We start from the raw sequence: 72089 nt of genomic DNA on the forward strand, positions 1-72089 counted from the left end.
AGTGCAGGAGACCTGGGTTTGATCAGAGGAATCAGAATCCCCAACTTCAAACTATACTACAAGGGTACAGTAATCAAAATAGTATTACACTGGCAAAAAATCCAGAAATATAGATCAGTGGAACAGAATAGAAAGAAAGAAAGTCATGTGCCTATGGACAACTAAACTATGACAAAGGAGACAAGAATATACAATACAGAAAAGACAGTTTTAGTTTCTTCAGTATGTGTTTCTGGGGAAAATGGACATCTGCATGTAAAAAAATGAAACTAGAACACTCTTTAACATCATACACAAAAATAAACTCAAAATGGATCAAAGACTTAAATGTAATGTTGGACATATAAAACTCTTAGAGAAAAACAGAGGAACAACACACTATGACGTTAATCACAGCAGTATCGTTTTGATCCACCTCCTAGAATAATGAAAATGAAAACAAAAATAAACAAATGGGACCTAATTAAAGTTAAAAGCTTCTTCACAGAAAAGGAAGTCATGAACAAAATGAAAAGACAACCCACAGAATGGGAGAATCTATTTTCAAACAAAGCAACCAATAAGGGATTAATCTTCAAAATATAGAAACAGCTCATGCAGCTCTATGTCAAAAAAAAAAAAAAATGGGCAGAAGGTATAAATAGACATCTCTCCAGAGAAGATACACAGATGGCCAAAAAGCACATGAAAAGATACCAAACATCACTAATTATTGGAGAAATGCAAATCAGAACTACAATGAGGTATCACTTCATACCAGTCAGAATGGCCATTTTCAAAGTCTACAAACAATAAATAAATGCTACACTGTGAGAATGTAAATTGGTGTAATCACTGTGGAGAACAGTATGGAGGTTCCTTTAAAAATTAAAAATAAAACTTCCATATTATCCAGCAATCCCACTCCTGGGCATGTATCTGGAGAAACCATAATCTGAAAGGATCAGATCAGATCAGTCGCTCAGTCATGTCCGACTCTGCGACCCCATGAATTGCAGCACGCCAGGCCTCCCTGTCCATCACCAACTCCCGGAGTTCACTCAGACTCACGTCCATCAAGTCGGTGATGCCATCCAGCCATCTCATCCTCTGTCGTCCCCTTCTCCTCTTGCCCTCAATCCCTCCCAGCATCAGAGTCTTTTCCAATGAGTCAACTCTTTGCATGAGGTGGCCAAAGTACTGGAGTTTCAGCTTTAGCATCATTCCTTCCAAAGAAATCCCAGGGCTGATCTCCTTCAGAATGGACTGGTTGGATCTCCTTGCAGTCCAAGGGACTCTCAAGACTCTTATCCAACACCACAGTTCAAAAGCATCAATTCTTTGGCGCTCAGCCTTCTTCACAGTCCAACTCTCACATCCATACATGACCACTGGAAAAACCATAGCCTTGACTAGACGAAACTTTGTTGGCAAAGTAATGTCTCTGCTTTTGAATATGCTATCTAGGTTGGTCATAACTTTCCTTCCAAGCAGTAAGGGTCTTTTAATTTCATGGCTGCAGTCACCATCTGCAGTGATTTTGGAGCCCAGAAAAATAAAGTCTGACACTGTTTCCACTGTTTCCCCATCTATTTCCCATGAAGTGGTGGGACCGGATACCATGATCTTCGTTTTCTGAATGTTGAGCTTTAAGCCAACTTTTTCACTCTCCACTTTCACTTTCATCAAGAGGCTTTTGAGTTCCTCTTCAATTTCTGCCATAAGGGTGGTGTCATCTGCATATCTGAGGTGATTGATATTTCTCCCAGCAATCTTGATTCCAGCTTGTGTTTCTTCCAGTCCAGCGTTTCTCATGATGTACTCTGCATAGAAGTTAAATAAACAGGGTGACAATATACAGCCTTGACGTACTCCTTTTCCTATTTGGAACCATCTGTTGTTCCATGTCCAGTTCTAACTGTTGCTTCCTGACCTGCATACAAATTTCTCAAGAGGCAGATCTGAAAGGATGCATGCCCCCTAGTGCTCGTTGCAGCAGTGTTTCAGCACTGTTTACCGCAGCTGAGACAGGGAAGCAACCTAAATGTCCATCTGCTGAAGAATAGATATAGAAGATGTGGTACAGAGATATACAATGGAATACTACTTAGCCATAAAAATGAAATAATGCTATTTGCAGCAACATGGATAGACCTACTAGAGATTATCATAGTAAGTCAGTCAGTCAAAGAGTAATACCATATGATATTGCTTATATGTGAAATATAAAAATGTGGTATAAATGAACTCATTTAAAAAACAGAAATAGAGTCACAGATGTAAAATATAAACTTATGGTTTGTTGTTGTTGTTCAGTCACTGAGTTGTATCCGTCTCTGCCACCCGAGGGACTGCAGCACGCCAGACTTCCCTGTCCCTCATTATCTCCCAAAGTTTGCTCAACTCATGTCCATTGAGGCAGTGATATCATCCAACCATCTCATCCTCTGTTGTCCCCTTCTCCTGCTCTCAATTTTCCCCAGCATCAGGGTCTTTTCCATTGAATTGGCTCTTCACATCAGGTGGCCCTTTGGAGCTTCAGCTTCAGGATCAGTCCTTCCAGTGAATATTCAGGGTTAATTTCCTTTAGGATTGACTGGTTTGACCTCCATGCTGTCCAAGGGACTCTCAAGAGTCTTCTCCAGCACCGCAGTTTGAAAGCATCAATTTTTTGGCACTCAGGCTTCTTTATGGTCCAACTCTCACATCTGTACATGACTACCAGAAAAACCATAGCTTTGACTATATGAGCCTTTATCAGCAAAGTGATGTCTGTGTTTTATAATGCACTGTCTAAGCTGGTGTGCAGCAGTCCTTGGGATTGCAAAGAGTCAGACACAACTGGGCAACTGAACAACAACAACAGCAGCAACAACAACAACTAGGTTTGTGATAACTTTTTTCCCAAGGAGCAAGTGTCTTTTAATATCATGGCTGCAGTCATCGTCCCCAGTAATTTTGGAGCCCAAGAAAATAGAATCTGTCACCGTGTCCACTTTTTCTCCATCTGTTTGCCATGAAGTGATGGGACTGGATGCCATGATCTTGGTTTTTTGAATGTTGAGTTTTAAGCCAGCTTTTTCACTGTCCTATTTCACCCTCATCAAGAGACTCTTTAGTTCCTCTTCACTTTCTGCCATTAAAGTGGTATCATTTGTATATTTGAGGTTGTTGATATTTCTCCTGGCAGTCTTGATTCCAGCTTGTGCATCATCCTGCCCGGCATTTTGTGTGATGTACTCTGCATATAAATTAAATAAGCAGAGTGACAATATACAGCCTTGATGGACTCCTTTCCCGATTTGAGCAAGTGTGTTGTTCCATGTCCAGTTCTAACTGGTGCTTCTTATCCTGCATACAGGCTTCTCAGGAGACTGGTAAGGTGAAGTTAAGAACATGCAAAGAGAGAACGAGGAAGGGGTTCTCAAAATCAGCACTTCTCACTGTTCGTCATATACTGATTCTCTGAGCCACCTCCAGAGATACTCACATAACTGGGGTGGCAGGGAGCACCAGCAGCGGGCATTTTAGAAGCTCTCCAGGTGCTTCTGATGTGCAGCCCGGCTGTGACCCATGCTGGCTTACAGGACGTGTGCTATTAAAATACATTTTACACCATCTCTTTAGTTGACATATTGAGTTCCAGAGACATAGAAAAGTTGGTGCCTAAGTGTCACTCTCGGAGAAGGCAATGGCACCCTACTCCAGTACTCTTGCCTGGAAAATCCCATGGACAGAGGAGCCTGGTAGGCTGCAGTCCATGGGGTCGCTAGGAGTCAGACCCGACTGAGCGACTTCACTTTCACTTTTCACTTTCCTGCATTGGAGAAGGAAATGGCAACCCACTCCAGTGTTCTTGCCTGGAGAAGCCCAGGGACGGGGAGCCTGGTGGGCTGCCGTCTCTGGGGTCGCACAGAGTCGGACACGACTGAAGCGACTCAGCAGCGGCAGCAAGTGTCACTCGGATACCTTCTTAGGTTTCTAGGACCATTTTCAGACCTTTATATCCCAGAGGCATTCATGCTCTTGACGTTCCCACCCAGCCTCATATTACATTAAAATATAGTCACACCCCACATTCACTGTAATCGATACAGAATTACATGAGTCCTACTGTAGTTTGAATTGTTACTTTAAAAGATGTTAGAGTCATTTGGGGGCCAGGTCTCAGACATTACCTTAGACCCTTGCAGTTTCTTGGCTTTGAGGGGTTACAGACCAGAGCCCTTAGTGTATTTCCTCCCTAAGAGTCCAGATGAAGAACACTGAATCTCGCCTACCTGCACTGCCTCCATGCTGCACAGTGACTCTGCATCCTGAGTCTGAGTCTTTGCGCATGTCCCCAGCCCAGTCTCAGGTGTTGCATGCATTCAAAGCCCCAGGCTATCTGGCTTAGCTGCTGGCAGCATGGATGAAGATAATAACTTCGCCAGCTCACTTGAGTCCTTTGCCGCAAAGCTGGTCCAGCAGCTACTCACAGAGCATGCCTGAGCGGGGACAGTAACTGTTTTTCATCAACTGCCAGTCAGTGATGACACCAGTCAGAGCTTCTACCATGACTGCTGTGAAGCACATCTCCCAGCAGCTGGCCCTGGTCGGTCAGCAAGGGCACACCACGGGCCAAGAAAGCCCCATGGGAGGGTACCGCCTGTCCAAGCCTGTACCTGAACATCAGTTAAATCTACTTTGAACCATGCAAATGTGCTAGAGAGCAATTTCCTAAAGAAGAACCTGAAAAGGTTAACAAGTATATGAAAAGATACTCAAAATCATGAGTAAGCAGAGAAAAAGGTAAATGAAAATAATACAAGAGCCCTTTATACCAGAGATTCCCAATCCTGACTACTTTAGAATCACCTGGAAAGATTTAAAACAAAAACAGAGACACCACCCAGGCCCTACCCTAAGAGATTTGGATCCACATGTTCTGGGTGGGGCTTGGACATTTTTGTTTTCTTTTTGTATTATTTCAAAGTTTCTCGAGGTGTTTCTTTGGAATTAAAGGCTTATTGCACTGGCAGTAAGTACAAAGCTGGGGAAGTGCTGGCAGGGGTGGCAGAGATTCTAGAGAGAACTGGGCACTATTTGTTTGCGTTAAGGGCTTGCACATCTCTGCCTCAGCAGTTCTGCTCCTAAGTGTATGTGTACCAAGAAAATTTTCCTCAGCTCTGTCAAGGGACTTGTACAAGGTATTGATTGTGGCATTATTTGTAATGGCCAGAAGCCGGAGAGAACCTGAGTACCCACCTGGGAGAGTGGATGTTTCAGTGGGGAGGCTGCACAAGCAGCAGTTAACTTGATGTACCGAGTACACTATCCCTGGGTCTTAAAAGCATAGCGAAAGCAGGGAGAGTCTAAAACAACCATACTCATTTTGCCCAACCATTACTGTATAAGATGGAGGAGAATGAGATGGAGATACAGAGATAAAGGTGAATAAAATGAGAGCCGTGAGAGGACCAGTGATGACGTGATATGAACTGATGAGTAAGACTGACCTGATCCTCCGCAGCTGCGTTAGAAGAGAAGGAAAAGACGCACGTGGGGACAGCACGGAGGAGTAAGGAGAGCAAAGGGACTGAGAAGGAGCACACAGGAGACAGGCCCTCCGGACAGTCTGTCTCAGGACGTGTAGATGTATGGAGACAAGAGGTGGAGTGAGCATCCAAGTCAGAGCTCGTTTGTGCATAATTGAAAACTGACCCAGTTCTGAGGAGTAATCTGGCTGCAAGGAAACTCAAAGAGCTGTGGCTTCTGGGGAAGTTCCCATGGGGTGGGCTCTACGCACTGAGACGGGCTTGACTTGGCTAAAAGGTCATGAGGAACAGATGAGAGATGGGACCACTGGGCTTTGAAAGCCAGACAGGAGGAGTCAGAACTATTATCTATATAAAATAGATAACTAAAAATAACGTGCTGTATAGCACAGGAAACTCTACTCAATACTCTGAATCGGGAAAAGAATCTAAAAAGAGAGTGAATATATGTATTGGGTCAGCCAAAAGTTTGTTCAGGTTTTTTGTAAGATGTTATGGAAAAACCCACATGAACTTTTCGGACAATCCAATATATGTGTAACTTTGCTGCACACCTGCATGTAACACAACATTGTAAATTAGCTGTATTCCAATACAATTTCAGAAAAGAACATAAACAAATATTATTTTAAAATATAAGGTAGCATACTGTGGTGATTAAAAGAATCAACTCTAAAACCAGATTGCTTAGGTATATGTTTTGGCTTCACTGATTCCTAGTTGTGTGATCTCGACCACCTGTTGTAACCTCTGTATGCCTCAAAAATGGTGCCTTGTCTGTAAAATCAGGAAAATGTCTGCTAGAATTATTCTGAGAATGAAATGAGCTAATGTTCATAAAGTGCATAGAATATTTGTGTGGGATTCCTTAAGTATTATTTAGGTGTTGGTTAAATAAATACAAATAAACGACTCTCTTTTCCTAGGTTTGGGAGACAGATGCCTTTTCTTTCTACTTAAGGAATGGTACCAAAGGGCTTCCTTGATGGAAAGATGTTAGTCTGTAATCATCTTGTGACAGGGATGGTTTTGTGGTCTGCATTTTGGATCCAGGGCCCGGAAGGCACTGACAACTGAATATCCAAACCTGTGGGGCTTCTTATGTCCTGGATTTTCATCTCTCCACAGCTGCTCCCTTAATCCCTGGAACAAGCCTTTTTGTGTGGCTTACCTGAATCTTATGGCAAGTGCACTTACCTGGAGAAAGTGTGAAGACAGAAGGCATCTCTTGCCAGTGGGGCCTGGACTGGGAGGCGCTGGATGGCCTGGCCCTTGGGTGATGTGGACTTGGAGCCAGGCAGTACCTGCACAGGGGCTGACACCCAGCAAAGGGAAGGCCTAACCTGGGGTCATTCAGCATGAGCCTGGTGAGGAACACTTGCTGTCTAATTTTAACTATTAGTTTTCATATGCCATTTAAATTGTTATTATCAAGAAGGAAAGAGGAAAAAATCCTCCATTATACTTTCTGGCCTTGTGGAGGTCAAGTGTTTCTACATTCATCTTTAACTTCCTAGTTTCTTGGCTAAGAGATAATGGTGGGAAAAAAACATTTCTGCATCAATCTTTTCTTTGAGGAGCTCAAATGTTAGAAAGAGAAATAGGAAGACAGTTACAAATCTCTTATTTGAGAGATTTGCTCACTATAGCTCAGATATGGAAGCAAATTAAGAGCTCATCAATAAAGAAAATGGGGTGTGTGTGTGTGTGTGTGTGTGTGTGTATGAAAAGTGGGAAAGTGAAAGTGTTAGTTGCTCAGTTGTGTCCCACTTTTGCTACTCCATGGACTGTAGCCCTCCAGGCTCCTGTCTGTGGAATTCTCCAGGCAAGAATACTGGAGTGGGTTGCCATTCCCTTTCCAGAGGATCTTCCTGACCTAGGTATTGAACCCGGGTCTCCTGCATTGCAGGCAGATTCTTTACCAACTGAGCCACCAGGGAAATATATATATATGTATATATATATACATATATATATATACACTTAATAATATATAAGCAAGAGAGTTCCAGAAAAACATCTATTTCTGCTTTATTGACTATGCCAAACCCTTTGACTGTGTGGATCACAATAAATTGTGGAAAATTCTGAAAGAGATGGGAATACCAGACCACCTGATCTGCCTCTTGAGAAATTTGTATTCAGGTCAGGAAGCAATAGTTAGAACTGGACATGGAACAACAGACTGGTTCCAAATAGGAAAAGGAGTTCGTCAAGGCTGTATATTGTCACCCTGCTTATTTAACTTATATGCAGAGTACATCATGAGAAATGCTGGACTGGAAGAAACACAAACTGGAATCAAGATTGCTGGGAGAAATATCAATCACCTCAGATATGCAGATGACACCACCCTTATGGCAGAAAGTGAAGAGGAACTCAAAAGCCTCTTGATGAAAGTGAAAGTGGAGAGTGAAAAAGTTGGCTTAAAGCTCAACATTCAGAAAATGAAGATCATGGCATCTGGTCCCATCACTTCATGGGAAATAGATGGGGAAACAGTGGAAACAGTGTCAGACTTTCTTTTTCTGGGCTCCAAAATCACTGCAGATGGTGACTGCAGCCATGAAATTAAAAGACGCTTACTCCTTGGAAGGAAAGTTATGACCAACCTAGATAGCATATTCAAAAGCAGAGACATTACTTTGCCAACAAAGGTTCTTCTAGTCAAGGCTATGGTTTTTCCAGTGGTCATGTATGGATGTGAGAGTTGGACTGTGAAGAAGGCTGAGCACCGAAGAATTGATGCTTTTGAACTGTGGTGTTGGATAAGAGTCTTGAGAGTCCCTTGGACTGCAAGGAGATCCAACCAGTCCATTCTGAAGGAGATCAGCCCTGGTATTTCTTTGGAAGGAATGATGCTAAAGCTGAAACTCCAGTACTTTGGCCACCTCATCGAAGGGTTGACTCATTGGAAAAGACTCTGATGCTGGGAGGGATTGGGAGCAGGAGGAGAAGGGGACGACAGAGGATGAGATGGCTGGATGGCATCACTGACTTGACGGACATGAGTCTGAGTGAACTCTGGGAGTTGGTGATGGACAGGGAAGCCTGGTGTGCTCCGATCCATGGGGTCGCAAAGACTCGGACACGACTGAGCGACTGGTCTGATCTGATGATGAAATATTATTTAGCTATAAAAAGAAGGAAATCCTGCTGTTTGTAACAGCATGGGCAGACCTTGAGGACATTACGCTAAGTAAAATAAGTCAGAGACAAATACTGTCTGATTTCATTTATATGTGGAATCTAAAAATTTCAGGCTCATAGAAACAGAAAATAGAATGATGGTTGTCAGGGCCTAAGGATGGAAAAATGGGGAGAAGTTGCTCAAAGGGAAAAAACTTTAAGTTATAAAGTGAATACACTTTTGGGATCTAATGTACAGTGTGGCGACTATAGTTAATATTGTATGCTTGAAAAGTGGGATGAGAATAGACCTTTAAAATTCTCACCATAACAGCAGCAACAATGAAATGGTAATTATATGAGGTGAAGAGCGTGTTAACTAACCTTTTGTGGTAAACATTTCACAATGTGTGTGTGTGTGTGTGTATATGTGTGTGTGTGTGTGTGTGTGTGTATGTATTCATCACATTGTATACCTTAAACTTATGTAATATTATATGCCGATTATATCTCAATAAAGCTGAGGAGAAGGGGGCACATATAAAGAAATGAGATCATTTTTTCACTGAGCATTTATTAAATTTTCATCCTGGTCACTGTGCCAGATGCTGGGTTGAGAACTAAACTCACTCTCCGTGAATTGTTCTGAAGACTAAAATGTGTCATTTGTAAAAGTAATAGTAATATTCTGATATATTTATCAGTCTAACATTGTTTTATTTTATGAATAAATATTGAGGGTTTTTTGCCTTAATTTTGGTGCAAGTTTAGATGCCATAGACAGTGTGTCTGAGTCAATTCTGGGAGGTGTTGAGTGTGAGGTGCAGAACTCCTAGTTGCTTTAAAGGCGTGAGCTGTTGAGGAAAGAGTTACGCACTGAGAGAAAGTATGTCAGTAAGAGTTACCCCCAGAGGTTCTGCTGAGAGATGGACCATGAATGACCCAGCTGCAGACGTATATAAGGGAGACCTGAGATTCAAGATCAGCTTGCTGGTGTTCAAGTTCCAAATCTGCAGCTTAGTTATTGGATACCTTAAGTAGATTGTTCAACCTCTCTGAACTTCAATTTTCTTTTCTATCTCCTTTTCTTTAACCTATGAAATGCATTGCAGGCACGTGAAATTCTACTCTGTGTGTAGTCAATAAATCCTTATTAATGGCTCACAGCAGGCAAAGCACTGTGTTGATGCTGAGGATACAATGAAGATAAAAACCGCAGTCTCCATCCTTGTGGAAATTGGAGTCCAAAAGCGCTGATAAATATTAAAAACAAATAACCAGTATCTATTAACTATGATAAGTACTAAGAAAGAGCACAGTTCTGGGAAGATTATAAAAATTATGAAAGTAGAAGAATAAGATTTAATAAGAATAAAATTTAAACTGAAACCTGAAGGATGCTGTGTTTGTTTTCTATGACTGCTGTAAGAAATACCAAAAACTTCATGGTTTAAAAAAAGCACAAATTTATTATTGTACATTTCTGAAGGTCAGTAGTTCAACATGGGTCACCCTGGGTTAAAATCAAGGCACTGGCAGGGCTGAGTTCCTTCCATAGGCTCCAGGGGAGAATTTACTTTCTTTCTTTATCCAGCTTCTGGAGTCCACCTACATTCCTTGGCTTGTGGCCGCTCCCCCTCCTCCTCAAAGCCACCAAAATTTACTTTCTCTGACCATTATTTCCATTGTCACATCCCTTTATTTGACTGACTTCTGTATTTTTCTTCTGCGTTTAGAGACCCTGTGATTACACTGGACCCACTTGGATAATCTCTCTATTTTAAGTTTAGCCGACTAGCTGTCTCAGTTGCATCGGTGACCTTATTTCCCCTTTGCTCCGTGTAACCTAACCTATCCATGGAGATGAGGGTGTGGACCTCTGTGGTGGGTCATTATTTCATCTGCCACAAATGGGTAGAAATGAGCCTGGGGAAGGGGGATGCCTTTCCAAGGAGAAGAACACAGGTGGACAGAGACTTTGAGACAGGCTTCTATTAAATTAGTGGAAAAGAAGAACATGTTTGAAGGGTGGAGAAAGTAGGAAATAGTGGTGAAGGTGATGTTCTGGAGTATATGGAGCTAGACTTTGCAGGGCCATTTTTACTTTGGTCAAGATTTGTCATTTTTTTTTCCTGCATGCAATGGAAATTCTTAAAAGTACTGGGTGGGGTATGTTTGATGTGATTGGCATTTAAGGATCATTCTGTGCTTGGAGGAGAGTAGACTGGGGAGGCTAGTGATGAGGCTACTGTATTTACCAGAAGAAGAGATTTATGAGAGTCTTTAAAACCAAGCCTACCAATCAGTAAGGAGTCTCACGTCCCAGGCTGCTCTCTGGCATCTTCCTGACAGCACATATTCCTTTCCCCTACTCTACTTCTCTCTCAGAGGGTCTCTTTACTCATGGTGCCCACATTCACTTCTTTTGGCCAACCTCCAGTATCCTTTAAGATCTGGCTCAAGATTCTCTAAGAAGCCTTCAGTGACTGCTTTGTTCTGTACTACTCACCACGTTTGCTTTATATTGCATTTTGAACAACATTACTCTCTGTGTATTTACTGTTAAGTTTCACCACATTGCTTTTTGTTGCATCTGCTCCAGCATCTATTTTTTTTTTAATTTAAATTTATTTATTTTAATTGGAGGCTAATTACTTTACAATATTGTGTTGGTTCCGCCACACATCAATATGAATCCACCACGGGCGTACACATGTTCCCCATCCTGAACCCCCCTCCCACCTCCCTCCCCGTACCATCCCTCCGGGTCATCCCAGTGCACCAGCCCCAAGGATCCTGTATCAAACCGGACTGGTGATTCGTTTCTTATATGATATTATACATGTTTCCTCCAGCATCTCACAGTAGCTTTTGTCCTGCCCAAATTGCAGTGCAACTAAGACTGAGACAGACCAGATTGTTAAAGCCCAATTTTAAACATTCAGTTCAGTTACTCAGTTGTGTCTGACTTTGTGATCCCATGAACTGCAGCACGCCAGGCCTCCCTGTCCATCACCAACTCTTAGGAGTCCACCCAAACCCATGTCCGTTGAGTCAGTGATGCCATCCAGCCATCTCATCCTCTGTCGTCCCTGTCTCCTCCTGCCTTCAATCTTTCCCAGCATCAAGGTCTTTTCAAATGAGTCAGCTCTTCGCATCAGGTGGCCAAAGTATTGGAGTTTCAGCTTCAACATCAGTCCTTCCAGTGAACACCCAGGACTGGTCTCCTTTAAGATGGACTGGTTGGATCTCCTTGCAGTCCAAGGGACTCTCAAGAGTCTTCTCCAACACCACAGTTCAAAACCATCAAGTCTTCAGTGCTCAGCTTTCTTCATAGTCCAACTCTCACATCCATACATGACCACTGGAAAAATCATAGCCTTGACTAGACAGACCTTTGTTGGCAAAGTAATGTCTCTGCTTTCTAATATGCTGTCTAGGTTGGTCATAACTTTCCTTCCAAGGAGTAAGCATCTTTTAATTTCATAGCTGCAATCACCATCCTTAGTGATTTTGGAGCACAAAAAAATAAAGTCAGCCACTGTTTCCCCATCTCATTAGGGTTCAAATCATCTGCTGTGCCCCAGAGACAGAGGATGAGATGGTTGGATGGCATCACTGACTCAATGGACATGAGTTTGAGCAAGCTCTGGGAGATAGCAAAAGACAGGGAAGCCTGGTGTGTTGCAGTCCATGGGGTCGCCAAGAGTTGGATATGACTTAGCGATTGAATAACAACAACAATGCCCTGATATCTAATGTTTAGTTTAGAGATGAGGTATAACAGCCCATTGCTGACCACTTGGAGCCATGTTGTAGTCAGGATAGATTAGGTTTTGCTGCAGTAACAAACAGCACATATATTGTAATGGCTTCTGACAACAAAGGTTTATTTATTGGTCACACTACTTACCTATTACTGGTCATCTATGGGCTTTGCTCCAATATCACTTTCTGAAACTCAAACTAATGGAACCTGGCCCTTTGTGGAACATTGCCATTGACCATAACTTTTGACTTGTCTCAACATTAAATGCTCTAGCCTCAGAGTAATACACCTCTCTACTACTGACAACTCTGGCCAGAATAAGCCTGACCTCAAGGAGTCTGAGGAGAAATCGAGGAGGGTAAAAAGTACATTTCTATCGTATATTGGAAGGACTTGAATGACTAGTACAACTTCCATTGTGATTGGGGATCAGTGCTCATTCCAATATTTAGATCAGATCAGATCAGTCACTCAGTTGTGTCTGACTCTTTGCGACCCCATGAATTGCAGCACGCCAGGCCTCCCTGTCCATCACCAACTCTCGGAGTCCACCCAAACCCATGTCCATTGAGTCAGTGATGCCATCCAGCCATCTCATCCTCTGTCATCCCCTTCTCCTCTTGCCCCCAATCCCTCCCAGCATCAGAGTGTTTTCCAATGAGTCAACTCTTCGCATGAGGTGGCCAAAGTACTGGAGTTTCAGCTTTAGCATCATTCCTTCCAAAGAAATCCCAGGGCTGATCTCCTTCAGAATGGACTGGTTGGATCTCCTTGCAGTCCAAGGGACTCTCAAGAGTCTTCTCCAACACCACAGTTCAAAAGCATCAATTCTTTGGTGCTCAGCCTTCTTCACAGTCCAACTCTCACATCCATACATGACCACAGGAAAAACCATAGCCTTGAAGACGAAGCTTTGTTGGCAAAGGTCTCTGCTTTTGAATATGCTATCTAAGTTGGTCATAACTTTCCTTCCAAGGAGTAAGCATCTTTTAATTTCATGGCTGCAGTCACCATCTGCAGTGCTTTTGGAGCCCAGAAAAAGAAAGTCTGACACTGTTTCCACTGTTTCCCCATCTATTTCCCATGACGTGATGGGACTGGATGCCATGATCTTCGTTTTCTGAATGTTGAGCTTTAAGCCAACTTTTTCACTCTCCACTTTCATCAAGAGGCTTTTGAGTTCCTCTTCACTTTCTGCCATAAGGGTGGTGTCATCTGCATATCTGAGGTGATTGATATTTCTCCCAGCAATCTTGATTCTAGCTTGTGTTTCTTCCAGTAGAGCATTTCTCATGATGTACTCTGCATATAAGTTAAATAAACAGGGTGACAATATACAGCTTTGACGTACTCCTTTTCCTATTTGGAACCAGTCTGTTGTTCCATGCCCAGTTCTTTTTTTTTCCATGCCCAGTTCTAACTGTTGCTTCCTGACCTGCATACAAATTTCTCAAGAGGCAGATCAGGTGGTCTGGCATTCCCATCTCTTAAAGAATTTTCCACAGTTTATTGTCATCCACACAGTCGAAGGCTTTGGCATAGTCAATAAAGCAGAAATAGATGTTTTTCTGGAACTCTCTTGCTTTTTCCATGATCCAGCAGATGTTGGCAATTTGATCTCTGGTTCCTCTGCCTTTTCTAAAACCAGCTTGAACATCAGGAAGTTCACAGTTCATGTATTGCTGAAGCCTGGCTTGGAGAATTTTGAGCATTACTTTACTAGCGTGTGAGATGAGTGCAATTGTGTGGTAGTTTGAGCATTCTTTGGCATTGCCTTTCTTTGGGATTGGAATGAAAACTGACCTTTTCCAGTCCTGTGGCCACTGCTGAGTTTTCCAAATTTGCTGGCATATTGAGTGCAGCACTTTCACAGCATCATCTTTCAGGATTTGGAATAGCTCAACTGGAATTCCATCACCTCCACTAGCTTTGTTCATAGTGATGCTTTCTAAGGCCCACTTGACTTCATATTCCAGGATGTCTGGCTCTAGGTCAGTGATCACACCATTGTGATTATCTGGGTCGTGAAGATCTTTTTTGTACAGTTCTTCTGTGTATTCTTGCCACCTCTTCTCAATATCTTCTGCTTCTGTTAGGTCCATACCATTTCTGTCCTTTATCGAGCCCATCTTTGCATGAAATGTTCCTTTGATATCTCTGATTTTCTTGAAGAGATCCCTAGTCTTTCCCATTCTGTTGTTTTCCTCTATTTCTTTGCACTGATCACTGAAGAAGGCTTTCTTATCTCTTCTTGCTATTCTTTGGAACTCTGCATTCAGATGTTTATATCTTTCCTTTTCTGCTTTGCTTTTCACTTCTCTTCTTTTCACAGCTATTTGTAAGGCCTCCCCAGATAGCCATTTTGCTTTTTTGCATTTCTTTTCCATGGGGATGGTCTTGACCCTGTCTCCTTTATAATGTCATGAACCTCATTCCATAGTTCATCAGGCACTCTATCTATCAGATCTAGGCCCTTAAATCTATTTCTCACTTCCACTGTATAATTATAAGGGATTTGATTTAGGTCATACCTGAATGGTCTAGTGGTTTTCCCTACTTTCTTCAATTTAAATCTGAATTTGGCAATAAGGAGTTCATGGTCTGAGCCATAGTCAGCTCCTGGTCTTGTTTTTGCTGACTGTATAGAGCTTCTCCATCTTTGGCTGCAAAGAATATAATTAATGTGATTTCAATGTTGACCATCTGGTGATGTCCATGTGTAGAGTCTTCTCTTGTGTTGTTGGAAGAGGGTGTTTGTTATGACCTATATTTGCAAAGAATATAATCAATCTGATTTCGGTGTTGACCATCTGGTGATGTCCATGTATAGAGTCTTCTCTTGTGTTGTTGTAAGAGGGTGTTTGTTATGACCAGTGCATTTTCTTGGCAAAACTCTATTAGTCTTTACCCTGCTTCATTCCGTATTCCAAGGCCAAATTTGCCTGTTACTCCAGGTGTATCTTGACTTCTGACTTTTGCATTCCAGTCCCCTATAATGAAAAGGACATCTTTTTTGGGTGTTAGTTCTAAAAGGTCTTGTAGGTCTTCATAGAACCGTTCAACTTCAGCTTCTTCAGCGTTACTGGTTGGGGCATAGACTTGGATTACTGTGATATTGAATGGTTTGCCTTGGAAACGAACAGAGATCATTCTGTCGTTTTTGAGATTGCATCCAAGTACTGCATTTCGGACTCTTTTGTTGACCATGATGGCCGCTCCATTTCTTCTGAGGGATTCCTGCCCACAGTAGTAGATACAATGGTCATCTGAGTTAAATTCACCGATTCCAGTCCATTTCAGTTCGCTGATTCCTAGAATGTCGACATTCACTCTTGCCATCTCGTTTGACCACTTCCAATTTGCGTTGATTCATGGACTTGACATTCCAGGTTCCTATGTAATATTGCTCTTTACAGCATTGGACCTTGCTTCTATCACCAGTCACATCCACAGCTGGGTATTGTTTTTGCTTTGGCTCCATCCCTTCATTCTTTCTGGAGCTATTTCTCCACTGATCTCCAGTAGCATATTGGGCACCTACTGACCTGGGGAGTTTCTCTTTCAGTATCCTATCATTTTGCCTTTTCATACTGTTCATGGGGTTCTCAAGGCAAGAATACTGAAGTGGTTTGCCATTCCCTTCTCCAGTGGACCACATTCTGTCAGATCTCTCCACCATGACCCGCCCATCTTGGGTTGCCCCACGGGCATGGCTTAGTTTCATTGAGTTAGACAAGGCTGTGGTCCTAGTGTGATTAGATTGACTAGTTTTCTGTTGAGTATGGTTTCAGTGTGTCTGCCCTCTGATGCCCTCTTGCAACACCTACCGTCTTACTCGGGTTTCTCTTACCTTGGGCATGGGGTATCTCTTCACGCCTGCTCCAGCAAAGCGCAGCCATTGCTCCTTACCTTGGACGAGGGTTATCTCCTCACCACCACCCTTCCTGACCTTCAACGTGGGATAGCTCCTCTAGGCCCTCCTGAGAACTAAGTATGCTATTGGAATTTACAAGTCCAAGTCCTATCTCTATGACTCATTCTGTAGGCCTCAGATTCTCCTGGATCTCCTTTCTGAAGTCCTGTTCTATCAATCAGCTTATTTTCCAGGATTTCACCAACACGACTGGAAGCCTCATCTCCATCCCTTAGGACTGGAGTCTCATCTATCTAGGTGCTACTGCACTGATACCTGTAGGCAAATCATGACATAGATGGCAATGAATACTCAAACTCAGGATCATTCTCCAATTGAATTGAACATGTTGAAAAATCTTAATATTTTTCTTTGATTTCTCTCATGCTGATCATTTTCTTGAACCCCAGACAGAGATCCAGTCTGCAAAACTTGTAAGTCTTACCTTCTGCTCAGGAATTTCTAAGCCTGTACTATAAACGAGGTCTAAATTCCAGCATCCTCTCCCTAGAAGGCAAGTCTGCTCCAAGCATTAATGACACTCCCTTCCTTCTGCTAGTAAACAACTGTGCTGCCTCCATATATCTGAGGCCTGTCACAAGACTCTCTCATTGTTTTTAAATTTTTCTTTCTATCCATAAGCGATTAAGCTTATAAATACTTTTCCCTTTTCTCCATCTCCCAGATTTTCTCAGCATCTAAAGTGACTCAGTGAGTGCGGTAAGTATTTAATAACTACTTCTTGGGTTGAATGAATGCAGAGCCACAGACCTATCTTGAACATTATTAAATATCACTAAATGCTTTGGTATTTCATCATGAAAATGGGGTAATGATATTTAATTCAGGAAGGTATTAGGAGGATTAGATATGATCAGTGAGGTATGTACTGGAAGAGGCACCCCTTCACAAGAAATGTCAATAATATTAATAACAAGATGTGGTTGAGTCAGAAACCACCTAGGTGTAGAGCAGCACTCATTTAGTGTGCCCTAGTGACATTCTTCAACAAGGGATGAAACTTTTGTTTGCTTATCTCTCATCTACACTTGAACTGCCCTCCTGTAGTTTTCTATTTATGGAAGGAAAAATAATCTCTTAATTTATTTAAGCTTTTGTTTTTTGTTGGGAGGGGCAAGAGAGGTAGCTTCTCGAACAAATGTGCAGATAGTTTTAATTTTTTCACTTTCCCACTTTGATCACTTTTTTTGCATAGTCATTGTATGGAGGGAAGGGGAACACTTTCCAGGGCCCTAGAGTGGTCTCTTGTCTAAGGCTCAGAAATGAATTGTCCAAGGAGACACATGTACTGACAAAGCAAGAGGCTTTTATTGGGAAGAGGAACCCAGGTGGAGAGCAGCAGGATAAGGGAACCCAGGAGAACTGCTTTGTTGCACTGCCTTTTTATGATGATGGGGTTAGTTTCTGGGTTGTTTCTGGCCATTCTGACTCACAGTTAATCCTTGTGGCACATGCAGTCCTCAGCCAAGATGGATTCCAGTGAGAAGGATTCTGGGAGGTGGTAGGACATGTGGTTTCTCCTTTTGACCTTTCCCAGATTCTTCCAGTTGCTGGTGGCTTGTTAGTTCCATGTTCCTTACCAGGACCTTCTATTGTAAAATAACTCATGCAAAGGGTTACCGTGGTGCCTGGCCAGGTTGGGTGGTTTCAGTCAGCATTTTCCCTAATAATTGCATTGGTTTGATTTTGACTTAATACTTAAAAACTCCTTTTACAACTTTTTTTTGTGTGTTTGAATGATTTCCTTATCAAGTTTAAATTAATAGGAAATACAGATCTAAATAAAATATTCTACCGAAGCATTTGAAATCTGTTCTCTGTTATTATTTTAGTCACTCAACACAGCATAATGAACTATACCGATGTCCTGGTCTAAAAAAAAAATTGCTAAAGATGACAGAGTTGGATCTGTCAAATTAGTTGTCATCATACTGAAAGACCAAAGCAGAAATACAAAGGCGTTTTGATTAGTATCTGATCATGGTGAAATTTCAGTCATGGAAGTATTTGACATGAGTGACCTGATCAATAATTTTGTTGTAATCTTTAAGACTACAGTGTGGTTCATTTTATAACAGATGACATTTTAATAGGCTCTGCATTCTTTGGGCTAAAAAAATTACCAGTTGCTAGAGGACTGTCAACTGCTCTCAATTAATATAGACTTTCAAACTTTTTTTTGGCTTAAAATGCTACAAATATTAGAGAGATTTTCTAGGAGATATTTGGCATACCAATGAGAGTTACCTGTATTGCATGTCGTGGTAATCCAGGTGTGTTCCACTTTAGCTGTTGGTCTGTGATGTGAAAAAAGCACAGAAAGTATTCTTTGGAAAAGTAAAGTTCTAATTTTATGCTGAAACTTTAAGTTCATAGCGATTTACTTTGGCTCATGTAACAGTTCATCAGCTAATGACAATCCGGGTGGAATTTTGATATTATTTTATTGGTGACATACACTCTGGAATTTTACCTTCTCGGTCATTCTGGAGAACTTAAATATGTGTAAATGTGTTAGTGGGGGCTTCCCAAGTGGCTCATATGATAAAGAATCTGCCTGTAATATAGGAAACCTGAGTTTGATCTCTGGGTTGGGAAGATCCCTTCCAGGATGAGTGGCCACCCACTCCAGTATTCTTGCCTGGGAAATCCTGTGGACAGAGGAGGCTGGTGGGCTACAGTCTGTGGTGTTGCAAAGAGTCAGATAAGACTGAGCACACATGCATGTATGTGTTAGTACTGCAAGGCCATACTAGATTTTTTTTAAGTTCAAGTAAACTGTGTATTCTAATCAAATTATTGTTTGTTCACTAGATGTATTAAATCGATTCACTAAATGTATTAAATCGATTTTTAAATTCATCGACTTATCCAGTGGTCATGATTAGTACTAGTGAATCTCTTAACTTGCATGGATTCCGTATTGCTAAGTGACCATATATTCTGGCTTATAGGGGATAGTACTGTCTTTGTAAAATTAAAGTATTAACACTGCCTCCTTTTGCTTTCAAAAATATTTTGGTTTGGAGTGATAAACTACATGATCACTCTACTTATACTGTCATAGAAGCCATAGTTTCATTGCCTTAATTTCATTGGGGAGGGGTAAAGCATTGTCTTTCTCTCCTCCCTAGAATAAATCCCTTTCATAGTTTTTTTCACACCTTTTACATTCTCTACATCCAAAGGCCATTTTACTTTGTTTCTGTGGATTCCAATGGAAGCTTGTATCTAAAGAATGCATTTATAAGAGAACTTTATAGAGATGATCAAAAATATTTTAAGACATAGTCAGTATATATTTTACTCTATTCCAGTGGAGCAGGAATCTTGACTCTTGTTCACCGTTGAATACTTAGCCTCTTGCACAGTGTTTGCTTATAACAGATTCAGTAGTGCTATTGAAGGAATATGCAATTTAAAACTTACCCATTTTTTAATTTGAGAAAACTGAAGTTTCTTCATATATACAATTTTCTTCCATAAAGATATGAAGACACGCCATGCCCCTGCTTGGAATCATTGGTTAGGAAAATATTTCTCAAACATTGTTCAAATAAAGATTACTTGACCTTTGGCCCAAAACTCAGGCTCCCAGCCTCTGCCCCTGAAAGTCTGGTTCAGTAAGTCTCAGGTGGCTTCAGGTATACAACAGGCATCATATCTAGAATCCTTTCCAAGTCCATGTCTTTGAGATCTTTGTTTCATTTTATTGTCAAAAGGACATTTGCTTGAATTCCTACTAGGCTGTCCATCTTTCTACAAAGTCTCTATTAATAAACTAATTATATAGAGAGTTTTAGACTGAAAAGAAACTGGGTTCCACCGCATAACTGGTCTTATCACTTCCTCTCTTTGGATACAAGTTTTCTCAACCTTAGAGTGACAAGGCTGAATGACAAGATCCCCTAGCCCTCTTTCAGCTCTATTATAAGGTAATTCTTGTCTTTGAAACCTGATAGATATCTGGCCAGGTAAAAAGTGCTCCATGAGACATTTTCAACAAAAAAGTGTTAAGTACTTTGTCTTTGTTGCTTCATTTATAAGAAATTAACTATGGACTAATTACAAACTGAAGAGATATTTTTAAACTTATAGGTTATTTAAGCACCATTCTTCATAAACAAACTTCTATACTAGTTTATTTGGGATTCCCTAAAAACATGTTTTGGGAACTGATTGATAACTTTTTATTTGAGGTTAAAAATGATTTCTTAACTCTTGATAATTGTATAGAACCCTCTACAGATAAGAAAAAAGTCCATTGCATTTGAGTAAATTTGCAGAAGTTAGAAAAGCCTCCCTACCCAAGTGTCCCTATTACTAAATTGTAAGCAAAATCAGAATTAATCTTTTTGGTAACTATGCCAAATATTGAATAGATTTCACAAAAAGGGGAGAGAAGGAGACTCTGGTGAATATACTCACAGAGATTCGTTCATCAAATTAGCCATATATGTCAGACTGGTATAAGCCAAATTATATATTTTTTTCCAGGAGTATAAATCAGATTAGATTAACTTTTTCTAGAATCAGAGGAAGAGAATAGATTGGGAAAGTTTTAAAGCTGGGAAGAAACCCGAGAAGGTCAAGACTTGATGAGCAGAAGGTTCCAAATACCTAAAGGTTGTTGCCAGTAAAAGTGGGAAGATGTTCGTGTCTGGTTGGTAAAGAAGCAACAGCAACATTCACTTATTTCAGAATTCTATCTTGGGCTGTTCCAGAAGTCAGATGGAAGAGTTCTGTGAAATAATGTGATAGGAGAAAGAAGGAAGAATTGTGTAATTGCAGTTTCTTTATACCAGACGAGCTTTCTGGTGGCATAGTCTTGAAGGTGTCATCACAGAAGTGGGTTTGATTTTCTGGTATCCTCATGTAATTGCCTAACACCCTACTTCTTCCTGTAAGGTGGATTCCACGTGAAGAATAATTATTATTGGTTTAATCCACATTAGCACCGATGTCTCATAGTGGATATTAATCAACTCAATTATCTCTTCAGGTGCAGGTATAAAGAGCAATGAACAGGCTGCAAAATGTTTTTGGAGATAAGCTTGTGATTTTGACACTTCAGGAATGGACAGAAAACGCGGGAAATACGTAGTGAACATTGAAGACCCTGGAAACCAGCCTGTGAGTATTGGTGGCACTGCTGTGTGTTCTGATAGTTCACAGGCTTGTTGCCAACAATAATACAACTCTAATTTTTTTTATCACAACCTAGTTCTTCCCCAAAAGGAATTCTTAATCAAAATCCTACATGAAAAACAGTTTTTAGCTATTCTATTACTACTTGTTAATTAGGAAACCTGTATTTTTTCTGTATATCAATATATGAATTATTAAGAAATTTATTTTAATTCTCACCAATCTAAGGTATTAGCAACTTGGGGGGTAACAATTTATTAAACTGTCCAAATAATTCTCTATAGTTATTGTAACTCAACTATAAGATGATGAATCTGTGGTTGATTGCATTAACAAATTATGTTTTTAAAATGTGATATATAGATTATTTTTGTATTAATTGCCTGGACTTTTAGTGTAATATGTAGATTTGTCAGAGCTCAAAAATTTCATATAGTAGAACATGATCCTTTGAAAGTTAGAACATGATTCTTTAAGTGAAGTCTTGGTGCAGGAAGCAAATCATCTAGCAAGTCCTTTAGTTAAAGACTTGCCTCTAGTTAACTACTTGTGAATTTATTTTTTAGTACAGAATTATATTCGAGGGAAATAGTAGAATTCAATTATATGCAATATTATTTGACTATTGCTTATGTTTTTAGAGAAATAACTTAGGACTGTATGTTTTGGGATTGCCTTTTATGAAACTTTGCCTCTGACTAGACTCCAGTGTTCTTGCCTGGAGAATCCCAGGGATGGGGGAGCCTGGTGGGCTGCCATCTATGGGGTCGCACAGAGTCGGACACTACTGAAGCGACTTAGCAGCAGCAGCAGCAGAGAGCCCTTGATACTGGAGACATATGGCAATGTGTTGAATGAAATCAATATCAGTTTGAATGGACAATTTTATTCTTTGAGGAAAAATATCTTTGTCCACCTGCACTAACAAGGAAGTTACAAGGCAGGGAAATTGTTCTCTTGATTCTAGATCAGCACTCTTTTCCCCTAAAGATGTTCTTCATGGCTCTTTGAGCCTTGCAACTATGTTATTAGGTCTTCACGGTGTCAAGATACTCAGATAAAAAGTTCCCTTTCCTAAGGAATTAATCATCTTGAAGATTTCTCTAGACAGTGATGAAATTTTTGAATAAAGAGAACGCATTTTCACCACTGAGTATCTCACATTACATCTGGATATTTGTACATAATGGTAGAAAAATTTTTTTCAATTGAGGTCCATTTTCACCAATGGATCAAAGGAGCAACTGATATCTACATAAAAAAAGAGAAAATTTAGGAGTTTGTTTTTCCTTCTTAGGGAACATGAAATGGTGACCTCTTTTGAGTTTTGAGCATAGAATTTAAAATTTTTTTCCATGAACATAGCTAATGCATTTTAGGTATGTGTAACGTAGATTATTGACTTCTACCAGGAGCTAATTTATAGCTCCCCAACTGCTCAAAATTTTAACTTTACTCTGCTGTCAGTGCACTTACCCCCCAATTTCCTTCTCTTAAATATTTTCGATTCTGATAAACTGGTCTGGCCAATGAATTTTTATTTAATTATAATAGTTCCAAAAATATTCAAATTCATCAGTCACAAACTGAATATCTGCAGAATAGTGATAGTAATAATATAGAGAAACACAAACTTTTACAAAATATAAATCTTTGTGATTTTCTCAAATTGCATATTTAAAAGCAGATAGGACTTTGTTAAGGTGCTTGTGTATATCGTATCTTCTCTTACTCTGTGTCACTGCATTGCTCTTCTCTTTATTTCTTTGGCACGATGTTGTACCTTTAGAAAAACAGAACGTGACTAATTTTTTTTATGTTCAAGTGTATTCCTTCTTGGCTCTAGCTAATCATAATAATACCCCATTTTATTCTTATAGCTGCTCAATGGCCAGTGTTTGCACACATACATATCTTGATTGTTTTAATGGAAATTAGAGATTGATTGAACTAGCAACATCAGTAGCATTTTAAATAACAATTTAGGATTGGTTAGGTAATCAATATAATTAGAGAGCACATTTAAATAATACTCTTGTTATCCTGTGAGAAAAAATTAAATAATTCTATAATATTTTTCAGCTATTACAAATTTACACAAACAATTTATACTCCCATAAGAATGTATCACAGATTGCTCTCCTTCTTTTTCTTAAAACCGTATCTGGATTTTTTTTTCTCTTAAACTCACTTCAAGAAAAACCTAACCACCAAAACCTTTCTTATTTGAACCCATCCTTTTAATTCATTTATTTAAAATAATTCAACACCTATTTAAAAGACTTAAAGAATGATATAATAAGCATGCTTTTACCAAACACCAAATTTAAGAAATAAGCCAGTACAGATATAGTTGAAGTCTTTTGTTTTTATAGTCTTTGAATGTATTTGACACATAGCATTGTAAGTTTAAGCTGAGCAGTGTGCTACTTTGATACTATACTGTATATGATCAACTATAGGTATCACTAAAGTAATATTTATCACATTACGTAATTATAGTACAAGCATATTGTTTGTATGCATTATTGTGTGTTTTAGATCACTACTTGTTGAAGGCTTGTGAAATATTTTGTTTGTATCTTCCCAACACCCTTCCCTTCCTCCTTTGTACTACCTGCCCCATGAAGACTCAGGTGAATATGCTTGTACCAAGCATTTTCCAGCTTCTAATCCTTATCGTATTTATCTGCATGTATGTTTCTCAAATTCAGGTCTATTGTGCTTCATCAAAGAAGCATAAGATCTGGTAAGAGTAAAACAATCATATAGAAACTAGAAAATGCATATTGAGAGATTCCTAAATGATTTGTCTTTCATGGACTGCCTAGTTCTGTTCAAAAAAGAGGATGGCATTAGTAATGTTAAGGCTACAGGACCCATTCTGGTATGAGGAATTTTAGTTAGTAGGTTGTGGATAGATGGGTACTGGTCTTATTAGACTTAGAAATCTTGGGTGCTAGAAACTGAATAATGTAACTGTGATATTGTTACATTATTATTAAAATAAAAATTTTATTTTAGAAAATAGTTATAGCTTTATAGAAAACTGCAAACATAGTACAGTTTTAAAGCAAATGAATAGAACAGTTTTCTAAACACAGAAAACGGCAAACAGAGAATTCCCACATACCTAGGATCCGATTTCCTCTATTTTTTCTTCCAGCTTTATTCAGATACAATTGACATACAGCACCACATAAGTTTAAGTTGTATGGCATAATGATTTGACCTACATGCGTGATTTAATGATTATTACAATTTGTTTAGTGATTATCCATCATCTCATATAGACAATTATATTTTTTTGTGATGAGATCTCTTAGGATTTGCTTTTTAACTTTCATATATAACATAGAGCAGAGTTAATTATATTAATCATATTTTATGTCTCATCCCTACTACTTATTTATCTTACAACTAGAAGTTTGTTCCTTTTTACTGCCTTCATCCAATTCTCCCTTCTCTCCATGGACCCCACCTCTGATAACCATTAATCTGACCTCTTTTTACTATGAGTTTTTCTGTTTGTTTTTGAAGTATAATTGACCTACATTACTATATTATTTCCTGTTATACAACATAGTGATTTGGTATTTCTATACATTTCAAAATAACCACCCCTTACGATATTACTCTATATACTGTGTATTTAATGACTATATTCCCTATACTGCACTTTTCATACCTGTGACTCATTTATTTTGCACCTGGACATTTGTACCTCGTCATCCCCCTCCCCTGTTTCCTTCAACAGTGTCTCCTATTATTATTATCTTACATTAATATGGTACATTGGTTACAATTAATGAACCAATATTGATACACTGTTATTTTTTAAAGTCCATATTTTATTCAGACTTTTTAGTTTTTATTTACTGCCCCTTTCTGTTCTTCTGCATTATTTATTTGTTCAATCATTTATATCAGTATGGACTCTCAGATATTTATTTTCTACTTTTAGTAGTAGTATAATCCAGTACTACTTTAAGTTTTTTTGCTCCAAATAGCTTTGGCTATTGAGAGCTCTTTCTGTTGATTCCTGTGTTACTTTGACATACTGGCATACACCTGTCATCATCATCATTATTATTTTTTGGTGAAGCATGGGAGGATTTCCTTAATCTCTGGTATTAAAAGATGCTCCAGGCTTATCTTGTAAATTTCCACCCCAGCCCTATCATTAGCCATTTCTGCAGAGATTCCTCATTTCTTTCACTAAGTAAGAGTGTGGGGTCGAACCCGAGATCTGGGTGCTTGTTCCTGCAAGTGTGTTGTTGCTTCTAGGTCCCCGCAGCTGACAAAGGAAGGAAATGTATGCATATATAGTGACCTGTGTATACAGGCATATCTATAAATACTTCTCTATGTAATCATCTATATTTGTATTTTATGAACATGAGTTTATACTGATAGCTCCAACTTTTTTTATTTTTGTATATTTATCTTGTATTTACTGACCTCATTAATTCACTTATTCTAACATTCTGTCTGTAGATTCTTTTGGATTTTCTATAAACACAATCATATCATTATTATTTTTTCAAGTTTTATAACTTTATTTTTGTTTTGCCAACAATGCACTGGCTAAGACCTCCAATGTTACATTGAATGGAAGTGGTGAAAGTGAATATCTTGTGTTATTCCCAAACTCAGGGGGAGAGCCTGAAATATTTCACAATTAATTATGATGTTAACTTGGGTTTTATGGAGCTACCCTTTGTTAATTATGGAAAAGTCTCTTCTATTACTAGTTTGCTCAGATATTTTGTAATTAATGTCAATGATTGTATAAAATAATTGAATGCAATCTTGTTTTGAGAGGTATAATATATTTATTTATTCCTCAGTCAGCTTTCAAATGATCTTCTTTGACCACATATGTCATAATATGTCACAACCTAACTTACATTTGTCAGAATTGTATTACTTTGGACATAAGATACAGTAGCATCTTATTTCTCCCCCTTCTTTTCTGTATACAGCCGTTACCGAACCTTACAAACTATGAAGCTCACGGTTCAGCATGTGGGCTTACAACATCAATTGATGTAACTGGTGATGCTGGTCCCAGTTTAACTGATGTCTGCACCAACACAGCGACCCTTGGATATTCAGAATTTCCAAACAGAGAATCTCCATATTGTCAGGTAATGTTTGGGGTGACACTGTTTCTCTGGGTTATGATATAATCCACAGAGAAGTGCTCTTGATTACATATTAGAGAAAAAAATTCAGTCAATTAACATTGTTCTTTTGCAAATCGACAACGTCCTCTGAACATGTCTTCACTGAGAAGAAATGAAATAGAGCTAGATTTATGGGGCTCTTAATTTAAAGAGCTAATGATCTTAATGGAAGGAAAAAACATATATAGAGTTTAGGGAAAATATATGGGGTTTCCCTGGTGACTCTGACAGTAAAGAATCTGCCTGCAGTGCAGGAGACTCGGTTTGATCCCTGGGTGGGGGAGACCCCCGGAGCAGGAAATGACTACCCACTCCAGTATTCTTCCCTGGAGAATCTCATGGACAGAGGAGCCTGGTAGGCTGTATAGTCCATGGGGTCACAAAGAGTTGGACACTAACTGAGTGACTAACACATTCATTTCACTTTTAGGGAAAATATATGTGTCAAAAAAAAAAAAGCAAAGTTTCGGGTTCCTTTGTTTGGAGGACTGACTAGGCGATGAGAGCAACGCACAGGCGGAGAATGATGTCGCAACCCTTGCTCGGTAGAAAGTGAAGTCCTGTGCTGAGGCCCTGGGGGCCTAGTCTGTGGGTGATCTGCCTTACTCTCCTTCCCTTCCTGCTTCTGGGCCTAACTGTGGTCCTTCTGTCAGCCTCCTGTCTCTGACCTCATGTGTTACCAACTTTGACTTAGAAACAATTTAGTACCACCTTGGTTTGGTGCCCAGAGGCAGATTTCCTGTATTCTTCACGCTGTTTCTAATGATTCTATTTTCTTCACCTAAAATCTGATGCCTGAGTCTTCCTTGATTCTACCCCTGACTCCAGGTGAAAACTTGATTTTTGACTGATTGATAACGCTGCCTGGCAGTTTGGCTCAATTCTTCTGACTCTGGATTATACCACTCCTCTAATTAACCCCGCTTTAGAAACAGTTTAGAAAGACTTTGATAAAATAAGAGGGTAAACTCTTGATGACAAGAGACATTGTGGAAGAAGGTTTCTGATAGGAATTATTTAGAGAATGGGCTTCCCTGACGGCTCAAAGGTAAAGAATCAGCCTGCAATGCAGGCAACACAGGAGATGGGGGTTCAATCCCTGGGTTAGAAGATTCCCTGGAGGAAATGGCAACTCACTCCAGTATTCTTGCCTGGAAGTCCCATGGACAGAGGAGCCTGGCGGGCTACAGTCCCTGGGGCTGCAAAGAGGTGGATACGACTGAACAACTAAACACTCATTTAGAGAATATATCTCTGATGACCTCAAACAAAGCAGTCCAATCAGAGAGCTGAAAATTATTTTAGATGCCTTTTCTTAACCACAGATGGAAAAACACTGTAGTCTAGGCAGTTGAGATTGTTTGTAAGAATTCACCCAGCTAGACAGTAGCAGTAAGAGCACTTGAACATAGGTCTGGGATTGAGTTTCGATTAATCTTGCTCCTCTTTTTAAAAATTTGAGCAAAAAATGAGGATAATTTTGCCTCTGAAATATAAATATTGTCCTTCCTCTCTTTCCCCTTTGATTTCCTTCTAAGGCCTAGATGACATGGGGCAGGAGGTTCTTTTAGTCATTGGACTCTCTTGGTTGGTGCCCCCAGATTTCCTTAGCCTTGGTACCCAGTGCCCTTGAGCTGTTTCTGACTGCCTAGTGGGTGTCACTCTCAACACTCAAATTGTGGTTTATTGCTTGACACAGTGTCTCATATTTTGGGACACTGAAGGGCTACCCTACATGCGCCAAAGACATATGCTCTCTGTTTCCTTTAGTGATCGTTTTCAGTCAAAAGGAAACGGATCAGAATGGGGTCATTAGTGAAATCAGAAGTATTTAAGTACTTAAACGAGTGTTAGGAAAATGTTACTCATACTGTTTTTTATTTACTATTTACAACAACCTTATTAAAGGGAATGAGGCTTTACATGTAAAGGGAAATTTCCAAATACCACCATCTATCCAGTAAAAGATTTATTAATATAATTTACAACTAAATCTGTTAGAGACCAATGGCTATGCCCTTAATTACTATAATACACTGCCTTATGCAAAAATCTTATTTGGAGGATGTTTCTTATTTTAATTTTCTCAATAACATTTGGAGGTAGATACTGTTATCCCCACTTTTGATATAAGGCAAATTGAAAATTAGGCAAGTTAAGAAATTTGCTCAGAATATTAATGGCATGGAAGTCCAATTCAAGACCTCCTTATCTCAAGGCTTACATATTTTATTCTGTGCAGTATTTTCTCTACAATAACAAAGAGAGAGAGAGTGATTACAAAGTATTTTACAGACATTAATCCCAATTCTAATGTTATTACATAGATTTTTATGGATGAAAGAATGTCAAAGAGGTAAGCATCTTACCCAATGAAAATAGCTTATGTCAGCACAAGCTGGATTTCAAGAAATGTTTTCAACTCTGAATTTCATGTTGCTATTACTAACCTGTATGAAGTTAGCTAGACTATTTGAAAAGCAATTAATTAATGCCTTTAAAATGGAAGGCTGCAAAGCAGACCTGTTTCTGACATCTGATTGGCCAAAGATGGGAGAAATTTTTATCAGGTGCTTTTGGGTCCCTCAGATTACTGAGCAGTCAGCTACACAACTATAGATACTTCTCTTGCTAGAGGGAGGAATAAAGTGTTTCTAAGATGACATTCATTATTTCTTTTAGTTTTAAGTATAGACGATGAAAAGGAAGCAGAGAGATCAGTGGATATTCCTTTATTCCTATTACAAAGACCAAGCCTTTCCTAAATGAAACCTTAAGCTTGAGCCAATATTTATAATATTACAGGCTACAAAGGTATTTTTTTGTTTATACATTCTTCCACTGAAGTAATCTATATATGAAAAGATTATCAGTGGCATAAATTTATCTTGCAACATTTGGTTTCAACTTCAGTAATGTTATTTAAATTCTTTCCAGATGACAAGAAATTTCTTCAGTGACTGGTCTCTGTGGAAAATATTCCTGGCTTCTCTCTTAGCTTCTGTGATAACAACAGCAATTGGAGTATTGATATTGAGTCTGGTATACAATGGGAAAAATAATAATCCCCAAATTGTTATACAACTACCTCAAAACCAGGGGACAGTGTCAACGACAACTGACTCAACCTCATCTACGATTTCTGAAACTACTGTTGGCACTAGTACAGTAGATTCTGCCACAACATCCACTTCCACTACCGTGACAACAACCACTGTGCCCACATCAACAGAAACTACCAGTGTGACAGCCACTGACTCAACAGACAGCACATTAGCGACAGCCACCACTTCCTCGGAACCAGTCACAACAGTGACTGCTAGTATTACCACTGAGGCTACAACCACAACCACCACTGCATCGCCCGCATCTGCCGAAACAACAACCGTAACAGTTGTAACTACAACAGCTGAACCAACTACCACAACTAGTCCCACCACAACCACTGAGACTACAACCTCAACAACCTCCACTGCTGCTCCCACATCTACTGAAGCTACAACAAGCACAGTTGCCACCACTTCAGCGGAACCAACTACTGCAACAACCACCACCACGACTACTGCTGCTACAACCACAACCACCACCACTGCCGCTCCCACATCTACTGAAAGTACCACCACCACAGTTGCCACCACTTCAGCTGAACCAGCTACAACAACTGCCACCACTACCACTGAGGCTACAACCACAAGCACCACCACTGCCGCTCCCACATCTACTGAAAGTACCACCACCACAGTTGCCACCACTTCAGCTGAACCAGCTACAACAACTGCCACCACTACCACTGAGCCTACAACCACAACCACCACCACTGCCGCTCCCACATCTACTGAAACTACAACCACCACAGTTGCCACCACTTCATCAGAAGCAGCTACAACAACTGAAACCACTACCACCGAGGCTACAACCACAACCACCACCACTGCCGCTCCCACATCTACTGAAACTACAACCACCACAGTTGCCACCACTTCAGATGAACCAACTACTGCAACTGACACCACTACCACTGAGGCTACAACCATAACCACTACCACTATTGCTCCCACATCTACTGAAAGTACAATGACCACAGTTACCACCACTTCACCTGAACCAACTACTACAACAACTGCCACCACTACCACTGAGGCTACAACCACAACCACCACCACTGCTGCTCCCACATCTACTGAAACTACAACCACCACAGTTGCCACCACTTCATCAGAAGCAGCTACAACAACTGAAACCACTACCACCGAGGCTACAACCACAACCACCACCACTGCCGCTCCCACATCTACTGAAAGTACCACCACCACAGTTGCCACCACTTCATCAGAATCAGCTACCACAACTGTCACCACTACCACTGAGGCTACAACCACAACCACTACCACTGTTGCTCCCACATCTCTTGAAAGTACCACTACCACCGTTGCCACCACTTCAGATGAAGCAACTACCACAGCAACTGACACCCCTACCACTGAGGCTACAACCACAGCAACCACCACTGCTGCTCCCACATCTACTGAAAGTACCACCACCACAGTTGCCACCACTTCATCAGAACCAGCTACCACAACTGCCACCACTACCACCGAGGCTACAACCACAACCACCACCACTGTTGCTCCCACATCTACAGAAGGTACCACCACCACAGTTGCCACCACTTCAGATGAACCAACTACTGCAACTGCCACCACTACCACTGAGGCTACAACCACAACCACTACCACTGTTGCTCCCACATCTACTGAAACTACAACCACCACAGTTGCGACCACTTCATCAGAAGCAGCTACAACAACTGAAACCACTACCACCGAGGCTACAACCACAACCACCACCACTGCCGCTCCCACATCTACTGAAAGTACCACCACCACAGTTGTCACCACTTCAGCTGAACCAGCTACAACAACTGAAACCACTACCACCGAGGCTACAACCACAACCACCACCACTGCCGCTCCCACTTCTGAAAGTACCACCACCACAGTTGCCACCACTTCAGATGAACCAACTACCACAGCAGCTGACACCCCCACCACTGAGGCTACAACCACAACCACCACCACTGCCGCTCCCACATCTACAGAAGGTACCACCACCACAGTTGCCACCACTTCAGATGAACCAACTACTGCAACTGACACCACTACCACTGAGGCTACAACCATAACCACTACCACTATTGCTCCCACACCTACTGAAAGTACAATGACCACAGTTACCACCACTTCATCTGAACCAACTACTACAACAACTGCCACCACTACCACTGAGGCTACAACCACAACCACTACCACTGTTGCTCCCACATCTACTGAAAGTACCACCACCACAGTTGCCACCACTTCATCTGAACCAGCTACAACAACTGAAACCACTACCACCGAGGATATAACCACAAGCACCACCACTGCCGCTCCCATGTCTACTGAAAGTACCACCACCACAGTTGCCACCACTTCAGCTGAACAAACTACCACAACAACTGACACCACTACCACTGAGGCTACAACCATAACCACCACCACTGCTGCTCCCATATCTACTGAAACTACAACCACCACAGTTGCGACCACTTCATCAGAAGCAGCTACAACAACTGAAACCACTACCACCGAGGCTACAACCACAACCACCACCACTGCCGCTCCCACATCTACTGAAACTACAACCACCACAGTTGCCACCACTTCAGATGAACCAACTACCACAGCAACTGACACCCCTACCGCTGAGGCTACAACCACAACCACCACCACTGCCGCTCCCACTTCTGAAAGTACCACCACCACAGTTGCCACCACTTCAGATGAAGCAACTACCACAGCAGCTGACACCCCTACCACTGAGGCTACAACCACAACCACCACTGCCGCTCCCACTTCTCCTGAAAGTACCACCACCACAGTTGCCACCACTTCATCAGAACCAGCTACCACAACTGTCACCACTACCACTGAGGCTACAACCACAACCACCACCACTGCCGCTCCCACATCTACTGAAACTACAACCACCACAGTTGCCACCACTTCAGATGAACCAACTACCACAGCAGCTGACACCCCCACCACTGAGGCTACAACCACAGAAACCACCACTGCCACTCCCACATCTACTGAAAGTACCACCACCACAGTTGCCACCACTTCAGATGAACCAACTACTGCAACAGTGTCCAGCACCACCAATGAGTTTCAACCACAACAGACACCACTGGGACCTCCGCTTAATCCACAGCTATGGTAGCGTCTGCCATTTAAACTTAGTGTACTACCACAACACCTACCAGTACTACCACTGAAGCTACAACCACAGCCACCACCAACCAGTATCCTTGTCCAACTTCTGCTGAAAACACAGCCACAGCAACAACCACCTTCTGTTTTGAACCCACCAGGAAAACTCTTAGCACCATCTTGAACCTTACCCTGTCACCGTATCTCCAAGCATTTCCCTTACTGAGGGCATTACCACAGCTGCAATTAGTATATTAATTGCACTTAGTGTCCGTGAGTACCTGATTCATATTAACCAGATAGTGACCAGTTAAGATCCAGAGTTCTGTACCTCTTTCTGAATCTTCTCTTATTATAATACTTTACAAGTTCAGCCCTTTCTGTTCACAATAGTATACCCTCCTACTCAGCTGAAGCTACAACGGCACAAATCATTCAAAAATTTCAACTCAAGTTGAACTATTTTCATTTGAAATGAACCTACACTATCAGCTTACCAGAATCTCTAGACACTGTTCTTTGCTATTCCATGATTTTACACTACCACAATCGCTACCTCTGTCTCAGCAAGTGAATCTAGTCTGCTTTCTGACATAATGTAAGCATTATATTCAATTCTCTTTGCCACCTCCTCAATTAAAATAAAGTCAACACAGATGTTACCAACTCAGCTGACTTTCTAATTACAGCACCATAATGACCTCAGCTGAAATAATAATCTCCATAACCTTGTAATATAAACAATACCTGTTAATAGAAAATGTAACCACAGTTAAGTGATTTACTATCATAGTAGAGTTAGCAATTTCACTGCCCCTTCAAATGAGTTCATAGCCACAACATTGCATCAACAATATATGCTGGCTACAATGTCTACTGAACTTTTGCTGTAGGGACCACCACATCAATTAACCCTACAGTCATACTATCATTTCTTCATACAGTCACTTCTTCATTTCTCCAACAGCGCCATTCATAGTGTATGTATTACTACAACATACGATTCTCACTAAACCCTTTATTACCCTACTGGCTGAATCTATAAGCACTGTAACTTCTACTGATATTGCACTCAAAGCTATCCATTACTTATTCATCTGAACCAATGCTGCCTCTATTTATAGTAAATCTACTAATTCACATCACATCCACTTGACATAAATAGAAAATTCATAATGACCCCTTCCATTGGAACTCTAATTAGGATGCTTGGAAATGAAATCCTAATGTCTACTGTCATTGTTCTCATACCAGAAACTATAGTATTAGTACCATAGATGATTCTAACGTCAGTAACTGCCTGCATGTAACTACAGTGGCCAAAACAACCACTTCTAAAACAAGATTACTTAATGACAAATTCAACTGTTATTAAAATGATAGTGAATTTTATCCTGAAAACATTTAGATTTAACAATGCTATATATTAGACCTGACCATTTAATGTGGATAGCTTCTACTTTGTGAGGTTTTAGATAACACAATTTTCATACAAAGTAAATCCAATCCATTTATTTCTGTTGGTAAACTGTTATGATTAAATAAAAATTTGCCAAATGTGAATACAGTCTTTTATTATTCCAAAGTTTTAGTCTTTAACACACAAATTCCATATATAATAGGGAAAACACAGACTATATTGTAAGGGTGTAATAAATATACATTTACACATTACAACATTTTTTTAGATTGTGCCAACACCGTTTTCATTTCATTTTCTCTTTAAATCATTTTGATGTATAAGTAATATTTTAAATGTGTCATCACTATTTTTACTTACTAATTTTGTTTTCTACTACTTTTTTGCAGTAATTTTATAAAGGCATTCAATTAAATACTTAGAATAAATATTTACTTATGCTTGATATCTGCTGAAATACCAGAAAAAGTTTAAAAAAGAAAATAGAATGTCGATAGTAATACACTTGTAAGTTTTGATCCTTTACTTAGAATTCCTGGTAATTGACAGGTTTAAACCAATGTTGATGGTATATGCACTCTACAGCAGTCCTACTAAATCAGAAGTCTCAAGGGTGGCCCAGAAATCTATATTTTTTAAGACATAAGCAGACAGGACTGATAACCATGAGTTGAAGCAGTAAATTCAGAAGGGAATCTTTGTGTCTTTGATGTTAGTGCTGCTGCTGCTGCTAGTCACTTCAGTCGTGTCCGACTCTGTGAGAACCCATAGACGGTAGCCCACCAGGCTCCCCCGTCCCTGGGATTCTCCAGGCAAGAACACTGGAGTGGGTTGCCATTTCCTTCTCCAATGCATGAAAGTGAAAAGTGAAAGTGAAGTCGATCGGTCGTATCCGACTCACAGCGACCCCATGGACTGCAGCCTACCAGGCTCCTCCATCCATGGGATTTTCCAGGCAAGAGTACTGGAGTGGGGTGCCATTGCCTTCTCTGTTGATGTTAGTGAGATTGATATAAATCAGTGAATATTCTTTAAAGCATTAACAAAAGTCAGTTTCATTACTTGGTGCTAGTTTTACCTATAAACAAAGGATGCTGTATGGTGTGTAGACACATGAGCACATGGTTAGGAGTAGGTATGAAAATGCTTTCCTTACCCAAAAGGAAAAATGTGCTTTCAAGTAATTTAAAACAAATATTTTAATAGCCACTATGCTAATTAGAAATAATTTTAAACTATCCTTTCAAGTCAGTCTCACAGAGGTACTTCCCTCTATATTGCTAACCTGGTTACTATCAGTTCAGTTCAGTTCAGTCGCTCAGTCATGTCCGACTCTTTGCGACCCCATGAATCGCAGCACGCCAGGCCTCCCCGTCCATCACCAACTCCCAGAGTTCACTCAGACTCACGTCCATCGAGTCAGTGATACCATCCAGCCATCTCATCCTCTGTCGTCCCCTTCTCCTCCTGCCCCCAATCCCTCCCAGCATCAGAGTCTTTTCCAGTGAGTCAACTCTTTGCATCAGGTGGCCAAAGTACTGGAGTTTCAGCTTCAGCATCATTCCCTCCAAAGAAATCCCAGGGCTGATCTCCTTCAGAATGGACTGGTTGGATCTCCTTGCAGTCCAAGGGACTCTCAAGAGTCTACTCCAACACCACAGTTCAAAAGCATCAATTCTTCAGTGCTCAGCCAACTGTATGAAATTAATGTAATAAAAGTTTATTAGAGCCCTTTAATTCTATTTCCTTCCTACATTATTTTTTCACTGAGTGATACTGTGTATTATTTATTAAATGTATCACTGACTGAACTCCTCTTGTTTTCTTTTTGATTATTCATTTACTTGTGGTTGCGCTAGGTCTTCATTGTTGCACCCATGCCTTCTCTCGTTGCAAGTGGGAGCTACTCTCCAGTTGCAGCATGTGAGCTTCTCACTGTGGTGGCTTCAGCAGCTGCTGCACACAGGCTTACCCGTTGTGCTTCATGGGCTTCATTGCTCTGCGGAATGTGGAATCTTCCCAGACCAGGGATTGAACCCATGTTCCCTATACTGGAAGGCAAATTGTTAACCACTGGACCCACCAGGGAAATCCATCTTTTTTCTTAAAGAAGACATAACTTTTACCATTTTTCAGCTCTACATCTTTTAATCAAGATGAGAAATGTTCTGCAGTAGATCCATTGTGTAAATATGTTTGCTTTGTAAAGGATGGAAGGACTTTCTCAGTTTGCACATTGTAGGTTCAGTTCAGTTCAGTTCAGTCATTCAGTCGTGTCCGACTCTGTGCGACCCCATAGACGGCAGCCCACCAGGCTCCCCCATCCCTGGGATTCTCCAGGCAACAATACTGGAGTGGGTTGCCATTTCCTTCTCCAATGCATGAAGGTGAAAAATGAAAGTGAAGTCGCTCAGTCGTGTCCGACTCTAAGCGACCCCACGGACTGCAGCCTTCCAGGCTCCTCCATCCATGGGATTTTCCAGGCAAGAGTACTGGAGTGGGGTGCCATTGCCTTCTCCGCAGTAATAGTCCTAGAAAGGACTTATGCAGGTGTTAAGCCCCATTTAGGAGGCTGCAGTGACATATTGCAACAACAGGTGGTGCTATGGTGCTATTTTCTTTCTCTTTCCCACTGCTCCCTCCCTGCCTCCCTTCCTTTTTTCCACCCATTAAAAATACTAATGGGACTTAGGTATAACTCAAGTGAGTAACTTTTGTCTTTTAAGAAGTAGACTTTTTAAAAAATCTTGAATAATGAGACACATGATTGTAGTGCAAAAATAATTAAGACCTGCTGCTTGAGAGTGGAATTTTATTTATTTCATGTATCTTTCTAGAAAACAGAACCTAGGTCGATGGGTTGAAGTTACTGAGATGAAGTTTTGACTCAACATAGGGAAGTATGATCTAGCAAGAGAGTCAACCCAGAAAGGAATACTGAACCCCAGAAAACAGATGCGCTCCCAGTGCATGGCACAGAGAGGCTGGAGTAAGAGTTCCCTTCATTTGCTGGCATTTGGCCTGAATATCTAGAATCCTCTTAACTCAAACATTAATTACATACATTTATAAAGTAGAGCTTTTCCCACAAAAACCACAACTACTATTTAAACAAATGTTCACATTTGTAATTGAAGGTAAAATATTACATGCATTGTGAACTGTAATAAGGTTGGAAGTAAATTCTGACAGATCAAGTGCTTGCCTATTTTATTAATTGCTGCTGCCCAGAAGAATATCTGATATGTAGTATGTTCTCAGTAATTCAATTTATTTGATGACTAAATAAAAAACTTCAATATTCTATCAATAAAAATACATTTGACATTTTCAAGTAGACTTAGAATGGAATCTAGTGTAATGTGAAATTAGAAAAAAAAAATCACTGATACAAATCAAGCAATTGTTTGTTTCCATTTTGAGTAGTACTCATTATTGTTGGTCCAAGATGTTACCTAAATAATATTTCATTATTTTAAATTTGTTGAAATAACATTCTATCATAGATTTTGGGAACTGAATTGAGTAAAAAAAAAATCCATCCTTTTATGAAAATCACATAAGAAAATATGAAATTTTCCTTTTTATAACTTCTACATTTAATGATTTTATGCAAAACACTGATGGAATAAATGCCAGTTCTGAAAGGGCTTTTGAAAATTTCTTTGCCTGTTTGTGTGTTTTATAATGATTTTTCATGCATTTAAATTAATTGAATAATACAAATTATCACTAACCACTATATTTTTAAACCTCTTGTCTGGCTTGCTAGTTTCCATGTTAAACAATAAAAATGATGAACTAAAATAATACCTTTAGCTAAAAATGGCCTCAAATCCGAGATCAGGAGCAGTCCTACTGGTCTCACTAATATAGTGGACCGAACATAAGCTAATTGTAAGACTATGGTGTAATTTAATCCAAAGCGTTTTTTATGTGTGGGTAAAAATATAAAATAATTTGACAGAGCATTAATAGGTGAATTTGAAAGAGACCAATTTAGGTTGTTTCCCTGTCCTGACTGTTGTTAATAATGTTTCAGCGAACATTGGGGTGCATGTGTCTTTCTGAATTTCGGTTTTCTCTGGATATATGCCCAGTATTGCTGAATTGCTGAGTCATATGGTAGTTCTATTTTTAGATTTTTAAGGAACCCCCATACTGTTCTCCTTAGTGGCTGTATCAGTTTACATTCCCACCAACAGTGTAAGAGGGTTAGGAAAAATCCAATTAGAACTTAACCTAAAAATGGTGAATACATTTAAAAGAAGACTTTTGAAAGGGTTAAACTGTGTGCACGTGTATGTTCACACACGTACACACACATTTTTTTTTCCCTAAATATTTCAGGGAATTCCATCACTTTTTTTTTTTTTAACAACATTGTCTAAGTTAGCGCTTCTCAGACTTTGGTATGCATTAAAGTCATCTCAGAGCACAATCCCCTCTTTAGATTTAGTCAGTCAGGTGTGAGGCCTGGGAGTCAGCATTCCCAAGAAGTCTTCCCGTTCCTTCGCAACTCTGGAACTTGGTTTATTTTTTTCTTTTTGTTCTCAAAAGGAGAGATACAGACTCTCCAGTGGACTGTCTGCCTTTCTTCATCCTGAGCTGGAACATATGAGTGGCTACTAGCCTGAAAGATAGTAGGAGGCTCTGACCAGGATGATTAAACTGGTTTTGTCAGTTCTCCTCTTGAGGACTAAACTTTTTTCAATTGAAAATTGGTAGGGTTAGAATAGATGGCCTACATGTTATTGAGGTTTATGAAATTAGATGAATCTCTAGCTAGTCAATTTGTACAAGTGATATATCTGTCATCAGTTCAGTTCAGTCACTCAGTCGTATTTGACTGTTTGCGAGCCTATGGACTGCAGCTGGCCAGGCTTCCCTGTCCATCACCAACCCCCAGAGCCTACTCAAACTCATGTCCATCGTGTCGGTGATGCCATCCAACCATCTCATCCTCTGTCGTCCCCTTCTCTTCCCGCCTTCAATTTTTCCCAGCATCAGGGTTTTTTCAAATGAATCAGTTCTTTGCATCAGGTGGCCAAAGTATTGGAGTTTCAGCTTCAGCATCAGCCCTTCCAATGAATATTCAGGACTGGTTTCCTTTAGGATGGACTGGTTGGATCTCCTTGCAGTTCAAGGGACTCTCCAGAATCTTCACCAACACCACAGTTCAAAAGCATCAATTCTTCGGTGCTCAGCTTTCTTTATAGTCCAACTCTTACATCCATACATGACGACTGGAAAAACCATAGCTTTGACTAGATGTCACAAAAGAACAAAGTTTTTGAATTATTTTTTGATTACTTACTGTATGAGTCATTAAAAAAAAAAAAAAAAAAACTTGTGCTATTCAAATACCATTCTTCACCAAGAACTTTCTGTGCCACTTTTGTGAAGATCTCTTGGGATGTATGTGTTGGATACTAATTGTTAACTTCTAAATTGAGTTATTTCTAGACTCCAGCCTACTGCCATTTAGATTTTGCTGAGTCACAGTGACATTTCTACCTATGTAAAGCAGAGGCGGCCTCAGCCATTAAACATGAAGATTTTGGAAGATCCTTGTTTAATCAAGTTCCCTTTAACTAAATTTCCTAGTGCCCCCCTGAAAGAAGGAAGATTTCGGTGAATACACTAGCAATTATTTGTATATCATCTTTGGCAGCTCTCAGGGAAAGAGTGTTCAGGAGAGACACATTTTTCTGGAAGCTGAGGGAGGAGGATTGGAAAGTTTTAGAGCAAGGGAGGAGAGTCTGAAAAGGCCAAAGTCTAGCGAGCAGAGAGTTATGCACCTATAAGAGGAGGTGCCCCCAAGGGGATGAAGATGGCCATGCTCAATTGGAAAGAAAGCGATGGCAAATACCAAATATTTTATCATGGCCCTGAAGTCAGAAGAAAGGGTAAATGAGGGATGTTGCTAAAAGTGAAGGGAATGTAACATGACCTATAATTTGAGAACCATTTTGGGGGGCCAGAGGGAAGTAGCTCCCAAAGGTTTCCTGTATTAACTACTACCTTACTTTTTCATCTAAGGTGGATCCCATACTGGGGAAAGTGAAAGTGAAAGTCACTCAGTCACGTCTGACTCTTTGTGATCCCATGGACTACACAGTCCTTGGAATTCTCCAGGCCAGAATACTGGAGTGGGTAGCCTTTCCCTTCTTTAGGGGATCTTCCTAACCCAGAGATTGAACCTATGTCTCCCACATCACAGGCAGATTCTTTACCAGCTGAGCCACGAGGGAAACCCCCATACTGGGGAATGATAGTTTATTACTTAATTCAGTTCATAGTGGCACAGATCCATCATAGTTGATAACATGGTTGCATCAGTCAACTTGAATTTTTCTCAAAATTCCAGGTATAAGTACCACTGTTCAAATTGAAAAATTGTTCCTGGAGTTAAGTGTGTGGTGATCAATGTTTGAGAATGGATAAAGAGCATAAAAAATATACCATGACCATTGAACCCCCTGGAAAACAACCAGGGAGTATTTTTCCATTTTGACAGCTTGCTTATGTGAGTCTTATCCTCAATCATTACAGAAAATTCTACTAGCGTTTGTAATCTTTGGAAAAAAAAAAAAAAGAATGAATACTTCTAGTTATTGCTAAGTCAATTTATTAACTTTCAGCCACTCACTGTCAATCACAAGTCTGGTGTTTTTATTCATACAGTATGTATGAAACAAAATTATAAAGTATCAACTTGGGAGAGCTGAGGCCATGTGTAAGTAGGGGTGATTTTTAAAGGGGAGAAGCAAGAGGATTTTCTCCTTGCTTACAAAGGTAAAATAAAAATTTCTTTTTCCGAGATGAAAGTGATTATAGATACCATTTACTCCTATCCAATCTCTTCATTTATTGACTGAGAAAATTATTCAGGGAAGTTGAAACTTTTGCTTGAATTTATATGGAGAATCCAAGGGACGGGGGAGCCTGGTGGGCTGCCCTCTATGGGGGTCACACAGAATTGGACACAACTGAAGGGACTTAGCAGCAACAGCAGCAGCAGGGCTTCCCAGGTGGCTTACTTGGTAAAGAATTTGTCTGCCAATGCAGGAGACACAGGAGACATGGGTTTGATCCCTGAGTTGGGAAGATTCCCTGGAGGAGGAAATGGCAACCCACCCCAGTGTTCTTGCCTGGGAAATCCCATGGACAGAGGAGCCTGGTGGTCTCCAGTCCATGAGGTCACAAAGAGTGGGACATGACTGAGCACGCACACACACAGCTGCTAATTGTCTAATATGGGACTAGTACTAGGCAAAGTAAGAAACGTCTGCTAAAAAGAATTAAAAAAGAAACTTCTACTAGATCTCATGATTTTGAGACTGATACCCAAGAGTGCTTAATACAAAATCTTATTCTTTTTGTGCTATCATGTTGCTTGTCTACTAAATAATAACAGAAAAGATTTGTTGCAGCATCCCATGGATGGAGGAGCCTGGTAGGCTTCAGTTCATAGGGTCGCTAAGAGTCGGACACAACTGAATGACTTCACTGTCACTTTTCACTTTCATGCATTGGAGAAGGAAATGGCAACCCACTCCAGTGTTCTTGCCTGGAGAATCCCAGGGACGGCGGAGCCTGGTGGCCTGCTGTCTATGGGGTCGCACACTACTGAAGTGACTTAGCAGCAGCAGCAGCATGATAATCATCAGTGTAAACACGAACACAAGCATTTTATAGCATTTACTAAGTGCCAGGAGTGAGAGAAGCACTTTACCCATGCTATCTCATTTGGGCTCCACGATAACCCTGTGAGACAAGTAATGTCATTATTCCTATTTTATAGATGAAGACTGTGAGAAGCAGAGTTGAGGTAACTTCTCCAAGACCACAGGATAAGGGACGAAACCAGGTTGGAACCCATGGTGCTTCTGGCTTCAGACTGTGCCTTCCAGCGCCGTGTATTCAGCCTGTCACTTGCGCAGCACTTTATGGTTTATATAGTCTCACCCCCATTAACCCTTAGGCTGACACTCTAAGTCACGTGTGCCTACGGCTGTCGTCTTACACATGAGAATGTGAGCTCATCGAGGATCAGCGCTTTTCCAAGTGAAAGCAGCTGGTAGCTTACAGAAGCTGGTCTGTCTGAAAATTTTCATGCTGATGAATTCTATCTGAGCTGAAGATTAGCAGAAGGATGGACAATAATTAAAGTTCACATTGCTGGAAGTTTTCCAGGGACCCTGATTACTGGGGAGAATTTAGGGTATTAATGGGCTTCCCTGGTGGCTCAGAGGTTAAAGAATCTGCCTGCAATGTGGAACACCTGGGTTCAATCCCTGGGTTGGGAAGATCCCCTGGAGAGGGGAACAGCTACCTACTCCAGTATTCTTGCCTGGAGAATTCCATGGACAGAGGAGCCTGGTGGGCTACAGTCCACAGGGTCACAAAGAGTTGGACATGACTGAACGACTTTCATTTTACTGGGGTATTAACAGGTTCAGAAAGGAGGAAATTCTAACCAGAAAAATTTTAGGGGTACTTACATGTCAAAGCTGTTTATTGTCACCCTGCTTATTTAATTGCTATGCAGAGTACATCATGAGAAATGCTGGGCTGGAAGAAGCACAAGCTGGAATCAAGATTGCCGAGAGAAATATCAATCACCTCAGATATGCAGATGACACCACCCTTATGGCAGAAAGTGAAGAGGAACTCAAAAGCCTCTTGATGAAGGTGAAAGAGGAAAGTGAAAAAGTTGGCTTAAAGCTTAACATTCAGAAAACAAAGATCATGGCATCTGGTCCCATCACTTCATGGGAAATAGATGGGGAAACAGTGTCAGACTATTTTTTTGGGCTCCAAAATCACTGCAGATGGTGATTTCAGCCATGAAAGTAAAAGACACTGACTCCTTGGAAGGAAAGTTATGACCAACCTAGATAGGCATATTGAAAAGCAGAGACATTACTTTGCCAACAAAGGTCCGTCTAGTCAAAGCTATGGTTTTTCCAGTGGTCATGTATGGATGTGAGAGTTGGACTGTGAAGAAAGCTGAGCGCTCAAGAATTGATGCTTTTGAACTGTGTTGTTGGAGAAGACTCTTGAGAGTCCCTTGGACTGCAAGGAGATCCAACCAGTCCATTCTAAAGGAAATCAGCCCTGGGATTTCTTTGGAAGGAATGATGCTAAAGCTGAAACTCCAGTACTTTGGCTACCTCATGCAAAGAGTTGACTCATTGGAAAAGACTCTGATGCTGGGAGGGATTGGGGGCAGGAGGAGAAGGGGACGACAGAGGATGACATGGCTGGATGGCATCACTGACTCGATGGACATGAGTCTGAGTGAACTCTGGGAGTTGGTGATGGACAGGGAGGCGTGGCGTGCTGCAGTTCATGGGGTCGCAAAGAGTCGGACACAACTGAACGACTGAAATGAACTGAACTGAACTGAATTCTAGCCAAGAGCAGTACTTCACTGGAAGTTCATCACCCTCTCAAGGACAAAAGACAACCATTTAGCCCATTACTATTCCATTGCTGTAATTACATAAAAACCCACATTGTCTTCCACACTTAATAGATCACCATTTTTTAATACTGAACTTTTAATTTAAAAAGCTTATCAATTTTCCTAAAAGCTTTAGATCGTATATATTTGCATAAAAGTGAACCTAATTTGTTGTTGTAAAAGCCTTCTCTAAGAAATGTATGATAAGAATCTTATAGTAAAATTACTATTAATATCTGTTGTTAAATACCAATGTATGTAAAGGATGAACATTAAATGTAGATGTTAAATAAACCTATATAGGATAATTTTAATTATTATATTTTGTTTCCTATGTATGCAATACAAAAATGTGGTTATTTTTCTCCTCAAATGGTTTTGTCTTTAGCATATTGGCTGCTATTAACATTATTTTGTTTTTGCTATTCCAAATGGAAGCACTACCTAAATACTGAAGAAGATCCCAAGGAAGAAAGTAACTATGCAAGAGTATTAATGAAATTATTAATTTGGACTTTGTTTATAATTTCTAATTGATGAAATTTAGATTGACGCTTACAATGACCAGGCTCCACTGGAAATTTCTGAAGCAAAATCAGTGAGGGAGCCAGGAATGCATCTTTTACAAATCAGAAGACATTGAAAAATTATTTTAATAGTTAGTTATTAAGAGCATCTTAGTCTGGTCAGGCTTGCAATAACGTAATACCGTAGTAAGAGTGCCTTATAAACAACAGAAATTTATTTCTCGTAGTGGGAAGTCTGAGAAGGCCAAGATTAAGAGTCGGCAGATTTAGTATCTAGTGAGAGTTTCCTGGTTCATCAACAGCTGCCTTTTCTGTGTGGCTTCTTAAAGTGAGAGAGGAAGGCAGTTTTGGGTCTCTTTTATAAGGACACTCACCCTATTCATGAGGGCTTCACCATTATAACCTAATTACCTTACAAAGGCTTTGCCTCCAAATTCCACAATATGCAGGTTAATATTTAACATATAAATTTGGGGGACACAAATATTCAGTCTGTTGTACCCGCTATAAAAAATGGCAAAAAAAAAAAAAAAAAAGGCAGCTTTATTCAAACCCGTAAAGAATGGACTGCTATTTATTATATGATTACATTCTGGCAGGGGTGAGGAAGGAATATTTTGCTTACCAAATAGGAAAGAAAGGATGTATGTTTAAGCAAAAAGTTCTAAAAAATTTCAATATGGCCCATGCTAATTAGAAATAATTTTTAAATTACTGCAATAGAAATATTATTTCTACCATAAATTCTACATACTTGAAATAATTGCATTTGAATACTTTAATTTGGATTTTACTTACATGAATTGAAATTTCTTTCTCTTCAAGTCATTTCAGTTAAACATACACACACATACACACACACACTTACTTTTTAAAATGGTAGTAAGTTTTTTTTCCAGTTTGTGGTGTAGTAGGTGCACAATGAATATCTGTTGCATAAATACCTCCTACATAAATAGGTGTATAGGGCTTCCCTGGCAGCTCAGATGGTAAGCAATCCACCGGCAATGCAGGAGACCCGAGTTTGATCGCTGGGTTGGGAAGACCCCTTGGAGAAGAATACCCACTCCAGTATTCTTGCGTGGAGAAGTCCACGGCAGAGAAGCCTGACGGGCTTCAGTCCATGTATGGATAAATGTTAATTGACTTGTGTGTTAGTTTTCTAGTACTGCCAAGTTGCCAAAAATTTAAGGACTTAAAATGCAATTTTACTATTTTACAAATAAAATAGAGATAATAACAATCATTATCTCTGAGGAGAGTCTGTTTTTTTTTTTTTCGGTCTCAGCTTCTCAAGGACGCCAGCAGTCCTTGGCCCATGGCTCCTTCTCTTACAACACTTCAACCCCTGCTCTTGTCATCACTGATGACATCAGAGTGTCATCACTCTTTTACTGATCTTCTTGCTTTTATAAGTGACACTTAAAAAGTTACTTTTATAAGTAACTTGTGGTTACATTTGGTTCATCTTGATTATTCAAGGTGATTTCCCATCTCAAGGTTTTTAATTTAATTCCATCTGCAAATTCTCTTTTGCCAAGTAAGATAACATGGGAATTAAGATGTATACATTTGGGAGGGTATTATTCAGCCTAACATTGTTCATTTTCTGCCCCCCCCCAAAAGATTCTTATCCATCCAAATATAAAATACATTCCCTCCATCCCAAACTTTCAGTCTCAACCCCTTAAAGCATCAGCTCAAGTCCAAAATATCATCTAAGCTTCATGAACCTAAAAATCCCCAATTTCATCATCTAAGTCATCTTAAAATAAATCACGGATAAAGCTCTGAATATAATCCATTCTGAGACAAAATAGCTTTTCATCTGTGGACCTGTTAAACTAGAAGACAAGTTTTCTGCTTCCAAAGTACAATGGTGAGCTGGGTACAAGATCGCATTTATAGATAGTCCCATTCTAAAAAAGAGAAAATGAAAGAAAAAAGTAGCCACTGATTCCAAGCAATTTGGAGATCCAGACAGAAAAACATCATTAGACCTCAAGGCCTGGAAATACCCCTTTGGCTTGAGGCTCCGCCTTCTGGACCTGCTGTCTCACCCTCTTGCTTGAAAAGCAGTCATTTCGCTTTTTCTTGAAGAGCCGCGCATGTTTGCAGCTGAATGGTGTTGTCAGCCTGCTTCCTGCCTGAAGAACGTTGAGAGTCCAAGGAACTTCTTTTATTTCATCCTGTCTCTTTCCCTTGCATTCCAAGCTGGCAGTGTTTCTGCTGGTAAAGAATTCTCGTGGTCCTCTGTGTATGTCACTTCATCAGACAAGTGATTCCGCCACAGATCTTTCCTGAAAAAATTCCCATCTCTGTTCTTGGCTTCTGCTGAGATGATTGAGAGAATCCATGCACTGCAAGTTCTTCAGAGAGCTGTCTCTATGATTGAATACTCTTTCTCTCCTTCCAAGGCAGTAGTAAAAGGTGGTCCAACTATACTCCTGGCTCTTTCTAGCATGCTTTCCTAACAGTTACTCCCCTATTTTTAGCATCTTCTGCAATCTGGACAGGCTGAGAATTTCCCAAATCATCAACTCCTCATTTTTTCTTTTTTAATGCTTAACAGTTCTTCACTAAATTTCTGTTTCCTCTTGCATTTTACTATAAATAATAAGGACAAACCAGTTCACACCTTCAACATTCTGCTTGGAAATCTCTTCAGTTAAACGTCCAAGTTCATTGCCTACAAGTCTGCTTTCCACATAACTAAATTGTGAAGGATCAGATCAGATCAGATCAGTCGCTCAGTTGCGTCCGACTCTTTGCGACCCCATGAATCAAAGCACGCCAGGCCTCCCTGTCCATCACCAACTCCCGGAGTTCACTCAGACTCACGTCCATCAAATCAGTGATGCCATCCAGCCATCTCATCCTCTGTCGTCCCCTTCTCCTCCTGCCCCCAATCCCTCCCAGCATCAGAGTCTTTTTCAATGAGTCAACTCTTCACATGAGGTGGCCAAAGTACTGGAGTTTCAGCTTTAGCATCATTCCTTCCAAAGAAATCCCAGGGCTGATCTCCTTCAGAATGGACTGGTTGGATCTCCTTGCAGTCCAAGGGACTCTCAAGAGTCTTCTCCAACACCACAGTTCAAAAGCATCAATTCTTCAGCACTCAGCCTTCTTCACAGTCCAACTCTCACATCCATACATGACCACAGGAAAAACCATAGCCTTGACTAGACAAACCTTTGTTGGCAAAGTAATGTCTCTGCTTTTCAATATGCTATCTAGGTTGGTCATAACTTTCCTTCCAAGGAGTAAGTGTCTTTTAATTTCATGGCTGCAGTCACCATCTGCAGTGATTTTGGAGCCCAGAAAAATAAAGTCTGACACTGTTTCCACTGTTTCCCCATCTATTTCCCATGAAGTGATGGGACCGGATGCCATGATCTTCGTTTTCTGAATGTTGAGCTTTAAGCCAACTTTTTCACTCTCCACTTTCACTTTCATCAAGAGGCTTTTTAGTTCCTCTTCACTTTCTGCCATTGTGAAGGATACCATTCAGCTAAGTTCATGCCACCATATAACAAGGATCCAATTTCTGTTCCTTTCCAACAGTGTGCTTCTCATTTTCACCTGAGCCCTCACCAGCAACACTTTTGACATCCATTTTTCTATCAACAGTCTGTTTATGGTGATTCAGCTATTCTCTAAGACAAACAGGTCTCCTCTATCATGCTTCTGAAACTGCAATAGCAGAGTTATTAGCATCCATAGAGATGGATGTTAACCATATATCTCCTGTTCAAGGCAATCTCAGCTTCTTGTATCATGCCCCTCAAATTTTTTTCCAACTTTTTTCATTGCTTAATTCCAAAGCAACTTCCACTTATTTAGGAATTGTACTCCACTCCCAGGACTCAACGTCTGTATTAGTTTTCTGTTGCTGCTGTAACTGCCATAAACTTCATGGTTTAAAGCAACACAGATTTTTTGAAGTACAGTTTTAGAAGTTAGGACTCCTGAACGGGTGAATCAGTGTATAGTTTTCTCACTCCACAATAAGTGAATACATGTGTTTCTCATATTCACATGGAACACATGCAAAAATTGACCACATATAAAATAATTCTCAATAAATTTCAGAATTCATATTACTCCAATCATTTTCTCTTATCATACACAGTTAAGGTAGAAGCAAAATTTAAAAGTTAACTAGAAGATCCCTGACACTGGAGAATATTTTAAAAATTTCAAAGTAAATTATGAGTCAAATAAAAAACAGAAATTAGAAGATTCTAAGATCTGTATGGTAATGAAAATATGATATTTCCTCCAAATGAATTTGGAATAAAATTTATATTATTTTTAAGTTTATACTGAAAAGTATAAATGCTGAAAGTTAATGAGCTAATATTATCTTAAAATTATAAACAAAAATATCTAGAATAAAGTATAAGTGTAATTTTTGGTTTCCCTCTTTTTAAATTAAATTTTCAATAAATTTTAAACATGTATGTATATATTAGATTGGGCTTCCCAGGTGGCACAGTGGTAAAGAATCCTACCAATGCAGGAGACACAAGAGATGTGGTTCTGATTGTTGGGTCGGGAAGATCCCCTGGAGGAGGAAATGGCAACCTGCCCCAGTATTCTTGCCAGGGAAACTCCATGGACAGAGGAGCCTGGCAAGCTACAGTGCATTGGGTCTCAGAGAGTTGGACACAACTGAGCACAGCACACACACATGTATCTAGATTAATATATGAAACATGTCCATCACCCTAGAAATTCCTCATTCCTAATACCGGTGCCCCATTTCCCCAGGGGTAATTATCATTTGGAATTCTCTCACCATAGATTAATTTTAACTGTCTTTTATTCACATAAATGTAATTTCATAGTATATATGCTTTTGAACAAGGCTTATTTCAATCAACAAAGTTTCTATGTCTTGTATCAGTGGGTAAACATGTTTAACTTTAGTTATCCAAATATAATTTCACAGTATTTTCCTGTTTGGCTTGCCCTTTCTACATAAAATATCAAAAGTCTCATGCTGCATGTAACTTCTATTTTCCTGGGATTTTTTTTTTTAATTGGGATTATTCGATAACATTTCTCTCTGCTATTTACTCAGACAGACCTATTTCTATTGCTATCAATCTCTATCCTTCTCTTTGAGGCTTTCCCTTTCTACTTTGTCTATGAAAACTTCCTTTTTCTCCTCCACTAACCTTACCCATCATGATCTTTTAGAGTTGGGCCAGAATGCAGGGAAATTTCCCGGTGGTCCATGGTTAAGACTTTACCTTCCAACACAGGGGGTGCAGGTTCAATCCCTGGTCAGGGAGCTAAGATTCCACATGTCTTGTGCCAAAAAAACCAAAACATAAAACAGAAGCAATATTGCAACAAACTCAATAAAGATTTTAAAAAATGGTCTACATCAAAATAAATCTTTAAAGTCTTAAAAATATTATTTTTAATCACAATACATGGTTCTGTATGATAACATGATTTTTTTAAAGGTTTAGTTTTATATTTTCTTCGGAACTTAATAACTGGGTCATGTATGTAGGATTTTGAAGGTGGCAATTACAAATTTCTGCAGAAGTAATAGAATGATGTTGAATAGAATAGATATTAAAAAGCAGAGACATTACTTTGCCAACAAAGGTTCGTCTAGTCAAGGCTATGATTTTTCCAGTGGTCATGTATGGATGTGAGAGTTGGACTATAAAGAAAGCTGAGCACCAAAGAATTGATGCTGTTGAACTGTGGTGTTGGAGAAGACTCTTGAGAGTCCCTTGGACTGCAAGGAGATCCAACCAGTCCATCCTAAAGGAGATCAGTCCTGGGTGTTCTTTGGAAGGAATGATGTTGAAGCTGAAACTCTAATACTTTGGCCACCTGATGCCAAGACCTGACTCATTGGAAAAGACCCTGATGCTGGGAAAGATTGAAGGTGACAGGAGAAGGGGACGACAGAGGATGAGATGGTTGGATGGCATCACTGACTCAATGGACATGGGTTTGGGTGGACTCCAGGAGTTGGTGATGGACAGGGAAGCCTGGTGTGCTTCGGTTCATGGGGTCACAAAGAATCGGACACGACTGAGCGACTGGATTGAACTGAACTGAGTAGAATAATGTACCACTTTTCAGGCTACTGGATAACACAGAGGTACAATCACACGCTTATGGGATCTTGTTTGCTCTATGTTTGTGGTATGTTGTTGTTCAGTCCCTCGGTCGTGTCCGACCCCTTTGCGACCCCATTGACTGCAGTACGTCAGGCTTCCCTGTCCTTCACCATCTCCTGGAACTTGCTCAAACTCATGTCCATTGAGTCGGTGATGTTTATGGTACCCTAGTGCCAAATTAAGATGTGGATCTCAATATCATAGAAGGCAGTGCTTTAGGCTGCTCTTGAGGTTTGCTGTATGGAATTGATCCATGGTCTTCTCATCTAGCCTCCTGTTGCTCCACCATCCTTAGGGTGTTGTCCTTAAACACAGGACCTGAGATGATGTACCTCCATGTCCTCATTCCAGCTGTCAAGAAGTGAAAAAATAAGAGGGGTATGTATGCACCTCCTTTTTAAATGACTAACTTTGTTGCTGCTGACTTTACTCAGCTGATACCTCATTATGTAGAACTTAGTCATGTGGTTGCACCTGGCATCAGAGGGGACCTACCTGGGAAATCCCATGGACGGAGGAGCCTGGAGGGCTACAGTCCATGGGGTGGCAAAGAATCAGACGTGACTGGGCACAGCACAGCAGCGGTACTTTCAAAATGTGTAGCCAGATTTTAAAGACAATCCAGTTTAATTCCTATTCTATTTAAAGTCCATACATTTGGTTGGCTAATGATAACCTAGTTGCTCTCAATTGAATTAAATTCAATGGTCATGTTCGTTACTATGGAAACTTTCACATCTTGTGGACTCCTTACAATCCCCTTGCCCAGAAGCCACACATGGCATCATGGGATAGTTTTACTGCTGAGCAGACATCATGATTTCCTTGCTCCTTGGAACAAATCCTTTCCTTATCTTTTCCATTTTTCCATGGCTTTTTCATGCTTTCTATGTGCGGGAGCAGTTTCTCAGCCCTGGGACTATTCACATTTTGGGTTAAGCAGTTCTTTGTTATCAGGGGATGTTTAACAGCATTCCTGGTCTCTACCAGTAGATGCCAATAGCAACCCCTCCTTATGAGTGCATGCTCAGTCGTGTCTGACTCTTTGTGATTCCCTGGACTGCAGCCTGCCAGGCTCCTCTGTCCATGGGATTTGCCAGGCAAGAATACTGGAGTGGTTTGCCATTTCCTTCTCCAGGGGATCTTCCCGACCAAGGGATTGAACCTATGTCTCTCTCCTGTGTCTCCTGCATTGCAGACAGATTCTTTACTGCTGAGTCACTGGGGAAGCCTCAACCCCTCTTATTTGTGATAATTATAAGTGTCTGCCAACTTTGCCAAATGACTCCTAGAGGCTTTGAGCTATGTTAATTTGCTTCCACCCATGGATGCAGGAGCCTGGTGGGCTGCAGTCCATGGGGTCGCTAAGAGTCGGACATGACTGAGCAACTTCACTTTCACATTTCACTTTCATGCATTGGAGAAGGAAATGGCAACCCACTCCAGTGTCCTTGCCGGGAGAATCCCAGGGATGGGGGATCCTGGTGGGCTGCCATCTATGGGGTCACACAGAGTCGGACACGCCTGAAGCAACTTAGCAGCAGCAGCAGCAGTTCCACTACAGTGAATATAATTGGTAAGGGAAAGGCAATTTATTAACTTGTCAGAGATTACCTATAAATCAGAACTCTGACCTACTTTTGTACTACCTGTAATCATAGTTGAAATTTTTACTCTGTGTGTTATTAATCTAAAATATCAGTATTTTCCTGAGAATATATAACTATAATCATAATAATATGCAGTTGTAACCATGCATAACTTTAGCTACTTTTAAAAACATTTTTAAAAATTTGATGTCTAGATTTTGGTGTATAATTCATTGTTTTTTGAGGCCAATTCTAAAACTTTCATAACCCAAATAATTCTAATATCTTTGAAAATCAGAAATTAATCTTAAATATATGATAAAGGTCCAACAAGAAAACTTGGTTCATATAGACATCAGTTTGACAGATCTTTTTTTCATACTGAAGATCTAACCCTATATTTCAGTTCAGTTCAGTCACTCAGTTGTGTACGACTCTTTTGACCCCATGGACTGCAGCACGCCAGGCTTCCTTGTCCATCACCATCTCCCAGAGCTTACTCAAGCTCATGTCCATAGAGTTGGTGATGCCATCCAACCATCTCATCCTCTGTTGTCCCCTTCTCCTCCCGCCTTTAATCTTTCTCAGCATCAGGGTCTTTTCCAGTGAATCAGTTCTTTGCATCAGGTGGACAAAGTATTGGAGTTTCGGCTTTAGCATCAGTCCTTCCAGTGAATATTCAGGACTGATTTCCTTTTTTTGTGTGTGTGTGTGTAATAAAGTTTTATTAAAGTATAAAGGAGCTAGAGAAAGCTTCTGACATAGGCATCAGAAGGGGGCAGAAAGAGTACCTGCTTGCTAGTGTTAACAATGAGGTTATATAATCCAAAGAATGTCTGGAGGTTGTAAAGACCTCATCAGACCTACTCCCATAATTTACATTTTAAGATAACAGAAGGTTGAATCCAAAGACTGTCCTTAGGCAGGATACATTATTGTTATATAATCCTAAGGAATGTGATTTCCTTTACAATTGACTGGTTTGATCTCCTTGTTTAAGGTTTGACATTTGCCCTGGTGATAGAAACAAATACGGAAATGTAGTTTGAAATGGCTGGTTTGCAGGATAATTTATAACTGTGTGGAGAAATATTTCTCTTTACCCAGGAGACACAATAAAGAAGAAATTCATGTTGCTCAATAAATATTTGTTGAATGATGGAACAGTCATTCAATAAAGAAGAAGGCATTAAAAAAAGCCTATTGATTATAGTTCATATAACTCTAAAATACAGTCTCCAGATGTTTCTGAATCCTCAGAACTGGATCTTCATAAAGTTAAAATATTAAGATTAAAAGAGAGAAGTTGCCTTTAATAAGGCATTTGTCAATCAAGGTGATGGCTTTTCTAGAAAATAACAAAATTAGAAATGCTTCAAATCCTATAAAAAAACAAACAGCATGAAGTAAGTCAAAAAGAGAAAGACAAATATTGTATATTAGCGCATATATGTGGAATCTAGAAAAACGGTTCAGATGAACCTATATGCAGAGCAGGAGTAGAGAAGTGGATGCAGAGAACAGAGGTGTAGACACAGTGGGGAAGAGGGGATGGGATGACCTGAGAGGGTAGTGTTGACGTGTATACACTACCGTGTGTAAATCAGAGAGCTGAGCTCATCGCTGTGTGGCACAGTGAGCTCAGCTCAGTGCTCTGTGGTGCCCGGGATGGAGGGTAGGTGGGAAAACTGCAGTTCAGAGCAGGGTGAGTATGTTACCTAACAGACATTTGTGCGTGCTCTTTCGTGTTCCACTCTTTTGTGACCCCATGGACTCTAGCCCACCTGTCTATGGGATTTCCCAGGCAAGAACACTGGAGTGGGTTGCCATTTCCTTCTCCAATAAATGCTTTTACTTCTCTTTAAAACAATATATGGAATTTTCCCCTTCTTCTAAGCCTATTTCAAAAAAAGTAATTTTTTCCCTCAAAAAACTCTCTAGCTTTTCCTTTACAGGTTAAGTATAATATATTCCCAAAAGAGTTACAGAGAGGGACATAACGCTCAGCAGCCACCACCCAACTCAAGAAATTAAACATCACAGAATTCTTGTAGAATCAGTGATGATTAGGGTGTACTTGATAGGTGTTTTGAACCAGATTTCTTAGAAATGAATTTCAAAGCAGGGTCTGCAGCCCCTGAGGTACCCAGAAGTTTGCTAAGATCCAGCAAGATCGGGCTTCCTCTGGGAAGAGTTGCCGGGTGGTGGGGGAAGGTGGGGGACAGCAGTGGGTGGGGCCTGGTTATGCCCATCCCTCACCCTCCCGATGCTCCAGGCGCCCAGCGCATCCTCACTCCGCCCTTCAGTCAGGCCCTGGACCCACTCCCCACCCCCACACCTCCCAGGGCCATCGAGGGTACCTGGCGGACTCCATCTGCGTCCTTTTTGTCTTGCTGAGAATCCCTACACTCCCCGCACCCGGACTAGGCTCCTGACCAGGCTCCAAACCAGATGCACTGGCTTCCCTTCTGATGTTCAAAGAGCACATTTCCTGATGGAGGGGGTTTGGGAGGAAGGGGCCAGAAAAACAAAATAAAATGTAAACAACATTTTTTTTTAATTAAAATTAAAAATTTAATTTTAGAGAAAGTGGGTCAGAGACAGTGACCTGATAGACTGTGATGATGGATCGGACTTGTTTCAAGATGAGTGGCTGGAAGATTTTTTGCCTTGGATCTGCAGTAGCTTTGCAAGGCATGTAGACTGCTCTGCCGAGGGAGTGTCTATCTCCTAACCAGTCACATGCTGTGCAGTATCGATCTCTCAGTTGCAATTGCTGTGACTTGGTTGACATTGAACTATTTCTTTTCTAGCCCTTAATTCAAAAATGTCTTGGTACTATCACATATATATATATGTGAAGATATATACATACTTCTGCATATAAATATGGTATTCTGCATATATATATAGATATAGATATCGTATGTGCTTACTCAGTCATGTCCAACTCTTTGTGACCTTATGAACAGTAACCCACCAGGCTCCTCTGTCCATGGGATTCTCCAGGCAAGAATACTGGAGTGAGTTGCCATTTCCTTCTCCAATATATACAGTACTTCTGCATACATATGTAATACTTCTGTCTATATTTTATTAATTTTAAAGAAAAAAATCATCAACTTTCTATTCTCACACGATCACCGTCTTCCCCTCCTGCCTCTGAGACTGACTGAGTCTCCTCTTTTCCCACTCTCCTCTGGACTCTCCTCACCCCCTGGTTTTTCCTCTTTGCTCGGTGACTTGATTCAGATCTGTTTCCTGAAGGCATATCACCTCACCTTGTGCCCTTCTCTCTGAGTCCTCACCTTCAGGGAGAACTCTGATTTTGAGTGATTATTTGGCTGTTTAGTTGTGTGTACCGGATTCCAGCATTCACCCAATACTGTACCCCACCATTGCTAAAAGGCCCTTTAAGGAGGGTCTGAACTTAACTCTTGATGAAAAAAAAAAAAAAAAAAAGTCTTACCTTTTAGATCTGAGAGCAAAGTGAACAATGAAAGACCTGGATCTGGTGGAGTTACTTAAAACGACTTTCTTGCTTGCAAATTCATCTACCATTGAACAGAAGGAGATTATAAGTACCATCTGGTTTTAACACATTATTTAACAGATGGGGAAAATATTGTTCTGGGAGGGCCACATTTTTGCAAGAATTCGCATGGCTAAGTTAGTGGTAGACTGAGCCCGTGTGCTCAGTTCTGTTGCAACATTCCAATCTGCCTGCACTTCATGCTTCTTCTGGTTTGATTCAGACCCAAGTGAAAATATGCCTGTTCTGAACTGTGAGGGCAGCCATTCATTTTGCTCTGTCTGCAAGCTTTCTTTAGCCGAAGCCTAGACTACGCTGCGGTACAAGGTGACCTGGGGTGACCATTGGTGCCTCTTTTTCCCCTGTTTTGTTGCTCACTATTTGGTTCTTCTTGGTTTTCAAGGAGCCACCCCCTGAGACTCCCAAACTAGGATGTCCCTCCCTAGAACAGGGTCCCTATTTTCTGCAGTGAGACATACACCATTCCTTCCAAAGATATCAGATGTGTGCTCACCTCAACTTTTTCCTTGACCTCGGTCATGAAAGCCTGAGTGGCAACGAGCTTATCAGTCATCACAGATTTTAAAACTGACCTAGTACCAGGAATTGCACACATACCTTATATACATTATTATCTTATTTAGTCCTTACAATTATCCTTTGATATAGGTATACTCTTTCTTGTGAAGAAATAGAGGCTAGGGCATTAAGAAAATTGCCAGATATTAGCCTGTTTATAAGAGTCAGAGATAAAAATTCAACCCTTAATCTTTTGACTCCTGAGTTCTTAATCACTATTCTACACTGCTTCTGATAAAGACAAAGTAATTTAAAAAATAAAATCGCATCCTCTTTTTAATTCTTTCCCTTAAGACTACTTTTTATTATTACTATTATTATATTATCCATCACTTTAGGGATTATAAAAAACCTAAAGACTCAGAGGATACATGCACATGTGTGGCTGAATCCCTTCCCTGTTCACCTGAGACTATCGCAACATTTTTAATCGGCTATACCCCAACGCTAAAATAATTTTTTTTAAAAAGAAACTTGCTTTGGATCTCAGAGGTTTTGGATTTAAACTCAAATTTGACTCCAGAATTTGCATTCTTTATCTGTCCTATTGCCTGTCCAATAATACTAATAAGCAATATTTACAGCATCACCACCTCACCATCAATGTTAGAATCATTATCTCAGACTCTTATATGGCGTTTACTTTATGGTACGCTGGGTTCTAACTACTTTGTACACATTATCTTATGTTCTCTTCATAAAAACCCTGTTCCCCCATCATCCTAATTATCCAGCTGAGGATTTGCAGGGTCAGGGCAATTAATTAAATGGCCCAAGCTCACACAGCAGTCTAGATCTAGCATCCAGCTTCTGACTTCTGTCCTGCATTTGTACAATGTTTTGTAGATTGCAAAGCCTTTTTATTTGCACCAATCCTTCTGTGAGTCTTATAAGTCAAGTGTCTTTATTTCCAGCATCTCACAAATAAGGAAATAGATACTCAGAAAGGATAAGCAACTCTCCAAGTGAAAAGAGCCAACAGGAACTGAACTCCAACAAGGGCAGTCTCAGCCAGACTTTCAGGCTGCCAAATAAGAATCTGAATTAGCCAGAAAAGGTGTGAGGATCAATACTTAGCCCTATTACAACATGCATTGCTGAAATGCCCTGGGGGAACCTATTAATGGGACTTTCAAGTACCATCAGGATCAGAAAGAAGGGGATTTAAATCAGTCTTTTAGTGTTTCTCAGATATAAATAGCCCACTACATGTGTCTCGATTTCACTTTGGGCAGAGGTAAATGTTTAACAAATATCTATTAACTTCTTAAAAAAATGTTTTTTAACTGGAGAGGTCCAGGTGTAAGTGTAAGTGAGAAGTTGGTGGACATTTCTTTCTTTTCAGTTCAGTTCAGTTCAGTCGCTCAGTCGTGTCCGACTCTTTGCGACCCCACGAATCACAGCACACCAGGCCTCCCTGTCCATCACCAACTCCCAGAGTTCACTCAGACTGATGTCCATCGAGTCAGTGATGCCATCCAGCCATCTCATCCTCTGTCGTCCCCTTCTCCTCCTGCCCCCAATCCCTCCCAGCATCAGGGTCTTTTCCAATGAGTCAACTCTTCGCATGAGGTGGCCAAAGTACTGGAGTTTCAGCTTTAGCATCATTCCTACCAAAGAAATCCCAGGGATGATCTCCTTCAGAATGGACTGGTTGGCTCTCCTTGCAGTCCAAGGGACTCTCAAGAGTCTTTTTCAACACCACAGCTCAAAAGCATCAATTCTTCGGCGCTCAGCCTTCTTCACAGTCCAACTCTCACATCCATACATGACCACAGGAAAAAACTTAGCCTTGACTAGACCGACCTTTGTTGGCAAAATAATGTCTCTGCTTTTGAATATGCTATCTAGGTTGGTCATAACTTTCCTTCCAAGGAGTAAGCGTCTTTTAATTTCACGGCTGCAGTCACCAGCTGCAGTGATTTAACCAGTCAATCCTAAAGGAAATCAATGCTGAATATTCATCGGAAGGACTGATGCTAAAGGTGAAACTCTAATACTTTGGCCATCTGATGGCGAAGAGCCCAATCGTTAGAAAAGACCCTGATGCTGGGAAAGACTGAAGGCAGGAGGAGAAGGGAACGACAGAGGATGAGATGGTTGGATGACATTACTGATTCAATGGACATGAGTTTGAGCAAGCTTCATGCACTGGAGAAGGAAATGGCAACCCACTCCAGTGTTCTTGCCTGGAAGCCTGGTGGGCTGCTGTCTATGCCGTCACACAGAGTTGGACACGACTGAAGTGACTTAGCAGCAGCAGGAGATGGTGGAGGACAGGGAATCCTGGCGTGCTACAGTGCATGGTGTTACAAAGAGTCAGACATGACTGAGCCACTGAACAACAACAACAAAAAGTTTAAGAGCGATCCTTTCCTAGAGTGGAGACTTAGAAATTAAGCCCAAACTTATTATTAAAAGACTCTCTTCTAATATTAATGTGATATTGATATATATTTCTCTGATAAATTATACTTTCAGTAAAATAAAACAAAGGATTGAAGATCTTTGTTTTCTTCTAAATGTTTGTTTTCAGCTTGGCATTTCTATTTATATTCCTGACAGATGAAACAGTTTCTTTTTTTTTTTTTAAGTGAAGCATGGTTGATTTACAATGTTGTGTTAGTTTCAGGAATACAGCAAAGTGATTCAGTTATAGATACACATGTATATATGTACATATATATTCTTCTTCAGATTCTTTTCCATTATAAGTTATGCAGTTCAGTTCAGTCACTCAGTCGTGTCTGACTCTGTGACCCCATGGACTGCAGCACGCCAGACTTGCCTATCACCAACTCCCGGAGCTTACTGAAACTCATGTCCATCGAGTCAGTGATGCCATCCAACCATCTCATCCTCTGTCGTCCCCTTCTCCTCCTGCCTTCAGTCTTTTCCAGCATCAGAGTCTTTTCCATATAAGGTATTGAATATGGTTCCCTCTGCTTTGCAGTAGGTCCTTGTTATTTATCTATTTTAAGTATCTGTTAATCCCAAACTCCTGATTTATTCCTTCTCTCCCTCTTTCCCCTTTGATAAAACCATAAATTTGTTTTCTATGTCTGTGGGTCTATTTCTGTTTTGTAAGATTCCACATATAAGTGATATCATATTTGTCTTTCTCTGTGTGACTTATTTCACTTAGTATGATAATCTCTAGGTCTGCCTGTGTTGCTACAAATGGCGTTATTTCATTCTTTTTTCCTGTCTGCCTTGTGAAGTAGGAGATGGAGAAGACCATGTGTGGAAGCGGGAGGCCAGTTATGTGTTGTCCTTCTCCTGCAAGCTGATGGGATCATTTTTTATATTTCAGGGCTGGCACATAGCAGGAGACACAAAAGGCAGACAGCAGCATGAATGACAGTGTTGCAACTGGAATTCATTCAGGAAGAGTCAAAATCTTTCCTTTTTTACTCATGCTACTGGCTACAAAATTAGCTTTTCCAAACAATTTTCATTTATTTTCTTATACAAAATACTAACATTTGGTTCACTCTCAGTTCACGTTCTGAAGTTCACATCCTGACATTTGCCTATTCCCTTTGTCTATTTGACCTAATATCTATCTTTCCATTGTGGCCTCATAAGACACCTAGATTGCTCTTCAAAATTTCCCCCAGTTCCTTGCCTCTTTCTGCTTCTCCACGTGTCTCAGCTACTATCTTCCATGATTTACCCTTCCTCCTCTCTCAATGCTTCCAGGTATTTGAGGACCTTTAAGATACAGATCAGCATTTGTCTCTTGCAAACCATGACCAGTTTCATCCCTTCAAGACCACTGCCTTGGCTTTCCTGGTATTGCAAACATCACACCCATTGGATTTATCCTCCACTTCTCACTACCCTGCCTGGCTGCCCTCTCCCCATCTACTCCTCAAAGCTAAATTCACTGAATTCTCCTTTGGTCCTGCCTTAGTTGCCATCACTGTTTCAGGTCCAAACCTGACTCAGGTAGAAGTTCTATGACCTGCTTCAGCCCATAGAGCTCTCCTCTGTTACACCTGACCTCCCACCCCAAGTGAGGCTGATGAAATCAACAAAGCCTCCCCTTGGAATTCTGGGACTTCTGAATCCTGAACTGTCCACTGTACCCTGGGTCCACTCTCCCACCAATGAGATCTTGGATGTTAATTTAATCCTAAATTTAGGGTTGACCTCAGTCCCCCATGGGTCCTCAATTCTGGTAACCTAATTATGGTTCTGAACCTTGCAAACCCCAGTTTCTCTCGTTGCCTCACCTTGTAGACTTGAATTTTTCTTTAATTTCGATTCTGAGTTCTCATTTTAATAACCAGTTTGTCTGCTGTGGTTGATTCATGAGGCTGCCTTGTGCTTTTGTGTAGTCTTTTCAGTGAACCTCAGCACCCAGATCCAGGGCCCTGCTGCCCTCAGAGGATTCTGATCTGCATGGTTGACAGCTGACGCCTTGCTTTGTGAACCTGCTAGGTGCTCTAGTCCTGCCATTTGTCTGACGTTTGCACAGAATGTGCAGTCAGCATACGCCATGAATCGCGTCTCCGCCCTGGGAGTTGCTGGTCCTTGCTATTATTGGGAGCCTGACTTCCAGCAGTCTTTGTCCTCGTGGGCAGGTCAAATTCCGGGTGTCAGCACCACCCTGGCCTTGCTTCCAGAAAACCTCCATACTTCCCTGATGGATACTCAGTGTATGTCAACGGAGTTTCTAAAGCTTCAAAAGTTGTATAGTCTTTCCAATAAATTTAACCTCTGAATTATCTTTCACCTTTCATCCTCATCCTTCTTAGCATGCAGTGTGGTACACATTAGATGCTTAATTCATGAAAGAAAAGAAAGTGAAAGTTGCTCAGTTGTGTCCGACTCTTTGTGACCCCATGGGCTATACAGTCCATGGAATTCTCCAAGCCAGAATACTGGAGTGGGTAGTCTTTCCCTTCTCCAGGGGAATCTTCCCAACCCAGAGATTGAACCCAGGTATCCTGCATGGCAGGTGGATTCTTTACCAGGTGAGCCACAGGGGAAGCTTAACTCATGACTATTGACAATAAATGAATCGGGAGCCTGAAGGCCACACATTCTAATCTTAATTTGGGTTCGTAAAAGGTCACTTAAACGTATGTGTCTTGTCAGTGAAGTGGGGATAATAATATTTGATTCCAGTGGTATGCCCACCAAAATAGGCACAGACATCTATCTCTATAAGGTTAATAATATTATATTAATCAAATATTACATCAGAGACTGCCCAAGCGTAAGACTGCTACGATCCAGCCATGGTTTAAGCTTTTCTTTTCGCTTGTCTTCTCAGCCACGTACAAATGACTGCATAAATTGATATAGAGTTCCATGTCCTATAAAAAAATATTGCAGGGCACAGTACTATCAAGTATGTAGCTTTTCTTTGTCATTTATTGAATAGAAACCATGAGCTAAAAATACCAGTTATAAACACACTGTTATATTTAAAATAGGTAACCAACAAGGACCTACTATGGAGCACAGGGAACTTGGCTCAATATTCTGTAATAACCTAGATGGGAAAATAATTTGAAAAGTATTAGATACATGTTTGGGTTTCCCAGACTGCACTAGCGATTAAGAATCCACTTACCAATGCAGGAGATCCAAGAGACACAGGTTCAGTCTCCGGGTTGGGAAGATCTCCTGGAGGAGGAAATGGCAACCCACTTCAGTATTCTTGCTGGAAAATTCCATGGACAGAGGAGCCTGGTGGGCTACAGTGCATGGGCGGCAAAGCATCGGACATGACTGAGCAACTGAGCACACACATATACACAGATACATGTATATGCATATATATACACACGAATATATATACACATGTACCTTACATACATTGTATCACTTTGTTGTACATCTGAAACTGATACAACATTGTAAATCAACTATAATCCAATATAAGGTAAAAATTAAAAGATAAAACTGCCAGTTGTAAGTCTTTATGAAGTAGTTTTCCAGATCAATAAGAGTAAGGAAAGACACGTTAGTTTTAAAAAATTGAAAATTTCTACAAGCCTGAATACCCTCACATGCGATGGTGTGGTCAGTCACCCAGAGCCAGACATTCTGGAGTGTGAAGTCAAGTGGGCCTTAGACAGCATCACTGTTAATAAAGCTAGTGGATGTGATGGAATTCCAGGAAAGCTATTCAAAACCCTAAAGGACGATGCCAACAAGGCGTTGCATTCAGTATGTCAGCAAATATGGAAGACTCAGCAGTGGCCACAGGACTGGAAAAGGGTAATCCTCATTCTACTTCCCAAGAAGGGTGGTACTAACCACGGGACAATTGCACTCATCTCCCATGCTAGTAAAGTCATGCTTAAACGTTGCCTGCTAGGCTTCAGCATTATGCGAGCCGAGAACTTCCAGATGTTAAGCTGGGTTTAGAAAAGGCAGAGGAACCAGAGATCAAATTGCCAATATTCGCTGGATCACGGAGAAAGCAAGGGAATTCCAGAAAAACATCTACCTCTGTTTCATTGACTACGCTAAAGCCTTTAACTGTCTGGATCATAACAAACTGTGAAAAACTCTAAAGAGATGGGAATACCAGACCATCTTAACCTGTCTTCTGAGAAGCTTGTATGCAGGTCAAGAAGCAAGAGTTAGAACCCTGTATAGAACAACTGATTGGCTCAAGATTGAGAAAGGAGTACAACAGGGCTATCTGGAGTCACACTGTTTGTTTAACCTATATGCTGAGCACATCATGAGAAATGTCGGGCTGGATGAGTTACAAATCAGAATCAAGATAGGCGGGAGAAACATCAACAACCTTAGATATGCAGATGATATCACTCTAATGGCAGAAAGCAAAGAGGAACTAAAGAGCCTCTTGATGAGGGTGAAGGAGGAGAGTGAAAGAGCTGGCTTAAAACTAAATATACTATAAAAGTTAAGATTATGGCATCCAGTCTCATTACTTCATGGCAGATAGAAGGGGAAAACGTGGAAGTAGTGACAGATTTCCTTCTCTTGGGATCTAAAATCACTGCAGATAAAATCAGAAGATGATTGCTTCTTGGCAGTAAAGCTATGACAAACCTAGACTCTGTGTGGAAAAGCAGAGATATTACTCTGCCGACAAAGAGTTGGACATGACTGAGCGACTGAACTGAACTGAAATGAACTGAACTGATGGTCTTCCCAGTGGTCACGTGCAATTGTGAGAGTTCGACCATAAAGAAGACAGAGTGCCAAAGAATAGATGCCTTTGAACTGTGGTGTGCAGAAGACTCGTGAAAGTCCCTTGGACAGCAAGAAGATCAAACCAGTCAATCTTATGGGAAATCAACCCTGACTCTTCATTGGAAGGACTGTTGCTAAAGATGAAGCTCTAGTATTTTGGTCATCTGAGGCAAACAGCTGACTCAATGGAAAAGTCCCTGATGCTGGGAACGATTGAGGGCAGAAGGAGAAGAAGGCATCAGAGGATGAGATGGCTGGGGGGCATCACCAAAGCAATGAACACAAACTTGGGCAAACTTTGGGAGATGGTAAGGGCCAGGGACACCTGGCATGATGCAGGCCACGGGGTCGCAAAGAGTCTGGGTGACTGAACAGCAACAAAAACATACCCTCAAATGAAGTGCTAGATGAGGTATGTTTCACAAATAAGATTTTCTTTTACTTTTGTAGAAGTAATATGATATCCATGCTGTATACTACAAAGATCTGCAGCAGTGGTAGTAATCTGCAGTGTGGTGGTTTAGTTGCTAAGTTGTGTACAACTCTTGCAACCACATGGACTTTAGCCTGCCAGGCTCCTCTGTCCTTGGGATTCTCAGGCAAAAATGCTGGAATGGATTGCCATTTCCTTCTCCAGGGGATCTTCCTGACCCAGGGATTGAACCCAAGTCTCCTGCATGGCAGGCAGACTCTTTAACGCTGAGCCACCAAGGAAGCCCAATCTGTAATAGATTTTCATATTTTATAATTAAACATATAAATAATCATGTTAAATTCATTAAAGGCTAAAAGTAGCTTTTATTGGTCATTTGGTAACTTTACCTACTGCTGCTGCTACTGCTGCTGCTAAGTCTCTTCAGTCGTGTCCAACTCTGTGCGACCCCAGAGACGGCAGCCCACCAGGCTTCTCCATCCCTGGGATTCTCCAGGCAAGAATACTGCAGTGGGTTGCCATTTCCTTCTCCAATGCACGAAAGTGAAAAGTGAAAGTGAAGTCATTCAGTCGTGTCTGACTCTTAGCGACCTCATGGCCTGCAGCTTACCAGGCTCCTCCATCCATGGGATTTCCCAGGCAAGAGTACTGGAGTGGGGTGCCATTGCCTTCTCCTACCTACTGCTAAATAAGGTCAATTTTCATTCCAATCCCAAAGAAAGGCAATGCCAAAGAGTGTTCAAACTACTGCACAATTGCACTCATCTCACACACTAGCAAAGTAATGCTCAAAATTCTCCAAGTCAGGTTTCAATAGTACATGAACAGTGAACTTCCAGATGTTCAAGCTGGATTTAGAAAAGGCAGAGGAACCAGAGATCAAATTGCCAACATCCGTTGGATCATCAAAAGAGCAAGAGAGTTCCAGAAAAAACATCTATTTCAACTTTACTGATTACTCCAAAGCCTTTGACCGTAGGAATCACAGCAAACTGTGGAAAACTCTGAAAGAGATGGGAATACCAGACTACCTGACCTGCCTCCTGAGAAATCTGTACACAGGTCAGTTAGAACTGGACATGGAAAAACAGACTGATTCCAAATAGGGAAAGGAGTACGTCAAGGCTGTATATTGTCACCCTGCTTATTTAACTTACATGCAGAGTACATCATGCAAAATGCCGGGCTGCATGAAGCAAAAGCTGGAATCAAGAATGCTGGGAGAAATATCAATAACCTCAGATATGCAGATGACACCACCCTTATGGCAGAAAGCAAAGAAGATCTAAAGAGCCTCTTGATGAAAGTGAAAGAGGAGAGTGAAAAAGTTGGCTTTAAACTCAACATTCAGAAAACTAAGATCATGGCATCTGGTCCCATCACTTCATGGCAAAAAGATGGGGAAACAATGGAAACAGTGTCAGACTTTATTTTTTCGGGCTCCAAAATCACTACAGATGGTGACTGCAGCCATGAAATCAAAAGATGCTTGCTCCTTGTAAGAGAAGCTATGACCAACCTAGACAGCATATTAAAAAGCAGAGACATTACTTTGCCAACAAAGGTCCATCTAGTCAAAGCAATGGTTTTTCCAGTAGTCATGTATGGATGTGAGAATTGGACTATAAAGAAAGCTGTGTGCCAAAGAATTGATACTTTTGACCTGTGGTGATGGAGAAGACTCCTGAGTGACTGAACTGAACTGAAATAAGTTTGTGCTAAGAGTACAAAATAATTTTCAGTTTTTGAAGCCATTTGGATTTGGAATTATACATCAAGGATCACAGACCCATATTCTGAAGAAAAAATTTGTTTCATTCTGGGTGTCTCCAGACACAGCAGGACCAGAGTATGTCAGCTGAAGGAACAAGAAAATTTGCGGGTTAGTAGAAAAAAGAACTTCCAGTTAAGGTCCCCCTAAAATGAACTACTAGTCCCTAGAAAAGTCACAAATTCCCATTCACTGTGGTCAAACAGAGACGAATTATGTAGTTGCCCTTTATTCTGTAGTATCTGATAACTCTCCATTGTTGTTCATTTCTGTTGTTCAGTCACTAAGTTGTGTCTGACTCTGTGACCCCATGGACTGCAGTACTCCAGGCTTACCTGACCTCTACTGTCTCCTAGAGTTTGCTCAGATATATGTCAGTTGAGTCAATGATGCTATCTAACCATCTCATCCTCTGCTACCCTCTTCTTTTACCTTCAGTCTTTCCCAGCATCAGGGTCTTTTCCAATGAGTCAGCTCTTTGCATCAGATGACCAAAGTATTGGAGCTTCAGCTTTAGCATCAGTCCTTCCAATGAATAGTCAGGGTTAATTTCCTTTAGGATTGACTGGTTTGATTTCTTTGAAGTCCAAGGGACTCTCAACAGTTTTCTCTAGCACCGCAATTCAAAGGTACCAATTCTTCGGTGCTCAGCCTTCTTTACGGACTAACTCTCACATCCGTACATGACAATTGGAAAAACCGTAGCTTTGACTGTGTTGGCAAAGTGATGTCTCTGCTTTTTAATTTGCTTTCTAGATTTGTTATAGCTTTCCTTTCAAAGAGCAAAGAAGTGTCATGCCTGCAGTCACCACCTGCAGTGATTTTGGAGCCAAGAAAACAAAATCTGTCACTGCTTTCACTTTTTCCCCTTCTAATTGCGATGAAGTGATGGAACCAGATGCCATGATCTTAGTTTTTTGAATGTTCAGTTTTAAGCCAGCTTTTTCACTCTCGTCTTTCACCTTCATCAAGAGCTCTTTAGTTTCTCTTCATTTTCTGCCATTAGAGTGGTATCATCTGCATATCTGAGGTTGTTGATAGTTCTCCCAGTAATCTTGATTCCAGCTTGTGATTCATCCTGCCCAGAATTTTGCATGGTGTGCTTTGCATAGAAGTTAAATAAGCAGGGTGACAATATACAGCCTTGACATACAGCTTTCCTAATTTTGAACCAGTCTGTTGTTCTGTGTTCAGTTCTGTTGCTTTTTTTTTTTAATTATTTATTCGGTTGCATCAGGTCTTCATTGCTTTAGTGGAATCTTTTGTCGTGGTGCACAGACTCTCTAGTTGTGGCACAGACTTAGGAGTGGCAGTGTGTGGGCTTGGTTGCTCCAAGGCATGTGGGATCTTAGTTCTCTGACCAGGGATTGAAACTGTGTCCCCTGCATTGCAAAGCAGATTCTTAACCACTGGACCACCAGGGAAGTCCCCTAACTGTTGCTTCTTGACCTGCAATCAGGTTTCTCAGGAGACTTGTAAAATGGTCAGGTATTCCCATCATTTTAAGAATTTTTCACACCTTGTTGTGATCCACAGTGTCAAGGCTTAGCATAGTAAATGAGGCAGAAGTAGATGTTTTTCTTGAATTCCCTTGCATCCTCTATGACCCAATAAACGTTGGCAATTTGATCTTTGGTTCCTCTGCCTTTTCTAAACCCACATTTTACATCTGGAAATTCTTGATTCACATATTGCTGAAGCCTAGCTTGAAGGATTTTGAGCGTAATAACCTTGCTAGCATGTGAAAATGAGTGCAACTTGGTGGTAGTTTGAACATCCTTTGGCATTGCCCTTCTTTGGGATTGGAATGAAAACTGACCTTTTCCCAGTCCTGTGGCCACTGCTGAGTTTTCCAAATTTACTGACTTATTGAATGCAGCACTTTAACAGCATCATCTTTTAGGATTTTAAATTGCTCAGATGAAATTCTATCACTTCCACTAGCTTTGCTCCTAAGACTTATTGTGATGGAGTTAATTGCCCAAAATGCAAAAATACATATTTTTTAAATGAGTGAAAAAAGAACAATTTCTTTGTTTAAACAAAATATTACATTGTAAACAAATCTGAAATTTAAAGTCAAAAGCCAAACATTCAATAAACAAAGAGTACAATGGCACCCCACTCCAGTGCTCTTGCCTGGAAAATCCCATGGACAGAGGAGCCTGGTGGGCTAGTCCATGGGGTTACTAAGAGTCGGACAGACTGAGCGACTTCACTGTCACTTTTCACTTTCATGCATTGGAGAAGGAAATGGCAGCCCACTCCAGTGTTCTTGCCTGGAGGATCCCAGGGATGGGGGAGCCTGGTGGGCTGCCGTCTATGGGGTCACACAGAGTTGGACACTACTGAAGCGACTTAGCAGCAGAAGCAGCAGAGTGTAGGCAGGTATCTTGTCTGACTCGAGCAGCGCAGCCTGGTGATCATGGTTTGATACATGCGCAGGATATGTCTGGTACTCAGTAAGCAGTTGGGAATAAATTAATGAAAGACCATGTTCTGTCATCATGCTGCTGCTGCTGCTAAGTCGCTTCAGTCATGTCAGCCTCTGTGCAACCCCATAGATGACAGCCCACCAGGCTCCCCCATCCCTGGGATTCTCTAGGTAAGAACACTGGAGTGGGTTGGTTGTCATTTCCTTCTCCAATGCATGAAAGTGAAAAGTGAAAGTGAAGTTGCTCAGTCGTGTCCGAACCTTAGCAACCCCATGGACTGCAGCCCACCAGGCTCCTCCATCCATGGGATTTTCCAGGCAAGAGTGTTGGAATGGGGTGCCATTGCCTTCTCCGTCTGTCAGTATAAACACACTTAAAATTTGTAAGTGCGCTTTAAATTTGTAATTTGGAAATTCGATAATAGGCATCGAAAGATGTTATTCCTCCTGAAGTTTCTGTTTTAAGTAGGGCTAGCTGTTGTCATCCCGTTGTATAACTCAAATACTTTAAGATTACTTTTTATTTAGTGAACGCATGCCTGCTATTGCAATGGGTTGAGTTTTGTGAAAAATATAATAAAGACCCCCGATAGTGTTATTATGATAATTATATATAAAACACATTTACAGGATGCTTCATATTTATTTTTAATTTTAATAATTCACTGAATCTCTCTATTTAGATGAATGAAAAATGACTTTTTCCCCCTAAGGCTGCTCATCTACCAGAGTTCTCTCAACTACGTGTCAGCCAAGATTTTTGGATTTCTTTTTGGCTATAAATCCTGCACAAGATGAAGGTTTCTCATAGGAGATTGTGGCAACACAATGAAAGATACCCAGGCTCTCTATTCATTATAACAATCCAGATATGTTCTGTTTTTAATGTGGATTTTCAGACTGAAATATTCACAAGGATTGTCAATAATACATACTGAAATGTTGTTCTTTGCCAAATAAAGAAAATTCTGATTTTTAAATGATAAATTTAGCCACAGAGCAATGTGTCATTTAATTTTGTTGCTATTTTTTTAAAAGTTAATATTTCCTATAATTTTTTTTCCAAAATATAGATTAAGACTTGTGACTGAGGCTTGCAATTGCTAAGACAATTAGAGACTGTAAGTAGGAGATTCAAATGATAGAATAAACTTTCCTTCTCTATGCTGTTGATAAAATGAGCAGATGCTGTCAAAAATGAAAAGGTTTTACTTACACCATGACTGAAATGAGGTGAAGTGGAGTGAAAGTCACTCAGTTGTGTCCAACTCTTTGCAACCCCATGGACTATAACAGTCCATAGAATTCTCCAGGCCAGAATACTGGAGTGGGTAGCCTCTCCCTTCTCCAGGGATCTTCCCAACCCAGGAATGGAACCTGGGTCTCCTGCTTTGCAGGCAAATTCTTTACCAACTGAACTATCAGGGTACACCATGACTATGTTCCTCCAATACAAATGAAAATCAATGTCTCTGCAGAATAAAAATGTAGCAATATCTTTAAGCAAATAAAGTCAAATTTATACCATATGTTTGATAATTATATCATTCTGACCTGCCTCTTGAGAAATCTGTATGCAGGTCAGGAAGCAACAGTTAGAACTGGACATGGAACAACAGACTGGTTCCAAATAGGAAAAGGAGTACGTCAAAGCTGTATATTGTCAACCTACTTATTTAACTTATATGCAGAGTACATCATGAGAAATGCTGGGCTGTATGAAACACAAGCTGGAATCAAGATTGCCGGGAGAAATATCAATAACCTCATATATGCAGATGACATTACCCTTATGGCAGAAAGTGAAGAAGAACTAAAAAGCCTCTTGATGAAAGTGAAAGAGGAGAGTGAAAAAGTTGGCTTAAAATTCAACATTCAGAAAACTAAGATCATGGCATCTGGTCCCATCACTTCATGGGAAATAGATTGGGAAACAGTGGAAACAGTGACAGACTATTTTTTGGGGGCTCCAAATCACTGCAGATGGTGACTGCAGCCATGAATTCAAAAGATGCTTGCTCCTTGGAAGAAAAGCTATGACCAACCTAGACAGCATAATTAAAAAGCAGAGACATCACTTTGCTAACAAAGGTCCATCTAGTCAAGGCTATGGTTTTTCCAGTAGTCATGTATGGATGTGAGAGTTGGACTATAAAGAAAGCTGAGTGCCGAAGAATTGATGCTTTTGAACTGTGGTGTTGGAGAAGACTCTTGAGAGTCCCTTGGACTGAAGGAGATCCAATCAGTCCATCCTAAAGGAAATCAGTCCTGAATATTCATTGGAAGGACTGATGCTGAAGCTGAAACTCCAATACTTTGGCCACCTGACTAGAAGAACTGGCTCATTTGAAAAGACCCTGATGCTGGGAAAGATTGAAGGCAGGACAAGAAGGGGATGACAGAGGATGAGATGGTTGGATGGCATCACCGACTCGATGGACATGAGTTTGAGAGTTTGGAGTTGGTGATGGACAGGGAGGCCTGGCATGCTGCAGTCCATGGGGTCACAAAGAATCAGACATAACTGAGTGAATGAACTCAACTCTTTGTGACCCCATGGACTGTAGCCCACCAGGCCTCCCTGGAGAAGGAAATGGCAACCCACTCCAGTATTCTTGCCTGGAAAATACCTTGGACAGAGGAACCTGGTGAGCTATAGGCAATGGGCTCTCAAAAGAGTTGCACACAATTTAGCAACTAAGCAACAATAACAAATGCTGTACATATTCATAATCTTCTAGAAAGAAAATTTTTAACTACCAGCACTAACATGTGAGGTTAACAAGGTAGTAAGGTATGAGATATATTATACAAAGTTCAACTGTATTTCTATATACTGGCAACTAATAATTGACACTGACATTTTTAAAACAGCATTATCATTTTTAAAAGTATTGTAAAATATTTATGGAAAAGTGCCAGGTACTTTCTAGTGCAAAAAGTTCATTAGCAAATAAACAGACCTCTGACAGTTTTGGATTCTGAAATTTTTTTTATAAAAATAAAGGTTTTCTCTGAAATTTCTCTTATAGATATATCCAACACCTTCGGTTTGATGAGTTCTATTGGATCAACTGAAATGGCATAGCCTCAAGCCTTAGAAGGGGCTTTTGTTGTGGTTCAGTGATAAGAATCTGCTTGCAATGCAGGAGACGTGGGTTCCATCCCTGGGTTGGGAAGATCCCCTGGAGGAGGGAATGGCAATCCACTCCAGTATTTTGCCTGGAAAATTCCATGGACAGAGGAACTTGGTAGGCTACAGTCTGTGGGGTCGCAACAGAGACCGCCATAACTAAGCAACTAAACAACAGGAAAAAGCCTTAGAACATTAATCACATAGAAAAACTGCCCAAGACTTGAAAAGCTGGGAAGGGATTTGTCTCAAGAGGAGTAAAAACATAATGACTTACTTTTTATTCCTTTGATTGGTTTTGATATCATTGTATGGCCATGGGCTACAAGGGACATGCATAAATCGAAGGTATCAATAATATTAAGCATGACCTTTTAATAAAGTGATTCATTTGTCTGTTTTAATTTCTTCACTGATAAAATGTGGCCAAAGATACCCTAATATCATATGAAAGTTGTATTTCATAAGCAAGCATGTTTGAGGTACTCAAAACATTGCCTGACTTCAGGCATTCGATAAATATCCTTGTGTGTATATATATATATGTGTGTGTGTATATATATATATATACATATGAAGTGAAGTGAAGTGAAATCACTCAGTCGTGTCTGACTCTTTGCAACCCTGTGGACTGTAGCCCACCAGGCTCCTCTGTCCATGGGATTCTCCAGGCATGGATACTGGAGTGGGTTGCCATTTCCTTCTCCAGGGGATCGTCCCAATCCAGGGATTGAACCCAGGTCTCCCACATTGCAGGCAGACACTTTAACCTCTGAGCCACCAGGGAAGCCTATATATATATATATATATATATATATATATATATATATATATATATAAAAACCTGGCACTGTTTGGAAACACAATATTCTCACTTGTTGAATTAATAAATCTATGGGTTAATCCTTTTTTAATCTGAGACA

General features: G+C 40.5%; 1 protein-coding gene across 1 annotated transcript; it reads left to right on the forward strand.

Annotated features, from left to right (window-relative positions):
- Positions 1-21077: 21077 nt before the first annotated feature.
- On the forward strand, positions 21078-32946 carry DYNAP (dynactin associated protein). Its single transcript, XM_055559311.1, has 4 exons — positions 21078-21196; positions 21351-21481; positions 26482-26646; positions 29623-32946. Exons 2-4 carry the CDS (start codon positions 21425-21427, stop codon positions 32944-32946), a joined length of 3546 nt encoding a protein of 1181 aa, XP_055415286.1. The 5' UTR covers positions 21078-21196; positions 21351-21424.
- The last annotated feature ends 39143 nt before the right edge of the window (positions 32947-72089 follow it).

Source organism: Bubalus kerabau, chromosome 21 (genome assembly GCF_029407905.1).
Source record: "Bubalus kerabau isolate K-KA32 ecotype Philippines breed swamp buffalo chromosome 21, PCC_UOA_SB_1v2, whole genome shotgun sequence".
Lineage (NCBI taxonomy): Eukaryota > Metazoa > Chordata > Mammalia > Artiodactyla > Bovidae > Bubalus > Bubalus kerabau.

Bases quoted from the DNA above. Each gene is read 5' to 3' on its own strand.
- DYNAP (XM_055559311.1), top strand. From the start codon at position 21,425: ATGGACAGAAAACGCGGGAAATACGTAGTGAACATTGAAGACCCTGGA. The intron at 21,482-26,481 runs GTGAGTATTGGT...TTCTGTATACAG, and splicing joins AAGACCCTGGAAACCAGCCT to CCGTTACCGAACCTTACAAA. The intron at 26,647-29,622 runs GTAATGTTTGGG...AATTCTTTCCAG, and splicing joins GAGAATCTCCATATTGTCAG to ATGACAAGAAATTTCTTCAG.